Source organism: Galleria mellonella, unplaced genomic scaffold, assembly GCF_026898425.1.
Source record: "Galleria mellonella isolate WM207_F2 unplaced genomic scaffold, CSIRO_AGI_GalMel_v1 utg56, whole genome shotgun sequence".
Lineage (NCBI taxonomy): Eukaryota > Metazoa > Arthropoda > Insecta > Lepidoptera > Pyralidae > Galleria > Galleria mellonella.
This window is the reverse complement of record NW_026442117.1, coordinates 448,008-520,096: the sequence shown is the minus strand read 5'-3', so window position 1 is coordinate 520,096 and position 72,089 is coordinate 448,008. Positions and strand designations below refer to the sequence as shown.

The following is a 72,089-nucleotide window of genomic DNA, read 5'->3' as shown; positions in this document are numbered from 1 at the left end:
TACGGCGCGCGCGCGCAGCGTGATCGCATTCCGTGATCGGACAAATTGAGATGTCGGTAATTATTTACCCAAACGTTCATTAGACGGTTAAATCAGGCAATAAAGTATTAATCTCCCGAATATTACACTCATATTGAACGGCGATCCATTTATTTTATTATGAAACAAGATTATGATATCGAGAATTCATTATTATCAATTCGTTCCACTCATATGTACCGTTCACTGTCTATAATATAAGGTTTCTCTTATATTTGTACTGTATTATTTTTAAATTTCCATTTATATTAGACATCTATATAATATGGAAATTTATATACATTTTTCTCATCATATTTATTTATTTATTTATAGGATAAGATACAGCGAAACATTTTAGTACAATACACTGGTAGATTAGATCTAACTGTTCTTACATTTATAGGCAAACCACAGCATGCCTTGTGTTTGACAAACATTAAAATAGAATTAAATTATTAAATGTCATTAAATAAGTAAAAATATTAATATTTTATTTATTTTATTTTTATTTTTATACAACTTAGAATGGCAAACAAGTTTACGGTCCACTTGATGGAAAGTGGTAACCGTCGCCTATAGACATAAGCAGTACCATGGACATAATAGAGTATACTGTTTCGTATACTGTATAATAACATAATAATCATATAAGCCTTTCTGTCTGTTATTGAACATAACCTCCCCCTTAGGGGGTTATGACATTAGTTGTCTCGCTTGGCATGCAGATTGGCAACCGCAGTCAGGCTTTAGAGATGTTTTAAGACGGACGCTGCTGCCCATCCATCGCTTTCCCTTAGTCAACTCTTACGACACCCACGGGATAGGAAGTAGTGGCCTATTCTATGCCGGGACCACACGGCCATTTTTTATTACTAATAATGTGTAATTGAGAATCGAGTTTATATAAAGTAAATGTTTATTGAAATTAAAAACTATATCTAACTATATACCAGAGGGAGACTTTGTACAAAAGTCAATTGCTTGGGTACCTCTGTCTCATTCGTGTTTCAACCGTGAAGCAGTTGTGTTTGCATGGCTGTGTTTCGGTTTGAAGGGTGGGATATGGCGTGAATTTACTGGGTACGGAGGAATAACACCTGAGTCCTCAGGAATGGCAACGCATGGGGGGTATCATGGGCGAAACAGTATACTCTGTTATGTCCATGGTACTGCTCATGTCTATAGATGACGGTTACCACTTTCCATCAGGTGGGCCGTCAGCTTGTTTGCCATTCTAAGTTGTATAAAAAAAATACTATGTTTCCCTTAAAATAATTGCAAGATTACTATCTATTCATACACTATGTATGAATAGATAGTAATCTTGATGTTAAATGATATCAGTGTAACAATTGTTGATGAACAAATAAAGATATATATATATATATATATATATATATATATATATATATATATATATATATATATATATATATATATATATATATATATACATATATATATATATATATATATATATATATATATTATTATTATTATTATTGGGTGGAATCCCTAGACTAGAATCATTTCTAACGTCCATGTCATAATACGCTCGAAGTTGTCGACGAGTATACATACCTGGGACAAGTTGTCCGAATAGGTAAATCTATCTTCGACCAAGAGGTCAACTGACGAATCCAATTCGGCTCGGTAGCGTTCGGAAAACTACGGCACATCTTTCCATCCAAAATACCTCAAAGTTTAAAGACGAACGTCTTTAACCAGTGCGGGTTGCCAGTGATGATTTATGGAACCGAAACATGGTCCTACACGATTGCCCGTATGCAAAAGCTGAGTGAGGCTGAACGTGAATGATCACGTGAGGCCGTTCGGTTAGATTGGTTGGTGGAGATGGAGCATGCGTTATTAAATTTTTACATACCTCCATTTCAGTTGCTTTTTGTTCCATCTATTCATACCCTCTGGTGGCGCTGTTGTAATGGCACTCTGTACTGTTTCCATTCTACATATTTTTGCCTGTAGCTTATCCAGGGATTCACACATTTCGTCCATTTTCAACTTCAAAGGTCGTAAATATCGTTGCACAACTTCTTCCATATCGGATATTGACAATTTCGATATTTTCACAACAAAAAAGAAAATACGGAGCCTTTTTTGTTTTAATTCGGGAGGTGTGGGTGTGTATCTGCAAAAGAACCAAAGTAACCGACATAGCCCGGAAGATAAGATGTACATATGTATCAGGCTTAAATCAATTTTATTTCGATTTCATGCAGTCAATTCGATTCACTCCGCTAATTATAACAATATAGAATATCTTTCACACTTTTATACCTTAAAAAAAGAATTAAATATTAATGAACTAAGTTGTAGTCAATCATCCATTGATTTATATAACTGTTAATAAACAATAAACTTTAATAAAAATATTTACAAACAAGCGTGCTCGTCATTCAACTCTTGACGTGCTCAGGGTCGTAAATGAACTGTCACCGCTCTCTTATAAGTTTATTATATTTTATTATTGTTTACATTTCGTTTTAACACAAACAAAAGTGCTCCGAACGTTTTACTACTTTAGCCAGTACAGTTTTTCTAATAAATACCCAACCGAGACCGAAGCATACCACTTACAGCTACTAAAGCCGTGAACGAGGGCGATCCTTCGTTTTAAACCATCCGTACAGACGTAATTTTGTGTACAAAATTTACAACGTGCCATATATAAAGCTTGCTTTTTTGTCTCCGTACACGTTTCTATAGTTTTATGGTGCCCCTGAATGGCCACCATTAGACAAAAGAATGTCCACACAACGGTGCATTTAATTTGTTTTGGTTATACTGAATTGTTACATTGTTTTGTACTTTTGTACCAGTTTAGAAATTAAAGACGAAACAAGACAATATTTGCATGACAGCGGGGGTAAGTGAAAACTGTTTGGGATAAAAGAATTGTATGTTATAATAGACATATGTATGTAGTCGATTTAGTACTATTGTAATTTGTCAAATATTTGTTTTTTTTTTGATGGATGTTAATGGAATGGTAACCCCGGTTGCGCTATCAGTAGGTATACGCTGGCAGGATGAAAGCAGGTCCGTTGGACCATCGTGACAAATTCTACTAGAATTAACCACGATAGTGTCCAGGGGGAACCGCATGTCAAATGTCAAAGGCTATATGGTGTTTCATATTATATCAGTGACCTTTGTAGGATTATGTCCAAAGGCGGGGTGGGGGGGGGGGGGGGGGGGGGGGGTATAATAAACTGTGACACAGTTTATTAACGAAATGTCTGCTATATTTTGGTGTTGCAAGCAATTATATATTTTTTTTTCGAATCTCAATTCACGCACATACTGATAAATCTGTGAAACAAATTCATACAACAATTTCTTTTTTCTTTTATTGGATGAAAATGGTATGGTAACCCCGCCTGCGCTAACGGGATACGCTGGCGGAGCACCAGTGAAGGGTGATAGATGAGAATGAAAACAGGCCAGTTAGCCCATCATGATGAATTCATCAGGAATTAACCATGATAGTTTCCAGGGGAAACCGCGAGGAGGTCGACCTGGTTGGGTAAATTACTAGCAATGGGATTCACAGTCTCCATTACTAACAATCCCTTTCCCCCCCATACAACAAGTTTAGGTAGCTGTTTTTGGGGACGTATCCCCATTAGGTAATTCAATCATTCATTTGTGTATGATATAGAACCCATCTAGATGAGTAGGTAAACATAAGTTCTCAAATAGTTTATCTATGCAAAGACATAATGTCTTGGATGACAACAGAAAAAACAATAAAACACAGCAGCCATTTTTATTTTATATGTTTTTATCTAAAATTGAGCTTTAAATAAAATCGAATCTCGTACATGTATAATAAAGTTCTTTTGAGAGATTTAAACTAAGCTCTTTTAGTTTACAATCGTAAAATACGTGAATAAAATCATAAAAATACACTTTAAAATGAACTTTTATGGTCCATAAATTATCGTCGGGACAAAATGTTGATTTTGATCAATCAAGTATTAGATAAATTTTAGAAGCTCATTAAAAATTTCAAAGTAAATTATATAGTTTCTGTTTGTATAATGAATTTATATGTTTAAATAATTAGTTTAAATGAAATTTACAGCTATTTGAATAATGTATATGTATCTGTAATGATATTTTTTTTATCTGTGGCCTCATTGTAGGCACCCCTACAATGAGGTCACAGATAAAAAAAATAAGGAACTTATGCATGTGAATTCGGCAGTATGAAATCTTTTATTTTTTTTCTTTTTAATAGGTATTTTAATCTAATGTGTTATTTATTATCACAGTACATCTAACGTATTAATTAATTAATTTTTAATTAAAATTTATAGTATGTTTTTATTGCCATTTAAATATTTACTAATATTTTTTTATTACATCTCCAGTCTGTTTCAGAATAAATTAATAAGACTGTTTTCAATTTGGATTATCGTTCATTTTATGAAGTGGAACATTAACACTACTAGAGAGAGAGAGAGAGATGCTCGAAAATCCATTTACAATTTTACGACTCTATAAACTATTAATTTTTAATGGACTCCCACGAATTGCCGCGTAATCTATTGTCCTATTTTATGTGATGTTGGGCTGCTACTTATTCTATTTATCTGTGGAATTCGTGTGAAACGCAATCCAGTCCAAAACAATATTTTATTACTACGATTACCGATATAGTAGGTTATATTTCATTTATTTTATTTTATATTTGATTGTACACATTGTTATTACAAAAACATACGACAAAGGTAAGTAAATATACAAAGGTGAGCTTAACACTAAAAGAGTTCTCTTCCAGCGACATCCAAAGTGGAAATGAGCATTTTTTTATACAACTTAGAATGGCAAACAAGCTAACGGCCCACCTGATGGAAAGTGGTAACCGTCGCCTATACACATGAGCAGTATCATGGACATAACACAGTACACTATTTCGCCCATGATACCCCCCATGCGTTGCCATTTCTGAGGACTCAGGTGTTATACCTTCGTACCCAGTAAATTCACGCCATATCCAACCCTTCAAACACAGCCATGCAAACACAACTGCTTTACGGTTGAAACACGAATGGGACAGAGGTACCCAAGCAATCGACTTTTGTACAAAGTACGTCAATGTATGATATTATCTGCGTAAGTATAATCGTATAACATTGTCACCCTCTGGTGTCAAAAATTTCCAAGCCGCCTTCAGACCTTTTAAACAATTCTAAACGTAGTCTATCGGACACCTTACCTGTCATCCACAGCACAGCAGCACGTGACAATTTTTTTTGTTTACGCTGGAATTGAATCTTGGAATAATCATTTGATAATTAATGATGATGGTATCATCCTGGTATACTTGTAGAAGGGACTACCATATATGATGATCCCAAGCAGGAAGTTCAAGACCTTTCCAGCCAAAATCGCTTGATCCAGCCCCATTCGCTCAAGTGTTACCAGATCCTTTCAACACACAAATAATAATAGTAATAAATGTCAAAACAAGTAGGTTACCTAATAATTTAACGAGTTCTGTTCGCATAAACTTTTGTATATAAAAACAAATAAAAATAAATATCTAATAATAGTAAACTTTCAATAAATTTGAAGCTAATTTAGAAAGCACGAACAATAGCAGCAAATGTCGACCGTAGAGTATTGAAAGAATACAATGTTTGGCTCGAAGCCTACAACAGAGCGGAGGGGCTCATAAACCGCTCAGTAGCTCCCCCAGAGCGTGATCCATCACAAGTCTGATGGAACTACTGAAACAACCAAACTTCCACAAAGTGCATAAAAAATATCAGCAGGCAGCAAAGACAAATAATGTATACAGCTTTAACAAAACTCACAGCGCCGCGCATCGGACACAATACGAAAGCGCTGAACAAATTCAAGGAACCAACTCGTTGGCAAGGAGTCACACTGGCGTGTTGTTACATTTGTCATAATGCGTGCAGTAATTTATGCGACTCCTACGCAATATCGGACAGTTTGCGACAAAAAATTATACTGTTGTTAATATACGATGGAATTTCATTAATTTTCCGTTCCATTAATTGTTATTATGGCTGTACGTCATTCGGGACGACTCAATCGAGCTCGACCCGTAATAAATTGCTTATTAATGTTATTTAATATAAAATTTTAAGTATAAACACATTGATTTATTCTTGATTTTGTTTATTGGCGCCATTTGCATAATGTCATATTAAAATTTGAATTCTGATTGGAAATGAGATTGAATATTTTTTTTTTTATTATTATTGATGATCAAGCTTTTGCAGCAAAGTTTAAATATATCAATTTTGTGAAAAGATAGAAGCTTACTCTTACTAAACATTCATAGACAACATTTCCCGCGTAATTTATTTCTTATGCTTTTTTTTTTATTTCAAACTTAATATTCAAATGACAAGCCGCTACCATTTGGACTACTATCAATATTGGATGTAAATTGGAAATTTTTGTTTATAAGTCTGATACGTAATTTACATTTGTATGCCCAGTCAAATTTGCATAAAGTTGAAATAATTACATACCTACATATAGATAGACAACGATCTATATATAATATAATTATTCAACTTTTTATTTTAGCAGTTAATGCAGTTAGTGATTAAATCTAAGTAAAATGAATTACATAGAAGGAATGATAAAATAGAAAGTGTAAATCATATGTTTACCTCCATTCTTCTTATGCAAATATAATTAGTAAAAAGAAGACCAAAGATACACTATTAGTTGCTATTTTTCTCAATTCATAGCAGGCTAGTGTATAGAAAATGTTCGATATGTCAATTATTTGTCAATGACAAATTTTACATTACTAGATTATATATTCGACACGGTTTATGTAGAAAGTATGCAAGCAGGTTGTATTTGAATTTGGTAGGGTTATACAGCCGTATAACATTTTCTATACGCTAACCTGCTATGATGGATAGATAAATAGATAATTTAACATATTTGCATTACTTACAACACACAAATTACAATACAAACATATGCATAATAGAGATATACATAGTAAAAGTATGAAGTATTAAGTATGAATTGACAATTTTATCACTCCATCTATGTAATTCCTTGTACTTAGGATTAAATAAACACCACTAGCTGTCTATTTAATCACTAATCACAGATTATGTAACTCCGTTACAAGTGTACATAGATTAAGAATAGTGCTGCATTTTCTATGCAGGTGGATTTATACAACTTGTCATTACTGAAACTGACATATTATTGTATATATAACATCTTATATTACTAACTGCAAAATATGTTGTAAATGTGCTTGAAACAAGAATTACATCTTAACATTCATTATTAATTTGTTTTTTTTTATATACAACTTAGAATGGCAAACAAGCTGACGACCCACCTGATGGAAAGTGGTAACCGTCGCCTATAGACATGAGCAGTACTATGGACATAACAGAGTATACTGTTTCGCCCATGATACCCCCCATGCGTTGCTATTCCTGAGGACTCAGGTGTTATTCCTCTGTACCCAGTAAATTCACGCCATATCCCACCCTTCAAACCGAAACACAGCCATGCAAACACAAGTGCTTCACGGTAGAAACACGAATGGGACAGAGGTACCCAAGCAATCGATGTGATTACAAAAAAAAATGCGAATTGATTGCCTTCTCTTAAAAAAAAATATTTTGGTAACTATATGAAGATCAATGCCAAACCTATAGTAAGTATAACTATGGTCGTGTCTGTTATATGTAAATAAGTAAATAAGACCACGTAATAAATATAAAACGCTTCATTCGTACAACAAAACAGTGATCACGAGGACGTACAAATGTAATGCAACAAACAAACAGTGACAGGAAGAAAGATTACGACGCTCTATCAACAAATCTAACAACAGCCTTGGATTCTTTCTATTTGTCCCGTCATTGTCACTGCATAGCTCGAGGAGCGTGTAATGTCCCTAATAAAACAATAAACCACCCACGGGAGGTGTCTTGAATAAGCACAGCGTGAACGGAACGCGTCCATTGTCGATGAACGCATTCGAAATTCGAACTATGAATTGAAAAGCGCGCCAATGTTGACGTTTATAATCAAGAAAATAAAATACAAATTGTCTATGACTCATAAATATGTTGTTATAGATTGTAATTGTAAATATATTTTGTCATTGATATTAAAAAAAATTATAATATACAGTTAGAAGTACGCCGCGGAAAATAGTCAGAGATATTTGTAATCACATGAGCCACAATATTCTTTTAATAATTTTTGTTTTGCCAGGTATGTAACGTCTAGACTAATCTAGTTATTTACAATTCTAGTTATTTAAAATTTAAATTCGAGGCAGTTTAAAGTTTTAGTAGAAACGTATGACTACCTAGACTGTATGAGTCATGCTCTTTGCGTGTTCATTTTGAACGAATTTTAAAACAACAATTAAGCAATTCTTTTTCTAAATAGCAATCGGCCACTATTCTTACGACCATTATTACCAGAATCATTCGATTCAATTCATTTATTTATATAAATATGGCTACAAAATTGTCTTAAATTATAAATAAATGTCCTAAACATGTCCTGTCGGTTCCGGCATATAAATTTGTAGTTTATTCATCATTTTTATACATGAAACGTTATACATATATATATAAGATTATTACAGATCTCATATGTATAAGAGGCTCGTAATGGAATTGAAAAATATGTCCAATTATTCATATTTTAGCTATTTTTCATGTCTCGTTTCGCCATTTCAAAAGATTTCACACTTGAAAATTATTATTTTTCTATCTATACCACAGACATTCAATTTATAAGCGCGTCATTTCTTTTCTCTAAGAGAAAGCTGTGCAATTATTTACTTATAATGAACGTCACGCTTATTCATATATGCGCAATCATATTTCTATTACATAGGTCGTAAACTGTATAAAATTTATATAAACTTACATTTGGAGCATAGCATTGTATAGGTGTGAAACATGGACAATGACGCAAAAAGAGAGAAAGATGCTTGCGGCATACAAAATGTGGACATGGAAGATAATAGAAAGGATAAACTGGAAAGAAAAAGTAACGAATGAGGAAGTCTCGAAAAATGAGAGAAAAAATGAGAAAAAAAAAACAATAATAAAAACAATAGAGTATAGAATAGGCAAAATGCTGAGCCACCTTATACGACATGACGATTTTTTAAAAAGCATAGTAGAAGGAAAAATATAGGATAAAAAAGGAAGAGGAAGACCGAGGAATAACTACATTTTTTTTTTATTTTTTTTTTTTACAACACAGGGGGCAAACGAGCATGCGGCTCACCTGATGGTAAGTGACTACCGCCGCCCATAATCACCCACAACACCTACGGCATTGCAGGTGTGCTGCCGGCCTTTTAAAAAGGAATATGCTCTTTTCTTGAAGGTTATGTTGTCGTATCGGTTCGGAAATACTGCTGCTGGAAGTACATGGGATAGATGAAGGAAACACTAGATGTCATGTCGTATAGGGAGGTGAAGGATATGGCCTGGGATAGAGCTGGCTGGAAGAAGATGCATGAATTAGTTGCACCGACAAGAGGAAACTTTTAAATAAATAGTCGTGATTCATTAGCGAATAATATTAATCAATGATAATGATGCTTATAGATCATCAATGATAGTAAAATTTGCCAGTTTCTCGTCTGAACTGAGTGGCAGTTTTCCACCGTGCGTTTTTCAAGGCACTTTCTTCCACGCACAACCACTCTGTAGAATCAACTTCCAGCAACAGTATTTCCGAACCGATACGACAACATAACCTTTAAAAAAATAGAGTGTAGTCCTTTTTAAAAGGCCGGCAGCACACCTGCAATGCCGTTGGTGTTGTAGGTGACCATAGACAGCGGCAGTCACTTACCATCAGGTGGGCTGCATGCTCGTTTGCTCCTGTGTTGTAAAAAAAAAAAAACTTATGTTACTTTTTTATACTAAAAATGCATAATCTTAATAAATAAATTCCTCAATCATTTTGTACTTACATTACAAAATTAAATTCGACACGAGTAACTTCAATGGGAAAATTGTATTCTTTTTTTTTTATTTTGAAAACTTAAACGAACATATACAACCTATAGATTACTGCTTTAAAATTTGTTAATTCAAAAACTATCCACCTACAAAATATAAATTATGTCATTAGAAAGTACATAATACGTCTCAATGGTATCTCCTAATAATAATGATATGTCCCTAGTCGCATTATTACGTGCAAATAAATCAAATTATCGATACGGGCATTTATCTATATCTGTGGTACCACCGTGGCCGGCTAATGAACCGATAACCATCGACAAAGCCCGCTAAAGAGTCACACAACACTAACACATAATAATTTTGATGTATGGACGCAGATAAATCTATTAAGAGTTGACGTCTCCATCGCGAGCGGCGAGGCGGCGGCCCGATCACACCGTATTATTATTATTATTTTAATGTTATTATTCAAATTGTTATAATCTCGGCGGCCATATTTATAGCGTTCGAATAATCCCTTTTGATACGCCGCTTAAGGAAGGGCTGGGCGCGACGGACACTGGCACGTTGACAGTGAATTTACAAATGTACAGAGGAATAACACCTGAATCCCCCGATTCAGGTGTTATTCCTCTCGTCGTCACGTGGGCCATCACCTTGTTTGCCTCTCTAAGTTGCATAAAAATCTAACCACAGTGGTTTCAAGGGGCCCGACCTCTTCCTCTGAATGAAATGAATAGAATGCTAACCTCGCTTGCGCGGGGGGAAGGGATTGTTAGTAATGGTAGTTAGTAATAGCTGTTGTTAGTCCCCATCGCTATCAATATACCTTACCAGGTCGACCACCATCCAACCATCTTAACTAAATTATCGTCACGATGAGCTAACTGACCTGCCTTTTCATCCTCATCTATCATCTCTCACTGGTGCCCCGCCAGTGTATACCGATAACGCAGGCGGGGTTACCATTCCTTTATCATCTATCAAAAAACACCTGTGTCGTCTGGAATGGCAACAACTTAGAATGGCAAACAAGCTGACGGCCCACCTAATGGAAAGTGGTAACCGTCGCCTATAGACATGAGCAGTACCATGGACACAACAGAGTATACTATTTCGCCCATGATACCCCTCATACGTTGCCATTCCTGAGGACTCAGGTGTTATTCATCTGTACCTAGTAAATTCACGCCATATCCCACCCTTCAAACCGAAACACAGCCATGCAAACACAGCTGCTTCACGGTTGAAACACGAATCGGCCAGAGGTACCCAAGCAAATTTCTTAGCAAAAAAAAAAAAATATAAATAAAATAAATTGTGTATGTATAAATAAATGTATGTAGATGCAGCTGGTTTTTGGTCAAAACAGAATACCAGTGTTTTGCTCTTTTGAGGACAAAGCAATAAGCTGAATTGTGACCATTTTACGTTACTATGGCACACGCTTGAAAAGAAAAAATATTTTACTACTTATATATATATATTTTCCTTTCTTTTTAAATGTGTATTCTTTTATCCCTTTTTTTTTAATATAATAATGTCTATATCTTTTTTTTTTATACCACTGAGGTGGCAAACAAGCATACGGCCCACATGATGGTAAGCGGTTACCGTAGCCTATAAACACCTGCAATACCAGAGGTATTACGCGCGCGTTGCCGACCCTGAAGAAACCTCTTTACCCCCCTTTTGAAGAACCACATGCTGTAAGCTCTTGGAAAAACCTCGGCAGGGAGCTCATTCCATAACCTGATTCTATAATTTATCAGAGGGAGACTTTGTACAAAGGTCGATTGCTTGTGTACCTCTGTCCCATTCGTGTTTCTACCGTGAAGCAGTTGTGTTTGCATGGCTGTGTTTCGGTTTGAAGGGTGCGATATGGCGTGAATTTACAGGATACAGAGGAAGAGAAGAGGAGGAGGGCGAAACAGTATGTGTGTGTACTGTTATGTCTATGGTATTGCCCATGTCTATAGGCGACGGTTACCACTTTCCATCAGGTGGGCCGTCAGCTTGTTTGCCATTCTAAGTTGTATAAAGAAAAAAAATAAAGAAAAAGCCTGAGTGTGTATGTCTTTTATTATTTGTTAGTAAATAATGCAAATGAATTATATGTCTAATCTAACTAAATAAAATTAGTGACAAATCGAATACTTAAATCAATTAATTGTATTTCTGTTGGTCATCAGCAGACTTTCAATTACTCCATTTGTTTTATTAAAACAGATATAAGCATATTACCATCACACGTCAATATAACTAATTTACATGTATATTTGTGTATGTAACAGTAACAATAAACTAATAAAGTTAACTATTACCTAAACATAATAATATTTTTGTATCTATTTAACCCATTAGTTATTAATTAATTTTTAATTTAAATAAGGTAAAAACCTCTAAAATACCAGAGGGAGACAAAAGTTTGTACAAAAGTTGTGTTTGCAATTGCTTGGAGAGGAATAACACTCTGTGGCCCATTCGTGTTATGTCCATGGTACCGTGAACAGGCAGTTGTGTTTGCATAAAAAAAAATTAAAAAAATTATTTATAGGCATGTTAAAAAATAATTAGTAGAACAATCATTTTAGAATACACGATCCAGAAATGGTGTTTTTTTCTACATCTGAGATCCATGCGTACAAAGTAACAAGCAAAAGCTAATTATTAATACAAATTTTATTTATTTTTCTATTATTTTTAATTGATTTCTAAAAAAGAAGGTTGTGCTCTAATTTTTTTGAATTCTGGAACTGTATTTCATAATTTTTTTTTACAACGATTAGAGTTTTCTTCCATATTGTTTCCTTTTAAATATTCTATGATTCCATATTCTAAATTCAAATATTTATAATATAATATATATACGAGTATATATATACAATTCAATGTATAACGTTGTTTATCGTTATATATATATATATATATGATCATGTTTAAAATCAATAAAAAGCATTCTCTATTTAAGAATATATTTTAATTTAATTTTTATTCGTAACTGAAAAAATTGTCTATTACTTTTATGTCAATTTAAACAGTAATCATTAAGAAAGTACACAATTGTTTACAGCGCCATCTATTGTTAAGTTGTAGTGTAAAAAAATAAAGTAGCATATTGTAAATCTAAGAGGCAAAATATAAGACGGTGATGACCGAAGGACAAAATTGCAATTCCAAATATATTAAGCGTTCAATGTTCATTATATTACCTACCCTTCCCACTCGCTTATTACCATTAGTAAGTACGTACTACTCAAATATTTAAAATACACAATACATCTTACAAGAGACCCTCAGTCAAGTACCGCAGACGGTTCAGTAAGCGACGCGGCTAACAAGGTGTAAATGCCTTGTAAAATACGCGTCGGGATATATCGGGGACAATTTATTTTGAGGAAAGATGCCTCTTGCCCTCTTACCCACACTCTACATAATACAAAGAAAATCCAACCATAACCGGACGCAATAGGATCCATTTTAATTACAACCAAATCGAAGGCTGCTGATTCTAAACTTTTAAAGGACTTTTGATAGTGTTACTGTGGATATAAGGTAGATTTTAGAAGGGAACGATTAAAGGGCTTTTGCAAGAGAGTAGGGTTCGTGCTGAGCCGCGTGATTGCAACTCGAATAAATAAAACATTCACGTACGTGGCGGCCCGCTAATTTAGTTGTCACCGCGTGAAGTGTGTGTATTTTTAAACACACTGAAGTTTGCAGCGATTATCTGGACAGAGTTGAACATCGTGGGCTTGTACGGAATTAGTTACTTTTTTTTTTAATGGGTGATAATGGTATGGTAACCCCGCCTACGCTATCGGTATACAATAGCGAGGCACCAGTGAGGGATGATAGGTGACAATGAAAAAGCAGGTTAGTTAACCCATCGTGATGAATACATACAGAATCCAGCACGATGGTTTTCAGGGGGAACCACGTGGAGGTTGACCTGACAGGGTATATTGCTGGCAATGGGACTGGTAACCCGCATTACTAATATTCCCTTCCCCCATTATGGATCCTGTTGGGTAATTTTTTTTTTATTTTTTTTATACAACATAGAATGGCAAACAAGCTAACGACCCACCTGATGGAAAGTAGTAACCATCGCCTATAGACATAAGCGGTACCATGGACATAACAGAGTATACTGTTTCGCCCATGATACCCCCCATGCATTGCCATTCCTGAGGACTCAGGTGTTATTCCTCTGTACCCAGTAAATTCACTGTATACAGAGTATATATGAATGGGAGTAGGAGAGAGGAAGACATTTTTTTTACTTAAGAAATAGCTAATGAATTTGTTAAAATATTTTTATGTGGACATTACGTAATAACATATCGACGTCATCAGAGATTAACGTCAATAAAGTTGCCTCTGGAATGGAAACTCAATAATTGTCCTCAAGACGGAAGTGCGCGATTTGATCCCGGTTTTCCGGAGGCGTAGGTATAAGGGTTAACGTCTGGATCAAACGGGCCGCCAGCCCCGCCCCCTGCTCGCTGCTCCACAAAATTACTCCTTAAAGACTGCACCATACAATCTAAAATTATTTGCCACGTTCAACTCTCCTACCCTTTGAACGACCAAGCTGTTGTGAATCAAATTAATTTTTACGAATAAAGAAGTTGGGGTGATGAAGCTCTTTTTTTTAAATATAGATGGCACTTTCTATTTTTTTTGAATACACAAGTGTATTTTGAATAAAATGTTTTTAATATTCTACAGACAAAGTGATCTAAAATGTAATGTAATAAAAAAATACCTAATTATAATTTTAAAGGATCAGAAGTAAAGCCGCGTGGTCCTGGCATAGTACAGGCCATCCCTGCCTTTTCCTTTCTTTAATATATATATGTCCAAAGGACTTTAAGACAAATAGGAACGTAGGGGGCGAAGGGATTGTCAGTAATGGAGATTAAGGAATAGAATAGAATAGAATAGAAACATTTATTGCCAGTAAACTTACAATATAAAATATAAATGACATATACAAAAAGTGTCCCACACCCGGCAAAAGGAACCGGCTCAGCGGATGCTGTGAGTGTCCCAGCGTAATGTGAACAGCTGCACAGCGCTGGTTTTCAGCCAGTCCCTCTCTTACAAAACAACCAAAGTGCAGGGTACCACTGTACATTACTTTTCACAATTAAGGGACCTGTCGCTAGCAATATACCCAACCAGGTCGACCTCCCCGTGGTCCCCCCTGGAAACCATCATGCTAAATTCCAAGTGTATTCACCACAATGGATTAACTGAGGGAGACTTTGTATAAAAGTCGATTGCTTGGGTACCTCTGTCCCATTCGTGTTTCAACCGTGAAGCAGTTGTGTTTGCATGGCTGTGTTTCGGTTTGAAGGGTGGGATATGGCGTGAATTTACTGGGTACAGAGGAATAACACCTGAGTCCTCAGGAATGGCAACGCATGGGGGGTATCATGGGCGAAACAGTATACTCTGTTATGTCCATGGTACTGTTCATGTCTATAGGCGACGACCACTTTCCATCAGGTGGGCCGTCAACTTGTTTGCCATTCTAAGTTCTATAAAAAAAAAAAAACTGACCTGTCTTTTCCTCTTCTATCTTCTCTTGCCGGTGCCCAGCCAGCGTATACCGCTAGCGCAGGCGGGTTTACCATTCCATTATCGTCCATTAATAAAAAAAATAGGAATTTAAGTAAAATAATTATAATACAATATGGTGACGTCATATAAAGTTTCTATTTTTAAAGGCTTTAGTTAAATAAAATAATTTAATCCTTGATCTGTCTATCTTCACGCCAAGTCCCTTGCAGGGTATGCAGAGAGAAACAAATGCCCTAGGTATATCCTCACATATTCGTACATCTCTTGCCTAATCATTTCAGCTGTTAAATGTCCACTGCTAAATAAATAAATAAGCCTTCCCCATAAGGAGGGGTTTTGCTAATAGTTGCCACGCTTGGCAGGCGAGGTAACTACCGCAGTTAATCTTTTAGTTGCCACGCGTGTCAAGCGATTGATTGACAACCGCAGTTAGACTATGGAGATGTTTTAAAAAAATATTAATAATAAAAAAAAATTTAACTTGTTCCAAATCCAATATCTCAACAGATATGGTAAGTATGTCACTGATTAGTGAAACTTATCTTCTAAACAAATGGTGAGATTTCTTTAAAAACACCCCTAAAAATAATTTTTTGCTTTAAAAAGCCAACTAAAGTCAAAAGACGAGCTACAGTTGTACAAATAGTCGTATTGTATTACAATGAAACCACACAAACTAAGAACTTGAACAAATATATTCCAAATAGGCGAGAAAAGTTTACTATGAGAAGCAATATATGTTCGGGTCACGACTGTAACATTAGATGGACTAGTCAAATGCATGGAGTCAACATTTGTTAGTCAAGTCAGTCATTGTTGTGTTTTTTTTTTATACAACTTAGAATGGCAAACAAGCTGACGACCCACCTGATGGAAAGTGGTAACCGTCGCCTATAGACATGAGCAGTATTTTGGACATAACAGAGTATACTGTTTCCCCCATGATACCCCCCATGCGTTACCATACCTGAAGACTCAGGTGCTATTCCTTTGTACCCTGTAAATTCACTGCCATATCCCACATTTTTTTTTTGGTAAAGAGTAAGTGGTAACCATTACTGGTCTAAAATATGTATTTTACATGTAATTTTATCGTCATTTCAGCCATTATCCGTCCACTGATGGACATAATCCTCTCCCATAGACTGCCATAAGGAACGGTCCTGAACAACCTGCGTGCACTGACTCCCTGCAATGCATTTCAAGCTCCATCTACAGAGGGGTTAACCACACTGCATTTACCCGTACGCGATCGCCACTCGAGAACCTTTCTTCCATCGGTTGTCGGTTCTTCGAGCTATGTGACCAGATCATTGCCACTTCAGCTTCACTTTAATAATAATACGTTCCATTAATCACGTGGCAAACCCAATACTTTATTCCCGTATATTCTAAAATAATAAACAAATAATGGCGCATAAAAATTGTGACTATGTTCACAGTTTGTGTGTTCGTCAATGTAAAATTGGAAAAATAGTTCTTCTGATACGAATCCAGATGTATCGTGGGCGGGTCGTGTAACCAACACCGTGGGCTGTGTTGCGTGTTACCACTCAGACACCAGCCACCAGCCACCAGACACAAAAACAAAACTGGGGGCAAACAGAAGCGCTAGTTAACAGTATTGGGTTACGGCACCCGACGAGGTGAGTGTAAGCGCTTTTTGGTATACGCCTAGATAAATAAATAAAATAAAAAAACCTATTTGAAAATATTTTTAATGTGAACATGCTCGGCCGGGATAGCTATGAGACGCATGACGGACATCTTTCAATTTACTTACTAATACGACATCGTAACCTTCAAGGAAAGAGCATATTCCTTTTTAAAAGGCCGGCAGCACGCCTGTAATGCCGCTGGTGTTGTGGGTGATCATGGGCGGCGGTAGTCACTTACCATCAGATGAGCTGCATACTCGTTTCGTGTTGTAAAAAAAAAACATTTTTTTATACAACTTAGAATAGCAAACAAGCTGACAGGCCACCTGATGGAAAGTGGTACCCGTCGCCTATAGACATGAGCAGTACCATGGACATAACAGAGTATACTGTTTCGCCCATGATACCCCCATGCGTTGCCATTCCTGAGGACTCAGGTGTTATTCCTCTGTACTTATATATATATATATATATATATTATATATATATATATATATATATATATATATATATATATATATATATATATTATATAAGTTTATGATATATTTATATTAAAGTTTTTAAAATTAGAAATCACAGACCTATAGTCATCTAAAATTTATTCACTTTTCTTTTTTTTTATGTCTGTTGTTATTTGTGCGCTGTAAGTAATACAAATAAACTATCTATCTATCTAGAAACATTCGTAGTCAATTCTTAAATTTGTCACGATGGGCCTTGTAACCTTTAAGCTATCGTCTTTTGTCTCATTTTTCACTTGTGTTCCGTCAACGTACAAACGACAGCGCGCGCAACAGGGGTTACCGTTCCATTTTCAATCACCAAAAAAACATATATAAATTCAAGATTATATATTTGTGAAACTTCCGAATAAATACATGCAGATGTTAACAATATAATACAGGGGGGAAAGGGATTGTTAGTAATGGACACTGAGAATCCTATTTCTAGCAATATACTAAACCAGGTCGACCTCCTCGCGGTTCCCTCTGGAAACTATCATGGTTAATTCCTGATGAATTCATCGTGATGGGCTAACTGGCCTGTTTTCATTCTCATCGATCACCCTTCACTGGTGCTCCGCCAGCGTATCCCGTTAGCGCAGGCGGGGTTATCATATCATTTTCACCTATGAAAAAAAAAACAATATAATACAATACCTGAAATGTTTCTTGTCGACCAATAAACTTCAACTTGTCATCAGCACATTTCGGACGAACGTAACACCTTGCCTGTCCCCGGGACGCGTTCCCACGGATGAATTTTAGGAAGCGGCGCTCGTAGACACTGTCGAGCTCACACCGCGGAATAATTTGTTTAAAAATATCTGACACTTTAGCCAACGTTCAGAGAAACCCTTCTCAAGAAAGCAGCGCTCCGCTTTGTGTAGGTATGTTAATTCATTTTGCAAAATGTCAAGTGTGGAAGGTATATAAGGTATGCTGCTTATAATTTTTTTTTATATTTTTTTTTTGTATTTGACTCTATTCTTAATGTATAATATTACATCTATTTATATTTAAAACTAGCCGTTTCCCGCGGTGTTGGCCGCTTCTATGTAGTTCCCGTATATCGTTCTTCACGAATCCGGTCTTACATTGTATTATATACTTAAATGATAATTACGTACCTAATGCTTTGATAAAATTACAGTCAATTTAACTGATCGGTTATTTTTTAAATTCTAAAAATCATAGTTTTTGTTTCTATTGCGTTCATAAAGCCCCCTATAATTGTTTTTCTTATTATTATGGGGATTAATATTAAAAAGTTAAAGTACTTTTTTTTTCATAATAATTTTTATTATCTACAGTTAGTGTCAGCCTGCGGCTTCGTCCGCACGACCAGGATACCTACCTATGATTTTTTTGATGTATGAAAATGGTATGGTAACCCCGCCTGCGCTAACGGGATGCTGGCGGAGCACCAGTGAAGGGTGATAAATGAGAATGAAAACAGGCCAGTTAGCCCATCATGATGAATTCATCAGGAATTGACCATGATAGTTTCCAGGGGGAACCGCGAGGAGGTCGACTTGGTTGGGTATATTGCTAGCAATGGGATTCTCAGTCCCATTACTAACCATCCCTTTCCCTCCTACCTACCTATGTCTATTGACCGGGATGATAGTAATCCACTATTCCTAACAGTAACTAAGAAACTCACTTTCACATTTATAACATTAATCAAGGTATAATTATAATCTAAGGACTCCATTCTCTTAATACTTTTATTATTAATGTCAAAGTAAGTTTTTTTTTGTTACCTCTCAGCACCTTAACGACTTAATCATCACTATGAAATTAGGTATGTAGGTAGGTATATAGTCTTTATCTCGATCAGTAAACATATCCCAGTCGTACGGACGAAGTAGCCGATTAAAGCTTGTATACATATAATTAAGAATTTTCGTATGCACCGTAGTGTTTTAGAAACATTCTACGCTAGACATCTATTATGAAGTAGCATAAATAATCGTACTAATAAAAGCATACTTATGTTTTACTGTATATTTCCTATTCGACAACAGATGGCGCTATATAAGTTTATATGGAAATATAAGTTTCTAAAATTATCCGCTAGAGGCGCAATTAAATTCGCAATCTTAAATTATTTATTATATTATACTAGGTAAGCACATCTGTATTTCTAATACAGTAACTATAGTAACATATTATCTGTACAAGCATATACTTATCGAGTAAACGTGAAGGTGAAGCTTAACATGTTGTCAGAACCTCTTAATTATTCTTTTTTCTATTATATTATTTCCATCAAGATGTTTTTATGTGCACAATACTGATCGTAACGTAATTTTTTGTACTTTGTGCTTTAAGAAGCATGGTAATGCCTCCGCCAAGTCGAGCACAAGCGTACCATCCTTTTTTCGAAACGACTTACAGCACTTTTGATCCTTTGTAACTTTATTGAAAGTTAAAATTTTAAATTAAAACATACAAAATATAGTTGATAGGTTATTACAACTTACACTATGCATTATTTCATATTTATTTTTGTTACTTGCCTCTAATTACATGTTCTAATATCTCTACTATATTTGTAATACTCTTATTTTCGCTAAATAAAGTAACGGACTAATTAATTGGCCAAAACTTCTTCGACAGAAGACGCTTTTCTGAATTAGGTGATTCAAAATTAAGATGAAATAAAATTATTTTATTGTAATAAAAAAAAAATCTATTTTCGTAGTGGTTGCAACTTTACTAACTAAGAAGTAGTCTAAGTCATTATCAATGCTAAATACTGTACGAGTCATTCATGACGATTGATTGAGAAGAGGATATCCGCAAAAGTACCAAAGCAACCAACATAGCCTGAAGGATAAGCAAGTTGAAGTGGCAATGAACTGGTCACGTAGCTCGAAGAACCGACAACCGATAGAAGAAAGGTTCTAGAGTGGCGACACCGTATGGGCAAAGGTAATGTAAGACGAACCGCCCACTAGATGGAGTGACGATCTCAAATGCATTGCTCTCTGCAATACAGTGGATTCAGGTAGCTCATGGCCGTTATTTAAGGCGGTCGATGGGGAGGTCTACGAATTGACAGATTTTACAGAGTTTAAAGAGGTAAGAGGTTACAGAAGAATAAAGAAAAGAGTCACTTTTACCTTTAATAATATTTATTGCCTTTGTAATAATTTTACATTACGCAATTAGATATAGGTGAGTACATAATGTATTTATTGAACTTGTTTCTTGATCAGCCTGTGATCATTGGTGTACTGCAGCCCTCCGTCCACCTTCACGTGGGGATGGAACAATAAATGTCTGTTACTATACTGTCGATATCAAAAACATTTTAACTCTTTTAATTTTATGACTCCAATTAATATCTAACTCCAGATCATTGATTAATATTACACATATACAGTTGGGGGGAAAGGGATTGTTAGTAATGGAGACTGAGAATCCCATTGTTAGCAATATACCCAACCAGGTCGACCTCGCGTTTTCCCCTGGAAACTATCATAGTTAATTCCTGATAAATTCATCATGATGGGCTAACTGACCTGTTTTCATTCTCATCTATCACCCTTCACTGGTGCCCTGCCAGCGTATCCCGTTAGCGCAGGCGGGGTTACCATTACTTAATGAAAAAAACCTTTACCCCCCCCCCCCCTTATTAAGTATTGTTAATACTAATATCCTCCATACGGTACACCCTAGAAATAATTGTAACTGATTTTTTATTGGTGAATTCGTCACGATGGGCTAACTAGCCTGCTTGATTCTCACCTATCACCTCTAACTAGTGTCCCGCCAGCGTATACCGATAGCGCAAGCGGGGTTACCATTCCATTATCACCCATTAAAGAAAAATATAAACAAGTGACCTACTTACATAAAAGCTTTTAAAGTCAGTAAAAAGAATCGATATGTGCGTCTTAGTATGTCTTTACCTGCACGTTGACGCCGGTCACCAGGCGGCTGTTGTCGCTCGCTAGATGCACTATCATTTTGGCTATGTCCTCCCCGACACACACTTCGCCCAGCGGAATGGTGGTAGCCGCCTCCTTCAGGAACTCTTGGTACTGCTCGTCGGTGTAATTTGTTACGCGCTGTACCATTTTACTGACCTGAGTAAACAAAGCGTAACATTAGACTCGAGAACATGGCCATAGCTAGGGCGGCGAGGCAATAAAGGGATTTGCCCTACCTTAAAATGAAAGGCCCAAAAAAATTAGACGGATTCCCTTTTTCGAAGTCACATATCATCATAACCTCCAAGAAAAGAGCATATTCCTTTTTAAAAGGCCGGCAGCACACCTGCAATACTTGGTGTTGTGGGTGACCATGGGCGGCGGTAGTCACTTATCGTCAGATGAGCCGCATGCTTATTTCCTCCCTGCCTTACCAAAAAGTTCTTTTGCCCTACCTTAAACATGGGTTTAACTACGGCCTTGCTCGATAACCTTTCTGATCCTCACCGATTATTATGAGTACATTCCTTAGACTGCGGCTTTCCTCTACTACCATCACCACAACTTTTAATTTGCCGTCGTAAATGAGGGGCAACTAGTTTTTTATGCAACTTAGAATGGCAAACAAGCTGACGGCCCACCTGATGGAAAGTGGTAACCGTCGCCTATAGACATGAGCAGTACCATGGACATTACAGAGTATAGTGTTTCACTCATGATACCCCACATGCGTTGCCATTCTTGAGCACTCAGATGTTATTCCCTTGTACCTTAAAAATTCACTGCCATATCCCATCCTTCAAACCGAAACACAGCCATGCAAACAACTGCTTCACGGTTGGAACACGATTGGGACAGAGGTGCCCAAGCAAACGGCTTTTATACAAACTCTCCCTCTGGTTATATATAGTTATAATATTTATATTCGAAACTAGTAAGTAATACATTATATCTACTGATTCTTTAGCATCAAAATATCAGCCTTTAACTATCCACGGCTGAACATAAGTCTCCCACTTGCGGAATTTTGCCTCTCTCGACCATTAAGTACATATGTTAAAATATATATTGCTCTGTAAAAAAAGCTACTTCAATTGCGAACGTACCTAGTTTAATGTGATTTTGAGGCACTTATTAAGTATTATTGTAGATAAAAAAAAAAGAAAAAATATAAATTTGGCTTTACAACAAACAGTTTTTTATTAATCACGAAATTAAAATTCGACAAACACGGTATCAAACCCTATCAATAGAAAAAAGTATTGTGAAATTTAAATTGGCATCATATCGCTTAACACAAGCGTAAAAAAAATCAGACGAAATGACGATTTTATTCTTTTAAAAGTCTCTTAAAAAATTAGTATACCACTCAAGCTTGACTCGATGATAAAAGAAAAAATTCAAATATCATTTAAAAAGCATCTAAAAAACAGACAACTCACAGTAATGCCGGGACTGACAGTGTTCACTCTGACCCCGAATGGCGCCAACTCAACAGCAATTAGCCGACTGAAATAATCCAAAGCAGCCTGAAAATAACAAATGTATTCAAGACAAAATAATTCAAGCCTCAACTAAACAGGGTTGAAAGGAATATATATATTTTTATACCATACATATTTACCGTGTGGTCCCGGCATAGAATAGGCCAACCTTTCCTCTCCGGGGGAAAGGGATTGTTAGTAATGAGGAGGTTAGTCCCCATTGCTATCAATGGACCTTATCAGGTAGACCTCCACGCGTTTCCTCCTCGAAACCATCATAACAAACTTATCGTCGAATTTGTCACGATGGACTAACTTACCTGCCTTTTCACCTATACCAAGTATCCCTCACTGGTGCCCCGCCAGTGTATACCAACAACGCAGGCGGGGTTACTAATCCATTATTCTAAAAAAACTCTTCCTCTCCCGTGGGTATAGTAAAAGACGACTAACTCAGATGTTATTCCTCTGTACCCAGTAAATTCACACCATATCCCACCCTTCAAACCGAAATACAGCCATGCAAACACAACTGCTTCACGGTTGAAACACGAACGGGACAGAGGTACCCAAGCAATCGACTTTTGTACAAAGTCTCCCTCTGGTGGTACATGTTACATACATACATATTCTGATTAAAAATTATAAAAACTTTACTATGCCTTTAGCTGATAGTTTCGGTAATTTACATACTCATTTTTTTGATGGGTGAAAATGGTATGGTAACCCCGCCTGCGCTAACGGGATACGCTGGTGGAGCACCAGTGAAGGGTGATAGATGACAATGAAAACAGGCCAGTTAGCCCATCATGATGAATTCATCAGGAATTAATCATGAAGTGCTGGGGGAACCGCGAGGAGGTCGACCTGGTTGCTAGCAATGGGATTCTCAGTCTCCATTACTAACAATCCCTTTCCCCCCTACATATTTAGATTATATACGCAGATAGTGTGTCTCCATACAAATGCTTCGAGAAAAACGGGTCAACTTTTTCATACAATATTGTGAATGCGTGATAAATAGTTACGAGTGATTCCTTTACAACTTCTATATTTATTTTGCCTTATAAATTTTGCATCTTTTTAATTGCGTAAAAACTCATTTTATATATTAGATAATTAAATATAAATACAACTTTTTTTTTATTTTTTTTTTATTTATTTTTTTATTCATCTTAGAATGGCAAACAAGCTGACGGCCCACCTGATGGAAAGTGGTAACCGTCGCCTATAGACATGAGCAGTACCATGGACATAACCGAGTATACTGTTTCGTCCATGATACCCTCCATGCGTTTCCATTCCTGAGGACTCAGGTGTTATTCCTCCGTACCCAGTAAATTCACACCATATCCCACTCTTCAAACTGAAACACAGCCATGCAAACACAACTGCTTTACGATTGAAACACGAATGGGACAGAGGTACCCAAGCAATCGACTTTTGTACAAAGTCTCCCCCTGGTACGTCAAGATACATTTTGCGCGTAAGTATATAGAACACTGATAAGTAAACGAGTCAGCTAATTTGACAATTAGCTGTAAAAAGTTGACCCGTTATTGAGGCTCGATGTATATTTAATCCAAGTTTCCACATTTATCCAAATTTATTAAGTATCCAAGTCGCGACGTAAATCTTTGCATAACTCACACTATGCATTCTAATTCACAATAAGCATTTTTTTCCAAAAAGAACGAGATATTCAAGATTTTTTGGAAGACTTTTAGAAACTAATTGTAATGGAAAGTCAAAAAAACAAAGTTCACGGGCAGCTCTAGTTTTTTACAAAAGGAATCCTAAGCAAGTGACGTTGTACAAAGAATATTTGTTCGGATATTTATTCGTTTATTTGTCTTTCCGCTGTTTCAGCCGCTGAAAAACTATGTTTGCGTAGCTGTGTGTTTCATTTAAAGGTAAGATATGATTGTTAAATCATAGGCAACGAATATGCACCATATTATCACGCTGTATTGTCCAGCAGGCAAGTCGTCAACTTGTTTGCTATTTTATGTTGCATAAAATATAAATTAAAATAAAAAAATAAGTAAATAAAATACTATAAGACTTTGTACAAAAGTCGTTTGCTTGAGCACCTCTGTCCCATTCGAGTTTCAACCGTGAAACAGTTGTGTTTGCATGACTGTGTTTCGATTTGAAGGGTGGGATATGGCGTGAATTTACTGGGTACAGAGGAATAACACCTGAGTCCTCAGGAATAACAACGCATGGGGGGTATCATGGGCGAAACTGTTATGTCCATGGCACTGCTCATGTCTATAGACAACGGTTTATCACTTTCCATCAAGTGGGCCGTCAGCTTGTTTGCTATACTAAGTTGTATAAAAAAAAGCATAATTACCTTAGCCATTGCATACGGTAACTGGCCGATCGAAACTGTTGATCCAACGATACTTGACACATTAATGATGTTCCCTCGTGACTTGATCAGCTCCGGCACCAGTAGCCGGGTCAGGTTGTACACACCTCGTATGTTTACAGCGAACACGCGGTCGAAGGTCTCCATGTCCGTGGTTTGGATGGTGCACCGAGCGGTTATAGCAGCATTATTTACAAGCACGTCCAATCTAGGGGATTAGATTTATTTATTTGACCTAAATAATGTAACAAAAATTTTGTTATTCATTAAATTATATTATAGGTTGACTGGCAGAGAATGCTATATAGTATTAAGTCCGTCTTTTGTACCAGACATTTTTTTTAATAAGAATAAATAAATAAATAATGAATTACTTATTGAAAAAAGCCAAAATAACAAAATAAAATTGATTACCTAACATTTTTTTTAAATATCTAGACACTGAAAAATGTGTTCTAGTTATAATAAAACTTTATGGTAAATATTTTCAAATGCATGTAACAAGAAAATTATTTTGCGATATGTAATTAAGGATTAACACTTATGGACGTAGGTATAATATTGCGCAAACAAGTAGGCAAGTTTACAATTAGATTTTATGTCTAGTCTGCCTAATGGAATAATATTTACACATTATTTTGTGATATTTAATTAAATATTAGTGCTGCGGAATGGATCTAACCGGATACAATATACATACGTGTAGCTATGTTAGTATAATGCGTGGCTTTGCTTCTCTATGCTTGTTCTAGCGCCTGTATAACAAATTGTGTTCTGAAATACTCTTCGATATGATGCCTACAGCCACCTTATTTTTTAATGAATGGTAATGGAATAGTAACCTCGCCCCCGCCCGCGTTATCAGTACACACTGGCGGGGCACCAGTGAGGGATGACAAGTGAGGAAGATAAAACAAGTCAGTTGGCCCATCGTGTCGAATTCAACGATAAATTAGTCACGATAGTTAGATAGTGCATTGATAGCAATGGGGTCTAACCTCCCCATTACTAACAATCCCTTCCCCCACAGCCACTTTTACATCGCACCACTCGCAGTTAGCAGGAAATTCGTCGTCACACTTATGATATGTACTGAAACAATAATATTTTTTTTTGTCGAGACTAATAAGGATGCTAATAAAATTTAGAGCCTTTAAAATGTGGTGCTGGAGAAGGATGGAGAAAATTAGCTGGAGGGATCGAATTAGCAATGAGGAGGTCCTGCTTAGGGTTAAGGAAAAAAGACAAATTGTTAGAACTATTGAGGACAGAAAGGGAAAAATGTTGAGACACTTGATACGACACGACGAACTTATGAACATTATAATAGAAGGTAAGATAGAAGGAAGGAGGGGAAGACGGAGACCGAGACATAGTTACATCAGGCAGATCAAGGAAGGAGTTGGTGTTGTGATGTATCAAGAGATGAAGAGACTCGCTGAAAATCGTAGTGAGTAGCAAAAGCTCCACCGACAAAAGCGCAGGTCTTAAATAGGATAGATAGATAGAATAAGGATGCGTTTAAATGTACTAGCTCTATGTATCTAGCTCTGATCTGTGACTTCGTTTGCGTGACCAGAAGACGTTTACTGTCCAGAATAAAGAGTAGCCTATATCCTTCTGCATCTAGTACGTGTAATACCAAGTTCCATAGTAACTGGTTAAGCTGTTGAAGCGCTATAAGATAACAAACAAATCTACTTTCACGTTTATAATATGTTTTAGAAGGATTTGCACTGTATGTATTTGTGAGTGTCAGAATATGAATGTACTTATGTAGTAGTGTGTGCGTGCGCACTTACGTGTGTGCGTGATAGTGTTACGAATAATACATACCTTTAAATTACTTATTTTCAAAGATCTTCATCGAAAATTATTAATGTACGTCAAAGTAGACTTGGGCCTAGTACGCTACCCTGAGGAACACCATAAGAAACAGGTTGGTAAGAGTACCAAATTTGCCAATGTAATTAGATCGTCGGGGTCCAAGAGTGCGTGCCTTGAGCTTCGCCGTCGATGGGGACGTTCTCCTTAGGGGTGTAAGTAGCCGCTTTCACGATATCGGATGAGACTCGGCTGTTGCGAATTAGTATGTTCATATGTATGTTTATATGAGAGAGTCAATGAGTTGCGTCACTTCGAGCTCATCAGTTTCAAACAGTACAGATGAATACAATGAATTCATTGTTTTTGCATATAATCGTTAGGGGATATTTAAAATACGAATAAATATTTATAGGTCTATTGAATAAGTTTTGTAAAGCATCAGCCAAGACAATCCCAGATGGGGTAATCAGGGGTGGACTCAGAAATCCGCGCGTTTTCATATTCTTTAATCATTATGGAAATTCGTCTCTAAAAACATAGAAATAAAGGATGAGTCGTTGAATGTAGAGGCAGAGTGTGCGCTACCTGCCGAAGTGCTCGATGGTCTTGGCGGCGACGAGCCGGCAGCCGCGGTCGCAGGCGAGGTCGGCGGGCAGCAGCGCGGCGCGGCGGCGGCGCGCGCAGCTGTCGGCGGCGGCGCGCAGGCTCGTCGTCGCGGCCCGCGAGCGCCAGCCGCGCGCCGCACCGCGCCAGCAGCAGCGCCGCCGCCCGCCTGATGCCCGCGCTCGCGCCCGTCACCAGCACCACCTTGTCCGTTAAATCCGCCTCCATTACTATTCATCAACTATTATTGTATGACTTCATCAAATGCTATCTGTGGCTTTATATGCAAAACGTTATCGTGCGATTAACTAAATAAACTTAAAACCTAAATAAATAGCGTTGCTATTAGGACAACAATGTCTAAAAATTAAAGGTGGACAATATGTAGCAATATCTATATATCGTAGTTAAAATATCTATATATATGTTGGCCCATGTGTGAATGTATGAGAATGAGAATGTGAATAGGACTCTATTTTCTGCGCCTAGCCTCTAATTTGGGCCATTGTGCGTATGAATCGTGGTTAGTACAGCCAACCTAGCTCCGCCCAGAAGCACAGAAGCTTCCTGAGATCTTCACAGGCCTCACAGAGCGACCCCACCGTTCCGAGAATTTATAAATGTTGATGGCCCACAGCTTCACATTCCCGGATTACGTGAGCAGCCATTTCTTCGGTGTCGAAACAGGAATTACATGTCTAAGCAGTATGAAATTCGGCGTGTTTACGACATCGTTACAGGTGATGAATCCTGGATTTATCAATACGATCCAGAAACAAAGCGCCAGTCGACGGTTTGGGCGTTTCAAAACGAATAAACGCCTACCAAAGTCAAGCGACCTAGAATCGGGGCGAAGATTTTGATCGCGAGCTTTTTCAATTTAACTGAATACTTGGTATCAATTCCTTTACGAAACCAAAGAAGCATTAACGCCGAATGCTATACTATCAAATGCTTGGCAGAAGTTTTCTCTGTTGTGAGCAACAAGCGATGAAACACAGAGCTCCGCGGGCTACTGCTCCACCACGATAATGCGCCCGCCCACACCGCAATCAAAACGAGGGACTTCCTAGACAGCACACCGGTCAAACTCCTGGGTCACCCTCCTTACAGCCCTGGCCTAGCACCGTGTGATTTCTTCTTATTTCCAAAAATAAAAATCAGCTCAAAGGAATACAATTTTTGTCGCCGGATGATACTCTCTCAGCGTTCGAGCAGGCTGTAAACGAGGTGTCTGCGGCGTACTGGAAAAAGTGTTTCGAAAACTGGTTCAGACGCATGAAACTTTGTCTGGAGGCTGGTGGTGAGTACTTTAAAAAGTTGTAATAGAAATATATTTACCTGTAGAACATTTTTTTAGTGTCGCAGAACTTTCTGAGTGTCCCACGTATATACATATTTCAAGAATATTCGCTGGAATAAAAGTATTGGAAATTAAAGATGGGTTGAAAAGATATACCCAAAGCCGTAAACCTATCACAAAAAAAAAAGTTAGTTTAAGTTTACTTCAAAGTTATGACTTGTAATAAATTCAATTTGCAAATCATAATTTTTCATTTAGGTACGTACATATCCAAATATACTTAACTAGCTGTTGCTCACGGCTTCGCTCGCGCGTAAGTTTATAAATAAAGGATTAAGTGGTTGTATGAAAGTCTACAATTTTCAAAGTAGTGAGCATGAAATTTCCTTTTGATTACAAAAAAGTAAATTGCGACGTTTTTATTTTTCTTTGCACATTTTTAAGCTTGATGATGATGATATCTTTTTTTTAATGTGTGATGATGGAGTAGTAACCCCGCTATCGGTATACGCTGGCGGACCACCAGTTAGTGATGATAGGTAAGGATGAAAAGACAGATCAGTTAACCCATTCTGATGAATACACTTGGAATTCAGCACGATGGTTTCCAGGGCGGACCACGTGGAGGTCGACCTGGTTTGGTATATTGTTAGCAATGGAGCCCTTGTCTCCATTGTTAAACCCCCCCCCCCCGGGCCCCTGATGATGATATCAGCCGTTAGCCTGGCCACTGCTGAACACACGCCTCGCCTTTGAGGATGATTTGCCACTAGTTGCCACGCCTGGCAGGCGGGTCGGCAACGGCACTTGAACTTTGGTGATGTTTTAAGAGGGACGCTGCTGCACATTCCTCCACTATTAAGTACCTTTAGTATCTCTTATCACTCCCACGGGAAAGCAAGAGGTGGCCCGTTTTATTTAAAACTGACAGACTACCCATATAAATTTATAAACCCGTATTTTACCCTCTTAATTTAAAGATTTTTAAAAAGGCTAACAATTCTATTAGGAGCAAACAATAACATCATTATAATTTCTTATCTATGCTAGAAACCTATTGTGAAATAGCAAAAATATATATAGTCCAACTTTTAAATTAGCTATTAAACAACAGATGGCGTACTAGACGTGCTATTTAATATATAAGTTTATAATAGTAGCCATTAGATGACACTAAAACAAAATTTTCAGTTTAATCACCATTTTGTCGATAATAATAATTGTACACTTTTTAATATGACAGTAGACTTCATCCAACGAAGACTTAGAATTATTTTGCAATACTTTTATACTAATTGTCACTGCTGGCTATTGTTTATTGGCTGAGATAAAAGCAGGACGGTTGGACCTCATCATTACGAATTCGACACGATGGTTTTCTGGGACCATGTGGCGGTTGATTTCATAGGATAGTAATGAGGCCGCCAGTCTCCATTACTAACAATCATTTCTTCCACACTGCTGGTCTGGTAGCCGTAAACGAAGATGAACAATTTTTTAACTTCACCAGGGATCACCATATAGCTTGCAGGGAAAAATCACGGAAGTTTGCTTAAATATATGTATATAGTTGACAATGGGACCGCTAATTTTCATTACTAAAGTCCATTCCATTAAATTGGAGATAGTATAATTGAAGTTGCAAACAATCAAATGCCTATTTGACTCCAGAACAAATAAAAAATCTATTAAATAAAACCTACTTATATTTTTACAGACAATTCTCATGTTTACCTATGAAGATAAAGGTTACACGCTTCTTATCTCTTACGAGTACCAGCTATTTACCCGCTACTTTGCACGCATCGATTTCAAAGGTAATAAAACTAATGAAACAGACTATTTCTAGATGGCATATCAAAATACATCAAATTTTAACTCTCAGGAATATAACTGTGAAAACTGCATCTAATTTGGTGCAATAGTTTTTACGTGATTCCAGAACAAATATGCAGATAGACAGACAGATAAAATTTTTAAAAATATTGTTTTGCCAGAAGCCAATATAAATTGCTCTTATTAAGACCCCATCATATATTTTTTTACATTACAGTTTCATTATATTAAAAATTATAATTACGTGATATAACTAACAGTGTATTTTCTATACCTAAAAGTGTGCTACTGATAAAATCGAGATAATAAGGAATTAGTAGAGTAAATAGGTTGTTAATACTTTAAATGTTTTCTAAGATGAAAATATTAGCTTTCACCAAAAAATATTTAAATAACAACTATCATTCAAGGATTATTTTAATTGTTCTTTTTTTCAGTTTACATAATGATGAGACTTAATAGGTAGGCATACATTTGTTTCAGATAAGTGTATGTAAAACGAACTGTATGTGTTTCACTATAGGCTATCTACATGGATTTTTAACGCACTAACGAAGTCTCTAATGAGATTAATATTAATTTAAGATTTTATAAGGTTAAATTAAACACACACCAATTATTAACATTTATATTATCATTCTTACACTTTGTAATTTATCTTTATAATTATAATAAATTAGAAATAGATAAACTTAATCATGTAATTCTACTAATTATCAAATGTATTAAGATATATAATTGTATAGGTTTAGAACACGTCCGAACTGTTTCGTCTCCCTGACGATACTGCCCTTTTTCGTTTTTAAAGTGTACATTTGAGCGGCCATCTTACGCCCCACCACCACGTTTCCGGTTGAAATCACCGGAAGCCACAATTTTTTGTGTAACTCAGCTCTGTTAAATCTGTTTAGTGATCTTGATTTTTATGCAATTGAAAATTGTAAACATGTAACATTCTACTTTTGAAAAGAGTAACAGTCGATTTTATTATCTGTTCCTCTCAGTTGAATGCGCATTCTTATTTGGACGGTAAAGTAAAACGAACACTACTAAAATGCTTAAAACTTGCTTTATTTGAAATAAGATTCTTTCTATTCTAATATATTTTGTATAATATGGTTTCATACTAGCTGTATCTGCGACTTCGTTCACACTATATACTTGATAACTCCTACAAACAATAATAAACAGGCCTTTACTACTTATGCTAAAAGATTGAAACGTATTATAGATTTGACTCAAAAATCTCAGAATAATTATTATATACAATCCTCTGTCAATAAGTCTAAAGCCATGTGGAAAATCATAAATAAAACTAAAACAAACTATCCAAAAGAGTATATAACAAATTTGAATATTAATGGTAAGATGTTGTCTAATCCTATAGATGTGGCAAATGTATTGAATAACTTTTTTATCGGCGACACAAAATCTACAAATATAAAATGTGATACCCCCTTTAACATAAAATACAATAATCCTAATTCGTTATTTATGACTCCAATAATTCCACAGGATATAGATTATATTATAAAAGCATTAAAAAATACTAACAGTGCTGGATATGATGACATAGTTACTAGTGTAATTAAAGATGTGTCTCACATCATATCTCCGGTACTGTGCCATATTTTTAATTTGTGTTTGGAGTTTGGCATATTTCCTGACAAGTTGAAAATTACTATAATTAGGCCATTATTTAAGAAGGATGATAGAACGATTATGCATAACTATAGACCAATAGCTCTCGTACCTATATTTTCAAAAATATTAGAAAAAATAATTTATAATATATTATATAAATTCTTTGAACAAAATAAATTATTTGCTCCTGAACAACATGCTTTCAGAAAGAATAAATCCATTAATATAGCTCTTTATGAATTTCTTAATAAAGTAATATCGGGTATGGATCGTAGATTATCAAGTGTTGCAATATATTTAGATATGACTAAGGCTTTTGATAATGTTGACCATAATATATTACTTTCAAAACTATATAATTATGGAATAAGAGGAATTGCTTTAAGCCTAATAAAGTCATATTTATCAGGTAGATCACAAATGACTTACATAAATAAAATACATATTAGTACAAAAACAGAAGAAACATATATATCAAATTCTAGAACGGTAATTAAAGGAGTACCACAAGGAAGCGTTTTAGGACCACTTTTATTCATTATATATATAAATGACATGCCCTTAACTACTAGACACCATATGACTTTATTTGCAGATGATAGCACTATTTTAATATCAGACAATGACATTGCTAATTTAAAGATTAAGATTATTAATTCTTTGACATTAATAAATAAATGGCTTGATTCTAATAAATTGAAAATAAATATCGAAAAAACCAAATTAATGTATTTTAAACAGCGACTACATGATAAAGAAATTAAATTTGACATTAGTTACAATGGAAAAACTATTGACGAAACGACTACAACAAAGTTTTTGGGACTATACATTGACAATAAAATTAATTGGAAAACTCATATTGAGCATACATGTAAAAAATTAAGTCAATATGCATATGCTTTGTATAAACTACGTAAAATTGTTAATATGGAAACAGTTTTATCGTCATATCATGCACATGTAGGTTCCTTATTGAGGTATGGCATACTGTTTTGGGGAAACTCTACTAATAAAGATATCGTTTTGAAATATCAAAAACGTTGCATACGGGCCATTTGTAATTTGCGAAGGCGGGACACATGCGTGCCACATTTTAAACAATTAAAATTATTGACAGTGCCTTGTTTGTATATTTATGAGTGTGCTAATTTTGTAAAAACAAATATTGATAAATTTAAATTTCGCACTAGAGCTCGGCATATTGACCAATTATGTGTAGTACCATCTAAAACAAAATTGATGAAGGACAGCATATTTTGTAAAGCTGTAATAATTTATAATAACTTACCAAAACATATACGAGGATTGACCGAGGTAAATGTTTTTAAAAAGAACCTTCATGATATATTAATAAATAAATGTTATTATAGTCTGGACGAATATATCAATGATAAAGATAAATAGTCATCATTTGTAAAAAATGATGTCTCATATAAATGTATTTTGTTTCACTGTATAATTTTAAATGTTATGTTTTGTATACTGTTAACTGTTCCATATATTGTACGCTTATATAGCAGGACATGGAGATACTATTTAACTCATGTAATACCTTAATTTAACCTATGATCCACAGTAAAGTCTTTGTATTTGTATTTGTATTTGATAAACTGCATAGGATAAGATGTAAGAGGTAAACAAAAAAACAAAATATTGTTCACTTAGGAATTTGTTACACATTGTATACTCGTAATATAATAGGTATATAATTATCTATTCCATTTTCGCCACTTTATTGGCCTTCGTGTATAACAAAAGCTTGAAAACTGGACACCAGGGGGCGACACCCTCGCAAGTGTACTAGTAGTAGTGGGTATCTATTTAACTTGTTCCCTGAGCCGCTTATCATTATTGCATTGCGTGAGCCCTCCATCCACCTACCACAAAAACAAAATAATAAATTAGGTACTAATTAACACCATCACTACACTTGATACCGATCTTGAATGCGTAGGCGGCACCCAGGAGACACTAGGTACCACACATCAATATAATAACATGCGACATTTATTTGTTTGTTGTTGTTGACTGTTGGTAGTTTTAGATGAACAATAGAACTGCTGCAGCGTTCTATGCATATGCTGCACAGTGAACAATAGGGTGATCTGACAGCACAGTTTCTATCAGCTCACACGTGACCCCCGCGAAACTTTCTCTTTTTTTAAAGGCGTCATAAAAAATTGGTATACCTAATTTCAATAGAATAGCAAAAATATACATATATAAGTACATGAAAAATTGATCATAATTTAAAAATGGACGGTCGGAAATCTATACGAGAATCTTTGATAGCTTGTAAAAAGTTTAAACTTGTATTTGCGTCATAGCATAGTGTCGGTACCTGCACGGTGACGCCGGTCACCAGGCGGCTGTTGTCGCTCGCTAGATGAACTATCATTTTAGCTATGTCCTCCCCGACACACACTTCGCCCAGCGGAATGGTTGTAGCCGCCTCCTTCAGGAACTGTTGATACTGCTCGTCGGTGTAATTCGTTACGCGCTGAACTAATTTACTGACCTAAGTAAAAAAAGCGGCAAAACGAAGTATTATACTGTAATTCCATATTTGAAGTTACTCAAAAAATATTCTGATTATTAATTATCGGTTAATTTTTTTGGAATCGACTTCCACTTATCATCAACACCTCAATATGGGAATATCGAGTGTTATGTTTACTACAATAACAATCAAAGATCTCCGACAACCCAATCGAGCATTACAGTTGTGAGTATGTAATTTTATTTTATTTATTCAAAAGGTATTTAAAAAGAACGGACAACTCACAGTAATGCCAGGACTGACAGTGTTAACTCGGACTCCTAATGGCGCCAATTCAACGGCAATAATGCAACTAAAATGGTCCAACGCAGCCTGAAAATAACAATAAAGTAGGTATTTATTAACGTTAACAGAAATCTTTTATGATACGTCTTAAATTCATTCAAGTCACAATAATTAAAAGTTATACTTTTTTCATGATAAATAAATGAGTACCCTCATAATTTTCTGTTATATATATATGGACCAAAGAGGAAGAAATACATACCCGTTGTTGTTTTCCTTCTCGATCAATGCAATAAAAAAGCGATTAAGATCAAACGACATGGCATAATAATTAGGTAGGATAGCAGTCGAGTTGTGACCAATCGAGACGGATAAAAGTAAAATAATTTTACTTTTTTATTTATAAAATTGCTGCCAAGTCTTCATTATTTAGTATTACGCACGCGCGCGCGCAGCTGTCGGCGGCGGCGCGCAGGCTGCGCTCGTCGCGGCCCGCGAGCGCCAGCAGCAGCGCCGCCGCCCGCCCGATGCCCGCACCTTGTCCGTTAAATCCGCCTCCATTGCCATTCGTTAACTATTATCGTAACTAGCTCTGCGACTTAATATATACCCAAAATGTGGTCCTGCAATTATTTAATATGAACATTTAAACGATATTACTCTTTTTAATTTACCATTTAGGTACAAAATAGGTTGATTCATCTGCAGGTTAATTAATATATTAAAATATTATAAAGATACCTATTTGAAAACAAATGTCTACTCAATAACAAATAAAACTTGTCATCAATACGCAAAAAGAGCGAATTACGTCCTTCAAACTGCAGTGCACTAATCAATAAGCAAATAGTGTTGTCAAAAACATATAAATACAAGTGCGTACATATTAGTATTTTAGTACATTATTATAAACTTGTGTAGGTACACAGATAAAATCGTACACGTAGTATAACATATAATCTAAGCGCTCTAAAGAATAAAATATATACACAACGACCACTATGTTTAAGTATATTTGTTTCCTATTCTCCAACAGATGGTACCACACGTTTAATTTTCAGTAAGTGTACAGTAGTAACGTTTAGATGGCGCTAAAACATTTTTTTTTATGTCCATTGTCAGGTAGTAAAAATTTTTTTTAGCGTTTTACTAAATTCATACCTACTTAAATATAAACATCGTTATCTTTATTACTATTTATATATGTTGCAGTCAAAACTCTTAACCAGTCAAAAGTACTTTTGACTAAATAATTCCGTCAAAAGTGCTATTGACTGGTTGTATCAGTCAAAAGTCTCAAAAAGTCCTAACCTAACCTAATTTAAGTGTATGTTTTCTTTGTATTGATTGTAATGCCAAATTTTTCGTAATAAACGATTTCACATTTAATAAATATCTTTTTTATTTCCATCTAACGAGTTATATATATATATATATATATATATATATATATATATATATATATATATATATATATATATATATATTGCGCACAATAGAGATGTACACAAGGAGTATTTATACAGAATGTGCATATACAAAAGGCGGCCTCGCTAGAAACGATCTCTTACAGACGACCTGGATCTTAATTATTTTTCACTCCGTCCCGTGCCGCCCAGTTCCAAGTTCCAGTTCTTTCTGCCACATTCTCATGGTTGTCACTTGATCTCGTGAGAGTCGCTCCACACTGCACATACTTGGATTGGAAAGGGATTGTTATCAATGGAGACTAAAAATCCAATTTCTAGCAATACACCCAACCAGGTCGACCTCCTCGCGGTTCCCCCTGGAAACTATCATGGTTAATTCCTAATGATGGGCTAACTGGTCTCTTTTCATTCTCATCTATCACCCTTCACTGGTGCTCCGCCAGCGTATCCCGTTAGCGCAGGCGGGGTTACCATACCATTTTCACTCATCAAAACTGCACATACTTGTACGAAGTCGCCACTGGAGATCATTATTTCATCATTTGTTATCCGTTTTATAAGTTTATAATCAATCCTACACCTGTGGCCGTCTCTCCTGGCTCTACCAATTTTCAGCTAAATCGATTCAGCCGTTCTTGAGTTATAAGTGGAGTAACTAATATGACTTTCTTTTATATATATAGATGTGGCCGACTCATTACCAGTTTAATAGAAGGGGAGAAGGGATTGTTAATAATGGGGATTAGTAGCCCCATTGCTAGCAATATACCCTGTCAGATCGACCTCTTCGTGGTTCCCCCTGGAAACCATCGTGATTGATTTATTGTTAGATTCGTCACGATAGGCTAACTGACCTGCTTCATCCTCACCTATCATGCTTCACTGGTGCCCCGCCGGTGTATACCGATAGCGCAGGCGGAGTTACTATTCCATTGTCATCCATTAAAAAAAAAAACTATTGCGTATACATAACAGCATGAATTTCAGGAATAGGAAAATTAATTAAATATCCCACGTCTAAAACGTGCGTATTATTGTTGAAGTATAGTTTATTGTGAACTTTATATAGCAACCCTAACTTTGTTTATGGTATTATAAAATAAAAAAAAAAAACTTCTTGTGTGTCAATGACAGAACTGAAAAAGGTTGTTTTTTTTATTTCTCTTCTCCATCGTTAATAATCCATTTAGTTGACTTGTAATAACATATTTATTTGACGTGTAATAACAATAATAATCATAACAATTATGATAAAGATATACCTTCAGGAATATAACTGCGAAAAGCGAATCCAATTTGATACAATAGCTTTTGTGTGATACCACAATAAAAATACAGTCTAAATTTCTAAAAAAATATTGTCTTAGCTTGTGTTGATCTGTTGTTACAGTAATTAAGACTCCTTATATTGGGTGTACAAATTAGTTCGGTCCGTTTTAAAAAGATGGCTCTGTTTGTTATGAATGTGTCATTGTGACAGTTGATCTCGGTGGTTTTAGAGTAGTTAGACATCTGTCAATAACATTCCCTTAACCTTACCATAACCAACCAACCATAACCTTAACCAGAGAGAGCTCTGGTTAAGGTTATAGTTATCGCAGTTGTGTTCCTAAACGTATTATTTATATTAAAAAAAACTATAAGAGTGATCAGAAGTATCATCTTTAATATTCTCTATACTCGTATATATCGTCTATGCTAAATTACAAACCATAGATTAATACAAGTCTTTAAAGTGTATAATACACAATCATTTGTAATCTGTTACATTGAAGGTGAACTTTTTTTTTTTTTAATAATACACAATGATTTATAATCTGTTACACTGAACAAGAATTGTTCACGATGGTTTCCAACTTAACTAACGAAACTTAATTAATTAATAAAACTTAATTAATTAATAAAACCTGTCGTATGTTTTATTTAAATACGTCATCTAGAATTGACGTACTTCTTTGTTTTTCCCACTTCTAATGTCCACGCGTGCGAAGGAGCGGACAAAAGGCGTTCTTTGAAAGTATCTTAGGATAAACAATTAACAGCTACAAATATATATTCCAGTAAAATAAAACCAGTGCACAATTTATTTTTATCTTTATTGGCTTAACTTTCATTATTCTATATATATATATATATATATATATATATATATATATATATATATATATATATATATATATATATATATATATATATAAATATTAATTGCTTATGTATATACATAGATAAGTATATAATATCTACTTGACTTGTTTCTTCAGCAAGCTGCCAGTACTTACGTGCTGCAACCCCCCGTCCACCTAGATGAAACAGAAAATAATTACAGTCCACAAAAAAAAAATTAATTGTAGCAAAACTAGTTATTTTTATTTATAATCTATTAAATCGATTTCGATAACATTTCTCTACGAGCAATCTGCAAGCATTTTCTTTCATATAAAACATAATTTTAAAATCTTTTTTTTTATACAACTTAGAATGGCAAACAAGCTGACGGCTCACCTGATGGAAAGCGGTAATCGTCGCCTATAAACATTAGCAGTACCATGGACATAACAGAGTATACTGTTTCGCGCATGATAACTCCCATGCGTTGCCATTCCTGAGGACACAGGTGTTATTCCTCTGCACCCAGTAAATTCACGCCATATCCCACCCTTCAAACCGAAAAACAGCCATGCAAACACGACTGCTTCACGGTCGGAACACGAATAGGACAGAGGTGTCCAAGCAAACGACTTTTGTACAAAGTCTCCCTCTGGTTGATCTATGGCATAGTTATTGTATGGCGTTGTATCCCATTGTATGGCAGACTCAAATTTTTTTTATTGTTTTTCGAAGCATATTTTGTCGACGAAAATGTTCAGTTGTCACTGCTAGAACAATGAATATGTTACGCCATCTAGCCTTCTTTAAAATTGTTTTATCTGTGGCAGTACATAGCATAGGTGTATTTAAAGAAGAGAGCCGGGTGGACCTAGAAATGTCCAGTGCTCGCCCGAAGATGGAAGCGAAGCTTTGCAAAGATATGAGAGAATACATTATACGCCTTTTAAAAGAGCCGGACTCGTTCTGGAAAATAATCTTTAATACATTAACGGTACATAACGTTGGGTACCTGCACGGTGACGCCGGTCACCAGGCGGCTGTTGTCGCTCGCTAGATGCACTATCATTTTGGCTATGTCCTCCCCGACACACACCTCGCCCAGCGGAATGGTGGCAGCGGCGTCAGTCAGGAACTCTTGGTACTCCTCGTCGGTGCAGTTCGTTGCACGCTGGACGATCTTGCTGACCTGAAATTAACTGAGAAGCTGCGCACTAGAATCTTTTTAATTCCCATTGATAGGAGTGGGAGGGGGCTGTCTGTAACAGAGAAGCGTGACTCCATTACTAGTAACTCTGTCAGGCGGACATCCACGCGGTGCTCTTGAAAACCAAGCCCTGAACTCTTGATGGATTCAGCACAAGGGGCTAACTGTCATGCTTTCACCTATCATCTCTCACTAATGTCCTGCCAACATAAACCGATTGCGCGAGCGAGGTTTTTTTTTTGATGGATGATAATGGAATGGTAACCCCGCCTGCGCTCGGTATCGGTATACACTAGCGGGGCACCAGTGAGGGATGATTGGTGAGGATGGAAAGGCAGGTCAATTAGCCCATCGTGATGAATTCAACGATAAATTAGTCACGATGGTTTCCAGAGAAAACCGCGTGGAGATCGACCTGATAAGGAATATTGATAGCGATGGGAACTAAGATGGAGAGGCCATTACTAACAATCCCTTCCCCCGCGCAAGCGAGGTAAGCATTCTATCCATTTCAATCAGAGGAAGAAGTGAGGCCCCTGGAAACCACTGTGGTTAGATTTTTATGCAACTTAGAGAGACAAACAAGGTAATGACCCACGTGACGACGGCAACTGCCGCCAATAAACATAACAAGTACATGGCCATTAAAGATTACACTGTAATACCTCTGGTAAACCATATGTATACCATTCCTGGTATTAATCCTCCGTACCCTGTAACTTCAGTACCATATCCCACCCACAAAACCTAAAAACAGTCATCACAGTTGCTTCACGGCAGCAACTATTGAGACAGAAGACGGTTTTTGTATAAAGATCCTGTCTGGTAATAATTCTTAGTAAATACGTCATGATGAGCCAACTAATCTGACATCATTTTCCATTCACACCTCGCTATAGATGATATATCATAGCATAGACGATTGTACCTTTCCATTTTTATCCATAAAAAATATTTTTTTTTTTTATACAACTTAGAATGACAAACAAGCTGACGGCCCACCTAATGGAAAGTAGTACCCGTCGTCTATAGACATGAGCAGTACCATGGACATAACATAGTATACTGTTTTGCCCATGATACCCCCCATGCGTTGCCATTCCTGAAGACTCAGGTGTTATTCCTGTTTACCCAGTAAATTCACTGCCATATCCCACCCTTCAAACCGAAACACAGCCATGCAAACACAACTGCTTCACGGTAGAAACACAAATGGGACAGAGGTACCCAAGATTGATATTGAGACTTATAATCGGATAAAATTATTTGAGCTGCGACTAACCGAGCTATTGCTACTACACTATTATTTTAAGATCACTATTAAAAAGTTCTGATATTGTATTAATTCGTTAATACCTATATTGGTAGGGGGTAAGGGATTGTTAGTAATGGAGACTGAGAATCCCATTGCTAGTAATATACCCAACCAGGTCGACCTACTCGCGGTTCCCCCTGGAAACTATCATGATTAATTCCAGATGAATTCATCATGATGGGCTAACTGGTCTGTTTTCATCCTCAACGATCACCATTCACTGGTGGAGCCCAGCGCCAACGTATCCCGTTATTACCAGTGATGTGAATTATCTCAGATAAAAGTATCTGAAATACAGATACAAGATACAAAATACGTATTTACATCTTGTATTTGAAATACTTTTTAATATTTTTATTTTGTATCTTATATTTAGATACATTTTCTTACCATTTTTACTAATCCAATAAAAAAAATACCTATATTAATTACTAAGTATGTGATTATCTATGATTTTCTAAAAAAATAAAGGTTACAATGCATTTAAGAATGTCTATGATTTTCTAGAAAAACAAGTGAACCCCAGGGCTGACAGTGTTCACTCTGACCCCCAATGGCGCCAACTCAACGGCAATTAGCCGACTGAAATGATCCAAAGCAGCCTGAAAATAATACAAAACTATATGAGTGGAGTGTTACTCAAAAAAGAAACAATACACTGCACTTGCATTAAATTCGTTCAAGTCAAATCGTTAACTGTCCACTGCTGGGCATAAGCTTTTCCCATAAAAGGAGATTTGCTAGTTGCCACACTCGGCACACGGGTTAGGAACCGCAGTTTAGGCTTTTAGAGATGTTTTAAGAGAGACGCTGCTACCTTAGTCGCCTCTTGCGGCACCCACGAGAAAGGAAAGGGTGGCCCATTCTATGCCGGGGCACACACGGCTACCTTGCCTACTTTACCTTAGCCATGCTATACGGCAAGCTGCCGACTCCAACCGAAGTTCCAGATATGCTGGACACATTAATGATGTTCCCCCGAGTCTTGATCAGCTCCGGCACCAGCAGCCGGGTCAGGTTGTACACTCCGCGGACGTTCAAAGCGAACACGCGGTCGAAGATCTCCATGTCTGTGGTTTGGATGGTACATCGGGCGGTGATGCCGGCATTGTTCACGAGTACATCTAATCTGGAGAATCAAATTATTGCCTGGCTAGAAATAAAAAAGCAATATTATATACATAACGCATGTACCTAAATACTTTGTTTGTCAGATAAGATTGAAAAAAATATATTATACTATAGATAGCAAACTATAAATATGAATGAAAAAAGATAATAGTGTTCAAGTCAAACCATAATCCTTCCCAATATCCAAAAACATCTGGTTGTGATCAGAATGGTCAGAACATTATCCATAGTTTTCCTGAAGAAAGATTTTGTGATGTATCTCTCTCTCTCATATCTACCTACATGTATATTAGTAATTGTAAAATGCATGTGCAGTCAGTAATAAACCAGTATTTTTTCATAATAATTGTTTTCTATTTGCGAACCATCCTTAAACATACTATTTTAACTTTTTCCAAAATCCATAATGGAGCAATGCGAGATGTCTTTGGCACAAATTACGTATAGTTCTCTCTCCCTACTAGTGTCGGGCGTGAAGATAGAATAGATATAGTGTAGGTACACTTTTGTATATATGTCTGATATATCCTTCACGCCAGACACTAATAAAAATGGTATATTAAACAGCTATATCACAATTACAAAAATTGTTTATTTATGCTTATCACAAGAGTTATTATCTTGTAAGTGTCAAATTTATTATTATGACTGTGCTCGAGTGTAAACTATAATTGTGCGGTATTTAATTAAAGATTAAGTAGGTTTGTGCCGTGGAGTACGAACAAAGATATATCAATATGCATACGTGCATATATTACATTGTTATTCGATGTAATCGTTAGGAAATACGAATAAATATTTATAAATCTAGAGAATAAGTTTCGTAAAGCATCGGCCAAGACAATCCCAGACGGCGTAATCAGGGGTGGACACAGAAATCCGCGCGTTTTCATATTCTTTAATCATTATGGAAATTCGTCTCTAAAAAGATAGAAATAAAGGATGAGTCGTTGAATGTAGAGGCAGAGTGTGCGCTACCTGCCGAAGTGCTCGATGGTCTTGGCGGCGACGAGCCGGCAGCCGCGGTCGCAGGCGAGGTCGGCGGGCAGCGCGAGCGCGGCGCGGCCGGCGGCGCGCGCGCAGCTGTCGGCGGCGGCGCGCAGGCTGCGCTCGTCGCGGCCCGCGAGCGCCAGCCGCGCGCCGCACCGCGCCAGCAGCAGCGCCGCCGCCCGCCCGATGCCCGCGCTCGCGCCCGTCACCAGCACCACCTTGTCCGATAAGTCCGCCTCCATTGCTATCTACGACTCGAACTACTATCCAAACTGCACCGCTCGCCTTATATATAAAATGTTATCTACCTACGTTACATAAACGATCCGAATGGTGTTGCCCTCTCAGTTTGACGGACCTACCCACCTTAAGTTTTTGCAAAACTTGTTTTTTGTTTTATTTACATTTATAGTCAATTTTTGAAATAAATATTTAATCCCAAATTTTTTCTAAGAATACCGCACTACTTTTTAAAATTCCTTTCGATTAAAAATTTGTCTTTAGACATTTTCTAAAATCATTTTTGCATTGGATATTTTCATGGTGTTGTCTTGCGATGCCCTTTGTAAATGTTTTAATAAGACTGTATATTCATATTAATAATCTACTCCCTTAGTGGCTTGAGTAATAAGTTTATCAATAATTAATCATCAGCCATCAGTTCTCAGTAGACGTTCCATCTCATGAAGTCACTAGTAATAATGTTTCTATCGACAGATTCTTAAGGTCTTAGAGAGTCATTAGAATACTGAACTTCATTAAACTGGTGATCGTTGAGGAGAACGTTCTGGCACGCACTCTGGGGGAGGAAGAATACGAGCTTATCCAGTGAGTACTCTGGGACAAGCTGGAAGAAACGTCAAATACACTACCAGTAGTAAATATGGTGGGCATGACCTATGAGGCCATCAACGTAATGTCCTCCATATGGTCCCCCTAGAAAACATCGTGTTAAATTCCAGGTATGTTCATCACGATAGGCTAACTGGTCTGCCTTTTCATTCTCATTTTTTGCCAATGGGGGGTTGCCAATATCCCTACCAAGCGTAACAACTACTGACAAAACCCCCAAGGGGGAGACTTATGTTCAGCAGTGGACAGTTAAAGGCTGGTATGATGATGACTATGTTGTCTAGCGTTTGGCTATAAACCCAAGATATGGAGAAAGGTGAAAGTAAATTTCATTCTAAACCAGGAAAGGCGAATTATGAGGACCCAAAAGCCTTTACGACGATAAGTTTTCAGTCTTTCTTGATAAAAACTGTATAAAAAATTATAGCTATGATATATAGCAGGGGCGGCCAAATTAATGAAATTAATGTCCTAAAATTACATAATTGTACACCAACAGCAGCGATGGAAATGTTCTTGAATCTCCTTCCACTGCATATAGTGATTGAAAAGTAGGCAAGGAAGACGCTTCATAGACTAGAAGACAGAATTATGGAATAGATTTATGCCACTTACAAATTATACGAAAATGAAGGTAGAATAAGGTTTGGACAAGTATATGAACATAAGTTTTAATAAAATAACATCAAAGTATATTTTCAAAAGGAACTTTAAAGTTCATATACCACAGAGAGAAAAGTGGGAACATGGCCCGCCATATCTGAAGGAGAATGATCTATATTGGTGTACAGATAGCTTTAAAATGGTAACAGGTACTGGAGTTGGAATCTTTTCAAACGCAAGCGAAATAAATCAAAGCACAGGAAAATACTCTACTGCTTTTGAAGCAGAAATGTATGCTGTTGCCACTTGTGCAACATAAATGTGGATAATAATGTTAAAAACAAGAAAATCTATATTTTAAGTGACAGTCAAGCGACTATCAAAACACTTGTATCAACAAGGGTGAATTCAGGATTGACCTTAAATACTATTCAAAAACTCAGTAATTTGGATAGGCATATAGGTTTGGTATGGGTTTTTTTTTTGATGGGTGAAAATGTTATGGTAACCCCGCCTGCGCTAACGGGATACGCTGCCGGAGCACCAGTGAAGGGTGATAGATAAGAATGAAAACAGGCCAGTTAGCCCATCATGATGAATTCATCAGGAATTAACCATGATAGTTTCCAGGGAGAACCGCGAAGAGGTCGACCTGGTTGGGTATATTGCTAGCAATGGGATTCTCAGTCTCCTTTACTAACAATCCCTTTCCCCCGGTTTGGTATTGGTCAAAATAAAAAAAAATAATAGATCCTGAACCATATGTAGCAGATGCATCAATGGTTGTTAACTATATCTTTGGGAAGTATGCGAAAATAAAACAGCAAAAGGATTGGAGAACATTGAAAGGTTTCAGGCATTCCAGTTCTTAAACGACAAGGTTGAGGTATGGGATAAGATCATCTGTTTTTTCCTAATGAATAATAATGCACTAACGGTGTACCTTGGCGGGGCACCAGTGAGGGATGATAGATGAGAATGAGAAGGCAGATCACTTAGCCCATCATGATGAATATATCTGGAATTCAGCACGATGGTTTCCAGGAGAATCACGTGGAGAGAATATTGCTAGCAGTGGGACTGGTAGCCCGCATTACTAACAATCCCTCCCCCCCACTCATCTAGTGTTTTTTTTAATGGATAATAATGGAATGGTTACCCCACCTGCGCTAACGATATACACTAGCGGGGCACCAATAAGGGATAATAGGTTGTGTTTGCATGGCTGTGTTTCGGTTTGAAGGGTGGGATATGGCGTGAATTTACTGGGTACAGAGGAATAACACCTGAGTCCTCAGGAATAGCAACGCATGGGGGGTATCATGGGCGAAACAGTATACTCTGTTATGTCCATGGTACTGCTTATGTCTATAGGCGACGGTTACCACTTTCCATCAGATGGGCCGTCAGCTTGTTTGCCATTCTAAGTTGTATAAAAAAAAAAGGTGAGAATGAAACAGATCAGTTGGCCTATTGTGACTAATTTAAGAATAAAATTATTTACAATAGTTTCCATAGGGAACCGCGTGGAAGTCGACCTGATAAGGTATATTGCTAGCAAATGGAATTGTTAATTCCCATTTCTACTCCACTCATCTACTCGTAATGGGTGCCTTAACTGGACACATACTAGTAAGGTATTTAATAAAAAAAAAATGGGTAATAGTACGGTATACTAAGTCAACAATATAAGTAGTCTATCCTCTATGTGCAAATTCTTTTTTTTTAATGTAAAATAATGGTATAGTAACCCCGCCTAGTGAGGGATGTTGAGTGAAAATGAAAAAGCAGATTAATTAGCCCATCGTGATAAATACACCTGGAATTCAGCACCATGGTTTCAAGGGGGGACTTATCCAGAGCCAGAGGACTATAGATATTTGAAACCACGGGATATTGCAAAAATAACACATATAATATATAAAATGATGGTATAAGGCCAGGGAAAGCACAGGATTCTAATTGATCGACGTGCAACGGCTTAGCCGACTCCATATACAAATATAAGATCCATAGATTCGTTTGCCACTCGTCTACCAGGGCTGTTCACAAACACCCAAAGGAGTAATCAAAGGCGACACAATTTAAAATAACTACAAGTATTAAATACTACAAATCTTGTTGGATATTATATTAGAAAAAAAAAAAAAACAATATAACATATATCACTGTATAATTTCAAATACTAAAAATTCATGTATGATACTTATATTTATATATATCACAAACAGATCAAACAAACCTGAATAAAAACAATAATGTATGTAAGTACTCAACAAATTCAACTGTTGTCATGGATGGGCATGTAAAAATCATATAAAAATGGCACATTTAAAACAAAAAATTTATTCACAAATTGAATTTGTGTCACTGTTAAATTTATACTTAACATCTATATACTATTACAGTAGATGGTTATATTTGATAATCTATAAACAACTAGGCTAGTACAAGCATTATACAATTTTTTTTTTCATTAGTTACAGGCACTGTTCAAATGTTAGAGCCATCTGAAGGAAGCATACACTAAATATTGCAAGTGGGCACTTGTTGTGTATGATAGCATTGAAAACTAAATAAATACTCAGTTATCTATTAAACTACCATATATACTAGCAGAAAAACTTCTTCTCTCTTAAAGGTTCACTGCCGTCATCACTGTCCGAGAAACAAGCAGCAAAACCACTCCTGTCCCTCAGAGACTCTCTCCGCAATGATCTACTGTTGTTCACATGTGTTTTTACACGGTCTGCGTTCCTTGTTGACATTCCATGTTTAGTCTTGGAACCATTCTGCTGCCGATTTGAGTGACCTGTAATAGCTACATTCATGCTCACCACAGAACTAGAGCGGTCCACTGAGTTGCTCACCACTAATACAGATTGTTTAGATTGCCTCAATGCCAGGCCTATGCTCCTCCCACTTCTTGTCTTAGACACAATCGTCTCCTCTGGATTTTCCTTCCGATCTGACTTATTTTTATGCTGCAAAGTATTTTTACTTGTTCTTCTTCTTTTATCTAGAGAGTTTTTAGTAGAATTACTAATATTTATTGTTTTAGGCACTGTAATGTGAGCAGAATTATTTCTGACCCTCCTGGGATACCTCGATGTACCACTGTCCATTGATTGGAATGAGGTATCAAGATTAGTAATATGATCATTACTTGTTTCCAATTTCTCAGGAGATAAATTAGCTTTGCTATTTTTTGAATCCATGAATTTGAGTAAGGATGTACTTTTGTCAACTTTTGTAGTTTTCTTATTGTTCTTAACTGTCACCAAGTTAACAACGTTTTGTGATGAATCTGTACTACAGTTCAGGGCTGGTGTATCAGGCATTCCAGTATTGGCAGATTTGTTAATGCACACTATTGTTTTTGTGTTGTCTTTCAAGATGTCACAAGGTGACTCCTTTATAAGTTTCCATTTAGATTTGCTCCTAAGATTTCTTGGTGTCTTAGTTGAATGTACTTTAGTGGATCTTATATAATTGGCTGTAAAGCCAGATACATCACTGATATCTTCAAACTCGTCATTAGGGACAGGTTGTTTTGTAAATTTCTCATCATGATTTTTATTGGCAACAATTCGATCATCTTCTACTCCCAATGACTTCTTGGGAGCATGATTTTTTCCTTCTAGAAATACATGTGGACTTTTAATGTCATCAGTAAGATCGCAATGAAGTACTTCAAAGGAGCTATCTAGATGCCTAATGTTATTATTGTTCAGGTGCCCCTGTGCCGTACGCCGTACACTTCTTCTAAGGGCTATATTTGATTTTGGAGTAGATGTAATAACTTTATTTTTTTTATACAGAGTTGTCCGATTGGGTTTTTGCAGTTTTGCCTTTTTCTTTTTAGTCTGTATAGGAGAACTTTTAATATTGAAATCTATATTGGAGGCAAGCGTGTCCGATTTATGACTCTTTATAGCCAGTTGATTCCCAATGCGGGAAACATCAAAATAAATATTCTTTTTCTCAGTTGATACAGATCCATCATCCAATAAAGATAACTTTCTTTTCTTCTTTTTCGGTGAAGGAATATCACCTTCAATGCTGTGAATGCTCACAGGCTTCTTATAATTATTCATGCAACTATTTTTGTTTAAGGTATCATATTTTAAAAGGCATGGCGCCCTTTTCGTGTAAATCCAATAGGATATTTCGTCCATGTTGTTTATAAAGGGTAAGTCAGAATACAAAACATCGACGACGGGGTTCGTGGAGATGTCGCGTAATGAGTTAGCTGGGTCCAAGCGGATCGGCATCGGATCCTGAACAACCGCGCCACACACTGCAGTGGCGACATCCAGCCGCACGCCGCCCCGGCCGCCAGCTCTGAACTACCACCTGAATTCACACCGTTCCGTACTCCTACACCTGTCAGACTGTCCATCTTCTATAGTCAAGCATTCCACACAACTGAAATAATACAACTTGCACATTAATATCAAGTGGAATCTCCGCCGTATGTCAACTAATATCACTAGCTTTTAAACTATTTACCTATTTGCATTTTCTTGTAATTGAAACAATATACTGGCATGAGGTGAACAATTGTGTTTAACAGTGGAGTTTTTTACTCGATATACGTATTATTTTATACACTAGCATTAACGGGATCACCAAAAAAATACCGAATGTAAGACGACATCAAACCGCCAGTTGAAATTAGGAATGATATTATGAATGTTTTCTACTATTTACAACCATAATCAATGCACTATTTAACCATAGATTGATTTGAAATCAGAATTAATGCAAAATAAATACTATAGTAACAGTGAAATTGTCTAAATTTCTAACAAGAGGAGATAAAAACATGCAGAAAAAGTTAACATTGACAAACAAACGCCGCCGCATAAAGCTCTATGGGCAATTGATGAATTGCCTATGGTAGGCAAATATATAGGTATGGTAAAATTAGTATAAGGCCGTAGTACACGTAACTGATCAAATTAAATTTTTTTCCTTCCTAATGTAATTTTATATTTTACTATATACAAAGGCAGATATGTAAAATATGTACCTAGTAGCTGCTTACATAATAAAAAAACACCAATCTAAGAATTTTGTGTTCATATCGAAGTATTATGCAATAACTACTGCGTAAAATTGAATAAGTTTGCAGTTGTTTCTAAAATGAATTACTAAATAGGTATAACATATTATTATTATAAGGGACAGAGATTGTTAGTAGAAGGAGACTTTGTACAAAAGTCGTTTGCTTGGGTATCTCTGTCCCATTCGTGTTTCAACCGTGAAGCAGTTGTGTTAGCATGGCTGTGATTCGGTTTGAAGGGTGGGATATGACGTGAATTTACAGGGTACAGAGGAATAACACCTAAGTTGCAGGAATAGCAACGCATGGGGGGTATTATGGGTGAAACAGTATACTCTGTTATGTCCATGGTACTGCTCATGTCTATAGACGACGGTTATCACTTTCCATCAGGTGGGCCATCAACTTGTTTGCCATTCTAAGTTGTATAAAAAAAATAGTAAGATCCAACAAATTCATTATTATAATATATCCTAATAGGTCGACCTCCATGCGGTTTCTCATAGAAACCATCGTGAATAATTTTTGATGAATTCATGACGATGGGCCAACTGACCTGCTTCATCATCATCCCTCACTGGTACTGCTCCAACTTATCCCGTTAGTGCAGGCGGGTAAACCATTCTATTTTCATCCATTAAAAAAAGGCATATGTCTTATAAGATGCATAGATTTACATAATAGATGTTCTCTTGTATTCCCTTTCTACGATAAGGAGTCGTAAATAATGACACTGACAGTAGCATGAATTTCGCGCCTTTTTGAGCTAGCTGTCAAATCACGTCAATGGTGTCAAAACAAATTACATATTGTTGTTATATTTCATATATATAGAAAAATCTAGACTTATTATTTAATATTTTTTTTATTATTCCTGTGAAGTATAATTATGGTACTAATATGAATTTCGTTCAAAGTGTTATCGACCGTCAGATGGGAATTTGTATGTGTTTTACAAAGAATTTATGTTGTTGCATGTGACAATTGGTTTATTTAGTCTTACTGATAAAATACCAACAATATCTAAAAAAAATTTGATTTCTAAATTTCAGATTGCCGTCTGAATTATGACAGTGTTCTAAAACGACTGGTAGTGGGTAGCGAGGAGTCATTTTATGGTCTAAACAATGCACATGTTGCAATCGGCTTCGATCAGGATCCACCGATATTCGCGTGCCGGTTTTCTGAAGCTTCTGGCTACGAACACATTCTAGCCCTTGCCAACGAAGATGGGAGAGTTGCTATTCAGGTATTATCATTTATAAAATATTATAATTATCCAACAAATATTTTAATTTCATTATTAAGTTGGTTAGTGGAGTAATGTTAGAAGCCATTATGAAATTATTAAACAACTAAAAAAATTATTGAAAACACTTTTATACTTGTGGGTGTATATTATTACAAGCAGACTTTCAGTTGCATTTGTTCTATATTATAAGTAAATTAAAAGATACTCTTCTTTAAATTAATTTTTAATTTTCCGCTCTTTTTACCTCCTTTAAGGTACTATTTTATTTTTTCCAAAAACCTCATATCCTCTGCTTTGTTGGTATGTTCTTAGGTTTTAATCTTTTTAATAAATAAAGATAAAAAATAAACCAAGAACTCTTGAAAAAATGAAATTATTTCCAATATATTGTCTTTGAAGCAGCTATTTGCAAAACCCCTTTATAGACGAGGCCTTTATTCAGCAGTGGATTTTTAACAGTATATATAATGATAGTCTTTGATTAAGTAAATCTTATCCCATCAATACCCTGCTAATATTATAGACACAAAAAATTGTAAGGCTGGATGGATATTTGTTACTCTTTTATGCAAAAACTACTAAACAGATTTGAATTAAATTTACAACACTGGTTGGTCGCATCATAACTTAGCACACAGGATACCTACTTTATGTACTCATTCACACAGGCAAAGCCATAGGTACAACTAATTATAAATATTATTATTTGTAAAAATGTACGAACGTTTGCTACCCAGTTAACCTTAAAATGCTCAATTATATTTATTATCACAGATGGGCAACACAGGAAATTATATGGGGACAAACTAGTAAACTAAAAAACTTGGTCTCTTCTTATAAGAATTGGTTGTAACTTACCATTACCAAAGGTGGCTTGACTGGACAACTTGAATGTTTTTATTGTGACTTTTCTTGCTTTACACATGTGTAACATGCCTTATATCTTATGACGTTCTATGGAAGACAAGGAGGTCTCCAATGTGCACCTGCATATTGTGCTGTATTACTAGTAATGACTTGCCAACAGGTTGACTACTAATTGGCAGATTTTAGGGGTGCCGAATATGGACAAAATATTTTTTCATCATCATCATCATATCAGCCTTTAACTGTCCATTTCTGAACATAAGCCACCACAGTCAGGCTTTAGAAATGTTTTAAGAGGGACGCTGCTGCCCATCACTCGCCTTCCCTTAGTCTCCTCGTACAACACTCACGGGAAAGGAAGAGGTGGCCTATTCTATGCCAGGACCACACAGCTAGTACTTTATAATATATTGTATATAATACAAAAATATATTTTAATATGAATGTAACTTTTAGCCTACTGGTAGCAAATGTGTAAATAAAGCAGTTGTTTGCATGGCTGTGTTTCGGTTTGAAGGGTGGGTTATGGCAGTTAATTTACAGGGTACAGAGGAATAACACCTGCGTTCTCAGGAATGGCAATGCATGGGGGTATCATGGGCTAAACAGTATACTCTGTTATGTCCATGATACTGCTCATGTCTATAGGCGACTGTTACTACTTTCCATTAGGTGGACCATCAGCTTGTCTGCCATTCTAAGTTGTATAAAAAAAATCCAGCACCGACAAATAATGCTAGTGCTACACAAGTTTATATGTTAGTAATTAAAATGATAATTGGTAATATTTAAGGATACATCAAATCCATGTGCGGCTAGTGGTATGGAGAGCTTCCAGTGCCACAACAACGCTGTGTTCGACCTGGCGTGGAAGCCAGGCTACATGAACTTTGTTACAGTTTCAGGTATCCTCATTTTATTTAACTCATACAACATTTTCAAAAGGAGGAGAAGGAATTGTTAGTAACAGGAACTAGGAACCATAATATTTTATTGTTAATGGATGATAATGGAATGGTACCCCGCCTGCGCAAATGCTGCAGGGCTTCAGTGAGGGATGATAGGCGAGAATGAAAAGTCAGGTCAGTTAGCCCATCGCAATGAATACACCTGGAATTGAGGGGGGGAGGGATTGTTAGTAATGGAGACTGAGAATCCCATTGCTAGCAATATACCCAACCAGGTCGACCTCCTTGCGGTTCTCCCTGGAAACTATCATGGTTAATTCCTGGTGAATTCATCATGATGGGCTAACTCGCCTGTTTTCATTCTCATCTATCACCCTTCACTGGTGCTCCGCCAGCGTATCCCGTTAGCGCAGGCGGGGTTACCATACCATTTTCCCCCATCATCATCTTCCTACCCTTATCCCAATTATTATTTGTGGTCAGCGTAATATGTTTTCCTCTTCCATTCTTTTCTATTCCCAGTCATTTCCCCATTCACTCCCATTCTGGACATATCAAAAAGAAAAAAATACACCTGGAATTAAGCACCATGTTTTCCAGGTGTAGGGGACCATGGGGGCACATGGAAGTCAACCTGACAGGGTATATTGCTATCAATGAGATTGGTAGTTCGCATCTACTAACAATCCCTTCCCTCCACACAATCCTATTATTAGCCCTAATCATCAAGTTGATTTACATGCAGTTCCCCTTGGAAATGGTTATTTTTTTTTTTAATTTCGTCACAAACCAACTTAAACAACAAGTTTATACTTATAGCGCAAGTGGGGTTAGCATTTCATTGTTTATGTGTACTAAAGTGAGTATATATTAATAATAATAAAAATAAAAATCTTTATTTCAAACAGTGGATTACAAAATTGATGCGTGCGTGCGTGCGTGCGTGTGTGTATTAATTGTCATCTATTAAAACACTTCAGAATGTTGTGTGTGAACTGTGATTATGTATCCTAGTTGCGTTATAGTATTATTGTTGTAGTTAGTTATTTTTGATTTTAGATTGATATGTCAAGAGGTATATTTATACAGATCTCTTCACTACATCTTATAAATAGTAGAAGAAGAAGACAACAATTATAATTATATAAAAAAACAAAATCGGATGGACTTTTACCATTGTATTGAATCGGACAAATGACTGGGCCATTTTTCTCTGAGTATATTCAAAACTTTGATAATTCTAGTTCAACTAGCATGGTTTTTTTTTTATAAATTACACAATACATGAAAATATTTCAAGCATATAATTTTGTCAGTATTAATACAAAATTTTATGTTTCAATTTACAACGAATTTATAAAATATTTGCCGGCAGGTGATCATACAGCAAGCCTTTGGGATATCTCAGACGGCACCCCAAAGAGTATACAGACTTTTTCGAGCCATACAAGATCAGTTAAAACTGCAGTGTTCCGTCCTATGGAACCTTCAGTGTTTGCCACTGGTGCTAGGGACGGGCATATACTCATTTGGGATATTAGGACCACCAGTCAACCCTCCGTCGTGCTCAAGCCTGACAACTGTTTATTGAATTGCCATTCTAGCTTCACTCCTAAAACTCCAGGCTCTCATAGCAAGAGGCCACGCTTCGACCAGCACAGAGCTATCAGCATCACAGGCCTCGTCTTCCAGAACGATTTAACATTAATTTCTTGCGGGGAGTGCGACGGGAACATTAAAGTGTGGGATCTGCGCAAAAACTACAACATTTACAAGAGAGAACCGCTGCCTAAACACTCGATACCCTATTGCGGCAGCTCCACCAAAAATGGCTACACGAACCTCATAATAGACGACGCCCAGACGAGGCTCTACGCCAGCTGCATGGACAACGTCATATACTGTTTCAACATATCCACATACAATGCCATGCCGGAGCAAAGGTACATCGGGCACGAGAACAGCACTTTCTACATCAAAACAAGCCTCAGTCCCGACTGCATGTACTTGGTGAGCGGCAGCAGCGACAAGAACGCGTATATATGGAACGTCAAGTACTCGGAGCCGGTGGTGAAGCTGGTCGGCCACTGGGCCGAGGTGACGTGCGCGGCGTGGTGCCGGCGCGGCGACGTGAAGCTGGTCACCTGCAGCGACGACGCGCACCACAAGATATGGAGGATCGGCCGCGAGGCGCCCGACGGCGACCGCGAGCTGAGCGGCCGCGCGGAGGTCGCCCCGCGCGCCGACCGCACGAGCCTGCCGCAGTGGGGCGCCCGCGACCACACGCCCAGTTCCATGAAACGTAAATTGAACACTACGCCCAGTTCGTACAGCGCGAAGCGTTCGCGGTCATACACCTTGTCTGCCAGGAAAACTAAGCGATGTCTCACAGACCTGATGAACTCTACTAGGGATCTCGAGGAGCTCGAGGTGGTCGTAAAAAAGTTTAAACTGGACGCGCCGACTAATCCCGAGGAGGAAGTGAAGTTGTTGCCGGCAGGAATCAAGCGTCACCACGACAGTACTCAGTGTACGAGCCCGGTTAAGAAACGTGCCGTAGACCGGGAGCCACATTGCTCTGTGTCGAGTGACTGGAGCTACACCACGCCCTTGCCGGGCACCTCGTTCATGACGCCCACGAAGAATTACGAGAAGAAATCCTGTAAAATTCTATCACCTAAGAGTCCAAAGATAATGTCGCCCAACAATATTCACAGGTCGCCCGTCAAGGTGTCACCGAGCAAGGTTAGAATTATTACATTCACCACGCCCACAAAGAATCTACCTAATTTCGTGTTGGACGGAGAAGCGCCACATTTGAGGCTGATGTCGCCGGTAAAGAAGAAACAAGAGACGACAGATTGGCTGACACTCATGGGCCGGGAGAAGAGGGGGAAAAATTCAGAGCCGGAAAAAGTGAACGCCGACTCGCCGCTCAGCCCGAAGGAAAACAGTCTAGCGCGGCGCAATACCTCCTTGGAGAAAACTCCGAAATTTAAAAGTAAAACATTATTGAAATATTTTAGTGTAGCGACTAAGGATAAGGGACATAATAAGTTTTAAATTAATTTTATCCCCTAAGTACAAAGTGGACTGATTCTCAAATCCTAATTTCATTTATGCATTTATTTTTAGTGTGAACGATAATTGGATTATGTGCAAGTGCAGTCTCGTGTTTCATGTCTTTTGAACGGCAGATATGTACAATGGTTAAATATTTTTTTAGAAAATGCCCTTTCTAAGTGTTAAGATGGCATCGAAAAGGATAAGAGCGACTGATCAGTTTGATCCCTCGGCATTCTCTAATTAAATATACCGTTTACTATTGTAATGATATTTAACTTTGTGATAAGATCATTTTTTCAGATTTGAATTTTGTTTATACAACTATTAATACAGGACAGAATATGACCAAATATTAAAAAAAAAATTGGTAGTTCCATGGAAAATAAAAAGAGTACATTTGTGCTAGTCTTTCAATCATATTTGCTTACTTGATGGCAGACACCATGTAGCCTAATGATACACCATATTAAAATCCATCGAGCTGTTTTAGAGTTTACATTGTATCAAACATTAGTATTCTTTACCAGTTGGGTAAAAATTGTTTTCAATTAATACAATTTGTGGTGGCCGTCAAGTTGATAAGCTTACAGCTCAAGTAGTAAGTACTGTGGTCACAGAAAATAGAGCCTTCTAATACTCTGTTACGTCCATGGCACTGGTCATGTCTATATGCGACGGTGGCCATTTTCCATCAGGTGGCCCGTCAGCTTGTTTGCCATTCTAAGTTGCGTAAAAAAAGCACGGGGCGATTCTGAAGTCCCATTTCTCTAAACCTACCTAATATTAAAATTTCTATTTTTCAATCAGTGAAACCATTATTATTAGGACCGATATGAACTAATTTTCTGAACGAAAATTATATGGAATTATTTAAGTATGTATTTGAAACTTAAAATATACATTTATATATTCACATTATTGTACATATGCATATCTGTATATGTATTAAAAAAACAGTTTCGTGGCTCCAGTCAAACTGTTTATAATTACTCCTCTCCATCCAAAGGTTGCCTGCAAGAGATCGCTCTTAGCGATAAGGCTGTCCATTGTTTTGTCAGTGTAATATTTTCTTGTAATTGTTTGTATTTATAATAAGTTTACTATTGTAATCTTATAGGGGAAACAAGAGTATCTATCTAATTTTCTAATAGATTTAAGTAAAATTTATTATATATATATATATATATATATATATATATATATATTTATTATATATATATATATATATATATATATATATATATATTTTATGACTGTCCACAGAACAGTAATTTTGCGAGATTATTAAATTATATTACATTAAGAAATAAGAATCAGAGAAACGGCATCTCATAATCGACCCCAATGTCCTATGTTTACTTTAAAATCACCAAATATATTTTTACATTTAAAATTCAAATCTGCTAATATGTACTTATTGTTTTTACAAGAAATCACTTCGTTTTACATAACACATGTAGCTCTTAGATGTATTGTTTTTTGAACTAGAAGCTCTCAAGAGGCATTTGTCGCCTGTTGCCATATTTTATAAGTGACGAATCATTTTTTGTCTGATTTTTAGAATAGCTACTGTTTTTATTTTGGTCTGACTGCCTTCGACTGTTTTATTGTCAAATTGTTTTTGAGTCTTAACCCTTCTTTGCATAATGGTGGAAATTTCCATCACAATATTGAATGCCCAAAAATTATATAATAGAACAAGTTCACTTTAAGTTGATCGTGTTTGGATACCTTTTTAATGTCTATTGCAGAAAAAAAAAACATAGCTGTCAAATTTATTTTTTTAACCATTTTTCCTTTAATTTTAAACATGAATTATATCACCAATAAAAAAAAATCATGCAAAGAAGGGTTAGTAAATAGAAATAATTTGCACTGGAGAGACTATTGTAAGGTTTCTGAATTAAGTATGTACTTTAAAAATCTTAGGTCTTAGTTCGTAATGAATATTGAGATTAATAATTGCTTATGTCTATTAATTATTACATAATTAAGTTTTTACTTGCATTATTATTTTTATTAAATGATATAAATAAATTAATTCAAAATATAATAGTACAGGTGTTTTTATTTTTCTCTTTTTTTTTATACCACTGAGTTGGCAAGCAAGCATACGGTCCACCTGATGGTAAGCGGTTACCGTAGCCTATGAACGCCTGCAATATCAGGGGCATTACGCGCGCGTTGCCCACCCTGAAGAAACCTTTTTACCCCCCTTTTGCAGAACTCCATGCTGTAGACTGTTGGGAGAACCTCTGTAGGGAGCTTATATCATTACCTAAGTGTTCGTGGGAGAAAGTGTCTTGTATACATGTCAGGTGATTATTTAAATTATGTATTAAAATAAATTATAATTACGATTATATTTTAAACTACTTGTTGCCCGCGACTTCGTCCGCGTTTCCGTTGTTTTTCGTAAAATAAGTAGCCTATATCCTTCCTCACGGTTCAGTGGTTTTGATGTAACAGACACTTCCCTTCACTGCTCTGTTCCTATTGATCGTAGCGTGATGAAAAGTATACTATAACCTGCCCAGGAGTATGAAGTATAATTGTACCAAGTTTCGTTAAAATCCGTCGAGTAGTACTTGTTTCTATAACAAACATACAGACAGACAAAAATTTTACTGATTGCATTGTTGGCATCAGTATCGATCACTAATCACCCCCTGATAGTTATTTTGGAAATATATTTCATGAACAGAATTGACCTCCCTACAGATTTATTATAAGTGTAGATAAATTTATGAATATTTTAAAATCTTGATCCTCATTCGCTATATTACTATATCTACGAGGTATAGTTGCCTGTAACACAAAACTTGCTAAAAAAATTCTGGCTGATTTTAATGATGCTTTTATGTGCATTCCAATTAGATATAAGATTAGAATAGAATATTTACCTTGAATAGGTGATACATAGTTCTTATTTAATAATTTGACAGTTCCATATTAAACATGCAAATTATAGTTTTTTTTTAATCATAACATTTTTCGCGGTTTAGACCATTTAGCCAGTAAATTAGTTTATAAAGTATCCTATTTAAGATGGGAAATGACCTGTAAGGGTAACAAATTTCATACAAATCCGTTCAGCTGTTTAGATTGATTCAGTCTTTATACCACCATGTCGCTGTTATAAACATGTCACGTAATGAGGTCGTGGATTCGATTCTCGATTGGGTCTATTCTCACAGCTGGACATGAATATCTTCCAAGAAATCTTAACGTTCTTAGAGGAGATTGCTATGATCAATTTCTGAAGAATACTAGTTTGGGAACTATATCTTTTCTGCAACTTAGAATGGCAAACAATTGCCGCCTATAGACATGAGCAGTACCATGGACATAACACAGTATACTGTTTCGCCCATGATACCCCCATGCGTTGCCATTCCTGAGGACTCAGGAACATCCTCTATACCCACTAAATTCACTGCCATCTCCCACCCTTCAAACCGAAACACAGCCATGCAAACACAACTGCTTCACGGTAGAAACACGAATAGGACAGAGATACCCAGATAACTTATGGTGAAGGGGATTTCAGTCTTTATTGCTAGCAATATATCCTTCACCAAGCCAAACTCCACACGGCCCCTTCTAGAAACAATCGTAATCGATTCCTGGCTAATTTGCCATAATAACGTGATTTCATCTTCCACTAACATAGGTGGATGCACCATTCCATCTTCATCCATAAAAAAAAACTCAGGTGATAGATACTGATTGCCGAAAGACCAGGGCAGTAGTTAGACCCATGTTTAAGGTAGGGCAAAAGAACTTTTTGGTAGAGCAGAAGCCATAATTAGGTGAGTTTGAAAAAACAAATCTGTCTCTTCATTTTAAAGTAGAACATTGGGTCTTTTAAGGTAGGGTATTGGACCTTTTAAGATAGGGCATTGGATCTTTTAAGGAAGGGCATTGGACCTTTTAAGGTAGGGCATTGAGTCTTTTAAGGTAGGGCATTGAGTCTTTTAAGGTAGGGCATTGAGTCTTTTTAGGTAGGGCATTGAATCTTTTAAGATAAGGCATTAAGTCTTTTAAGGTAGGGCATTGAATCTTTTAAGGTAAGGCATTAAGTCTTTTAAGGTAGGGCATTTAGTCTTTTAAGGTAGGGCATTGAGTCTTTTAAGGTAGGGCATTGAGTCTTTTAAGGTAGGGCATTGAATCTTTTAAGGTAAGGCATTAAGTCTTTTAAGGTAGGGCATTGAGTCTTTTAAGGTAGGGCATTGAGTCTTTTAAGGTAGGGCATTGAATCTTTTAAGGTAAGGCATTAAGTCTTTTAAGGTAGAGCATTGAGTCTTTTAAGGTAAGGCATTAAGTCTTTTAAGGTAGGGCATTGAGTCTTTTAAGGTAAGGCATTGAGTCTTTTAAGGTAGGGCATTGCCCCTCAAACCCCCCCCCCCTCCCCAGGTACGACCGCGCGGACGACACAAACACATGTGAATAATGAAACAGCGATATGTAAGATGTGCCTTTGCTCACTCTTTATTACGCTTGTTAATTCAATATATAAAAACATAATATAAATTATTTTGTATAATATCACCATTTGATTGTTGCAAACTTACACGTTACTGCGAGCCCTCAACTTTATTTTATACAAGGTACGATTTTGAACGCAACTGTGTTTAAAAGAAATACAAATGAAACGAGAAAAACAACACTGGCAACACTGTGCCATGCAGTGGTAATAAACAACTATAAAAAAATAAAAAAAAAAAAAAACAATTATAAAAATCACACAGTCATTTTCAAAATCAAAGGTATGAAATAGACGAGCCACTCGAGCCATTCGCAACTATCTGAAACTAAAGCCATTATTCAAACCGAGCGACGCCGCGCCGACCGGCGCCGGCGGATTTGCAAGAGATCATTGGAAACAACTACAGATCTATCGTCAGTCCAAAGCTTGTCTATTTCCAACCTAATGTGAGTTAAAATGTGGTAAGTAGAATAAAATACGTCTCCCCAACTCAATATGTAACAGTTAGTGGGCGTTGGACGACCGCTCGCATACTACGGTGGACTTAGATGTGCTTTTACAATTTTTAATTCGCTACGTAAAAATTGTTATATATTTAACGTGACTATTTGTATATCTTGTGGCATCGTAACTCCCAAACGGATGGACCAATTTTAACGAGTTTTTTTTTTTGTTTGAAAGCTGATGTAGTCGAGATTGTTCTTAATTAACAAAGGGATTAAAAAAAATGCAAAATTCCGATCCGGGATTGGGTGTACTTCTTCGATGTTATTTCCCATGACATGGGATTAAAAAAATGCACAATTCCGATCCAAAATTGGGTGTACCTCTTCGATGGTAATTTCCATGACATGTTGACCTGATGCTGGAGTATAAAGTAGTCTGCAGGTAACCCAACTCCTTGCGCTACTTACAGTAGATATAGTGTGTTTTAGCTCATTCGAATGGTCTCAAAAAGTAGGCTTTAGACAGATAAAGATCGGGACCTTCACTTTTTACAATTTTTTATCTTTTTTTAAATTTTTAATAAATTTATTTTGTTGCAATCTGTGATTCAAATATGATTGTAAACCGCGGTATACACAGGTTTTATACAACTTAGAATGGCAAACAAGCTGACGGCCCACCTGATGGAAAGTGGTAACCGTCGTCTATAGACATGAGCAGTACCGTGGACATAACAGAGTATACTGTTTCGCCCATGATACCCCCAATGCGTTGCCATTCCTGAGGACTCAGGTGTTATTCCTCTGTACTCAGTAAATTCACGCCATATCCCACCCTTCAAACCGAAACACAGCCATGCAAACACAGCTGCTTCACGGTTGAAACATGAATGGGACAGAGGTACCCAAGCAATCGACTTTTGTACAAAGTCTCCCTCTGGTATATGGTAGCATCGTGTAACCAATTGAAATTATAAGTTGAAAATTTGAATTTGAGATTTTTATGGTTTGCGGTACAGTATTTAAAGCGTCCCGTCCTCGCTATTGGATACGGGTGACAGAATGCCTATACAAGAGGGTACTTGGTGGGCGCAGTTTAGACGCAATATTTGAGGAGTTTAGGAAACAAATGTTCAGTACACTAATGTAGAAAAATGTTTTTTTTTTTCTGTCTAAGATTCTTTGCGAATTGTAGTATTTGTTATAAATAATTAAGCAAGCATAAATGGTTTGTTTTGAACTCGAGCGATCAAATTGAAGATATTCATTGTAAAAGTAAAAAATACGAGAAATTACTTTTTCATCTTAGAGGGCTGCAACGATAACGCCATTTATATGAATTGTCCGGGTTTAAACTGGGATAGTTAACTATATTTGTGAATATTTTATACATTGTTCTTTTTATCTAAACTTAGGTTCTTTTTTTATATATACACATAGTTTTCTTTATGTTGTTATGCCCTTCCTATTTTGAGTCTAAATCCACCTGATGGTATCACACTGGTATGCGTCCAGCTCTCGTTTGCCACTGCGAATGGTGATCACCGTTACATATTGTGCAGTGGTCGACAGACATATAACAATAACAGCTAATCGACACGGGTACCGAGCTTGCCGCCTGCTGTCCGGGACACACCTGCCATAGTCACGCCACTACCGCTCACCGAGCCTCGTACGAAATTTCCAAATAGGGTGGTACTCAAAAACACAGTTCGTATGTTTGAAATTCGCATGTTTCCTTGGATAATCAAATTAAGATGTATAGTTAGTTCTTTATTGATATTTGTTTAACCATTTAAGCATCTCGAACGAGACCCTCTCGCGCATCAAATGTGTTCCGATTTGCGCTATCCCGAATACCTCTCGCCATTTATAAATATTATGTTTACATTTTTATCTGGAGCGATACCTTCTCGCCCGTTTGTATTTCATAGAGCTTAGTGTATATTTATTGTATGCTCGTTTGAATTTAGTGCGTTCAATGCGCCAGTTGACCTCATTTCACAGAAAAACCCTCGCAATTAAGTGGTTAAAGAATTGTTTGCTAGGAGTGTGTGTATGTATTGAAGTATGTATGGTAGGCGGCGGACGGCAGGCGGCCGTGAGGCTCCGACTCGCAGTACGCTCACAGCTGCTCGATAACAATGTAACATCAGTAACGTAATCGCAGCACAAATAAAAACCGAAAGTAACACGATTAAAGAGAAAAATGTTAACAATAGATGAGGCGCCGCGCCGCGCGCCCGCCTTGCAATTTGTTATACCTACTACATCTAAGTCTGCTCTTAAACTCTACGTAACTTAACACTATGTACATACATAATATTTATCGAAGCGATTTTAAAAAAAGTCTTAGTACTTTTATCATATTAATTTGAAAATTTGTTAAACGTCTTTAAATTCACTGAATCACTCGCACCACAATTTTTTTTTTTTTTTTTTATATATATTATGTCGGTATCGTTTCTCGTTTTCGACACAACACGATCAAGGAAACGTTTAGCCCCGCTAAAACTAACACAAGAATACAACTAGGGAGGTACAACCGATACGAACTGTACGAACGACGAGCGAGCGCCCGGACGCCCGGACGCCCGGGCCTCGGCCGCGGTCTCGCCGCTTGCATCCTACCCGGCAGCCGGGCGCTGACTCGTCCTCGTAACGATCGACATTCAAATGGTAAAATAACGATAAACTACGATGGAATCACGTGTCGTGGCGGGGGCATCCCCGTGGCACGGCAGCGGACAGAGCGAGCCGCCGCTGGCCGCTGGACGGGGATGCCCCGCGGTCAGTCGTAATTCGAGATCAAGACTCGAGGCGACGCAATGCCGCCCCCCCCCCTCCGCAACACAGGTCATCACAATAGATCATTCAATTAATGTTTGGGTACCATGCGCCGGTCTCGTGCCAATACAACCCGGCTGCGATACGAATTGGCCGGCGCAGTACCCCGTACGAGCGCTACGCTCTATAAGTATTTATTTGTAAGTTTTGTACTTTGATCATTTGAGTGCCGATCACACCGATAGGTGGAACATTTCTAGGTTTTTTTTTCCCCTTAATATTTGAAAATACCGTAAATGTTGGATATTCCAGTGCCAAGAATTTAGTAATCACCGACGTCGCGGTGACGGCGACTTGTAACAGTGATGAGTAAATATTTCCAAAAACTAGACGCCGCGGCCGGGCGGTCGCCGTTCTCGCCGTGCTGTGCTGGGCTGTACCCTATATGTAAATATAACCGTGAACTACACAAATGAAGTTACACTTCACACAGAGATGACACGTCGAATATGAACAATATTCTATGTACAAGCGCGCGCGCCGGCCTCGCTCGCGCGCCCTACCGTAAGTATTTATTTGTAAGTTTTGTACTTTGATCATTTGAGTGCAATCTCATAAAGGAACTTGAACGCTGCTGCGTTCGTGTGACTGGCTCGACACTACTCCGGACTGGCGGCCGGCACACGTGGACACGTGACAACCGTCATACTCGGGACACGTTATGGTCCAGCTCCGGAACATTTCTAGGTTTTTTTTTTCCCCTTAATATTTGTTCGTAAAATACCGTAAATGTTGGATATTCAGGGCTACGAATATGACAATCTAAGAGATTCAAAACATTTACAACATTTCCCCATCTTGTAGCACAAGGCAATTTTAGTGTTTGTGTAGAATCTTCACCCTGCCTTGATTTTACAACAAGGAACTTTTTTATTATATTTATGGCTTGCATAATAAACACAGTTACTTCTTGTATCACTGACCACAGTTACTTGTAATTTACAATATCTTGGCACAACAAGTTAAGGATATGTGCGATATTTCTGGTGATGCGATGGCAGTTCCTTCATTTCTTAAATTAGACCAGCCATCGCACTATTGAAGACAGGTGACGCACGTGCCACGACATTGCTGCATACTCTAAAATTGTAGGTCGGTTACACATTATGTAAGTAAATATTTTAGGTTACTTATTGTACTAACGGGAATATTAGATTACAAGTAAAATTACATCTCCTCGGAGGATTAAACGCAGACGCTAGTTTATTATCATTGTTCTGTTACAGTTTAATTCGATTAGGTACTTATGAAACAAAATCGCTATATCCAATGGAACGGGGGACAATGCATCAACATACGAACATACCTACATACTTTTATTTACATAACGCAAGCTGCTTGCACGGAACGGTTTGTTTCGTCGTAACCAGTGGTCGCAGGTCGGATAATTTGGATACGTCAAACGGATTCGTCCAGAAGGATGTACCAGGTCGGGTGGCGGTGAATCATCTCTTCCGAAGGTCCGTTCACAACTCGCAATGTCTATTTTTTAATGTACGATCGTAAAGATTATGATCGTATTTTTGGTTACTGAAACGAACATGCTCACATCATCAGTCACATGCACAGTCCCTGACGATCGATATTTAAAGGCCGGGACAAAAAACGTCACTACAACACATAGATAGTTAAGCGAGGACGTAAGTACGACAGCTGTCGCCCGCCGTGCCGCCTCGCCTACACAGTCTGGAACAAACCAAACAAACGGACAGTTAGCCACATGCGATTCTACGTTGGGAGAAAGGGTTAGTAAGGGAAATCGTAAACAATGGGACTCCTATTGCTAACAATTTATCCCATTTTATTATATATAGATTTTTAAAATTTCCTGAAATATTATTAGTTAACGTTTTATTTAATATTGATTCTTTTATAAAAATAATTTATTGTTAAATTCTGGAGAAATTCGTCATAATGGGTCAACTCATTCGAGTTTCAACCGTGAAGCAGTTGTGTTTGCATGGCTGTGTTTCGGTTTAAAAGGTGGGATGTGGCGTCAATTTACTGGGTACAGAGGAATAACACCTGAGTCCTCAGGAATGGTAACGCATGGGGGTATCATGGGCGAAACAGTATACTCTGTTATTTCCATGGTACTACTCATGTCTATAGGCGACGGTTACCACTTTCCATCAGGTGGACCGTCAGCTTGTTTGCCATTCTATGTTGTATAAAAAAAACTTCATTCAACTGCCAGCGTATACCAATAATTATCAACCATTAAAAAATATGATTATAAGCATAGAAGAAGTCGAAGAAGATATATGATTATAAGCATAAAGAAAGTCGCTCAGGGCGGCCGCCATCACCAGCAGAACACGGACAGCTCGCTGGCCGAGCCATTGACAGTGATTACCTGCAGTGTGGGTGGTGGTGGTGGTGGTGGTGGTGGGCGCGGTGTCGCTCAGGGCGGCCGCCATCACCAGCAGAACACGGACAGCTCGCTGGCCGAGCCATTGACAGTGATTACCTGCAGTGTGGGTGGTGGTGGTGGTGGTGGTGGTGGGCGCGGTGTCGCTCAGGGCGGCCGCCATCACCAGCAGAACACGGACAGCTCGCTGGCCGAGCCATTGACAGTGATTACCTGCAGTGTGGGTGGTAGTGGTGGTGGTGGTGGTGGGCGCGGTGTCGCTCAGGGCGGCCGCCATCACCAGCAGAACACGGACAGCTCGCTGGCCGAGCCATTGACAGTGATTACCTGCAGTGTGGGTGGTGGTGGTGGTGGTGGTGGTGGGCGCGGTGTCGCTCAGGGCGGCCGCCATCACCAGCAGAACACGGACAGCTCGCTGGCCGAGCCATTGACAGTGATTACCTGCAGTGTGGGTGGTGGTGGTGGTGGGTGGTGGGCGCGGTGTCGCTCAGGGCGGCCGCCATCACCAGCAGAACACGGACAGCTCGCTGGCCGAGCCATTGACAGTGATTACCTGCAGTGTGGGTGGTGGTGGTGGTGGTGGTGGTGGGCGCGGTGTCGCTCAGGGCGGCCGCCATCACCAGCAGAACACGGACAGCTCGCTGGCCGAGCCATTGACAGTGATTACCTGCAGTGTGGGTGGTGGTGGTGGTGGTGGTGGTGGGCGCGGTGTCGCTCAGGGCGGCCGCCATCACCAGCAGAACACGGACAGCTCGCTGGCCGAGCCATTGACAGTGATTACCTGCAGTGTGGGTGGTGGTGGTGGTGGTGGTGGTGGGCGCGGTGTCGCTCAGGGCCGCCATCACCAGCAGAACACGGACAGCTCGCTGGCCGAGCCATTGACAGTGATTACCTGCAGTGTGGGTGGTGGTGGTGGTGGTGGTGGTGGGCGCGGTGTCGCTCAGGGCGGCCGCCATCACCAGCAGAACACGGACAGCTCGCTGGCCGAGCCATTGACAGTGATTACCTGCAGTGTGGGTGGTGGTGGTGGTGGTGGTGGTGGGCGCGGTGTCGCTCAGGGCGGCCGCCATCACCAGCAGAACACGGACAGCTCGCTGGCCGAGCCATTGACAGTGATTACCTGCAGTGTGGGTGGTGGTGGTGGTGGTGGTGGTGGTGGGCGCGGTGTCGCTCAGGGCGGCCGCCATCACCAGCAGAACACGGACAGCTCGCTGCCGAGCCGCGACCCTGCAGTGTGGGTGGTGGTGGTTGTGGTGGTGGTGGGCGCGGTGTCGCTCAGGGCGGCCGCCATCACCAGCAGAACACGGACAGCTCGCTGGCCGAGCCATTGACAGTGATTACCTGCAGTGTGGGTGGTGGTGGTGGTGGTGGTGGTGGGCGCGGTGTCGCTCAGGGCGCCGCCATCACCAGCAGAACACGGACTGCTCGCTGGCCGAGCCATTTGACAGTGATTACCTGCAGTGTGGGTGGTGGGGGTGGTGGTGGTGGTGGTGGGCGCGGTGTCGCTCAGGGCGGCCGCCATCACCAGCATATGGTGGTGGGCGCGGTGTCGCTCAGGGCGGCCGCCATCACCAGCAGAACATACAGTATTACCTGCATTGGGTGGTGGTGGTGGTGGTGGTGGTGGGCGCGGTGTCGCTCAGGGCGGCATCACCAGAAACACGGACAGCTTTAAATGAGATATATACAAATGTTTAAATGGTCAAATAATGAGACTGATACGGAAGGTTGTGGTACTTCTGGGAGTTACACACACACTAATGGTAAAGGAATTAAACAAAATAATTCCAACAAATAATCAGTAATAATTATAAAATTGCTACGCATCCTCCCGAATCCAGACGATAGGAACTAAAGAGAGATTATACGAAATCGTCTGCAAAATCCTCTGTCTCAGCTATTAATTCTGCCAATTCTATCACAAAATAAAATTGTATTAAGCATTCTGTATTCTGATTTCAATGGTGAAATGTAGTAATGAAATGATTACTAAGTACTGTGACTCTGTGATTGAAATTACTAGATATTGTGACTGATCTTCATGTCACAAAGGTCGATGAATAAATGCACAAATCAAGCATCCACTTTTCCAGTCCAAATAAGCCAGTTCTTTATGTAATAAAAATTAAAAAAAAATTAACAAAATAGGGAAACCCATTTCAGAAGAAGATTACGGAATGAGTTCGCTTTTCCTCTAAGAATAATCTAAAAATTACTAAAGCTTTTATGTGGAATATCGAAGCAATCGCAGTCGAGAAGCCCGTTCTCGTACGCTGACCTAAGCCCTACGGCTTCCTCGTGACGCGACTTAACAAGTTCTCGCCGCACCGTTCAGTAAAAGGAAAGCATTCAATATCAGCATGAATTGCAAACGTTTTCGAGTCGATTACACATCATTCTACAATTCGTACGCAGCTCATAGTGGGGCAAAAACTTAATGTGGCGAGGTTTCATTCCACGCGCCATATACGGCGGCGGCGACAGGGCGGCCAGGCTGCGCGCGCAAACAATGCTCCTCATTGAGAAACATGATCGATGCTCAATGAGCTAATCGTCCATTGAGCGCTGGAGAGAATTGTCGCACCATCATTGCAAGTTGATTATGGTATCTTCTCTGATTTTTTGGACTTTCCCGTTTATACAAGACTAACCATAAAATTTATCTTGAGAACTAACGTCTCCGAGTTTTGAGTTGTATTAATTCATTCTGATTATACGACTCAATTCTCGGAGACGTTGGCCAGGGTAGGGCGATATGGTGGATTATACAAATAATTTCGTGTTTCAACCGTGAAGCAGTTGTGTTTGCATGGCTGTGTTTCGGTTTGAAGGGTGGGATTTGGCGTGAATTTACTGGGTACAGAGGAATAACACCCGAGTCCTCAGGAATGGCAACGCATGGAGGGTATCATGGGCGAAACAGTATACTCTGTTATGTCCATGGTACTGCTCATGTCTATAGGCGACGGTTACCACTTTCCATCAGGTGGGCCGTCAGCTTTTTTGCCATTATAAGTTGTATAAAAAAAAAATAAGTTTGAACACGGTTTACTTCTATGTCACGTGGTGCTGTACTGGTGTGTTGTCGTAATGCCCGCATGTCTGCGAGGTCGGCGACCCAGTCTATATCCGATAAGGCCGCCGGCCGTTTGATAAGCTATCACGAGGAAGGTGAAAACCTTCGACTATGAAAACATGATTAAATTGAGTTCCATTTACATATTTTTATCCGTTTTATTCAATTTTCAGATTGTAATCGAGTAATAAAAACATGTTATCGTAGTAGGAAATTGAAAAGCCTCGAACGTCCATCATCGCGTACAGCCCCGAGTCGGACGTGTACGTATGACTACCATAACAAGCTTCCTATCGCAGATCACCAAGTTACGGTATCAGATATTTGCTGACCTCGTCACATCAGCCTTTAACTGTCCACTGCTGAACATAAACCTCCTTCTTGGAGGGTTTGCCAATAGTTGCCACGCTTGGCAGGCGAATTGGCAACCGTAGCCAGGCTTTAGAGATGTTTTAAGAGGGACGCTGCTGCCCATCTCTCGCTCTACCTTAGTCGGCTCTAACACCACCCACGGGAATGGAAGGGGTGGCCTATTCTATGGGACCAAACGGCCAAAAAAAAGTACTTATCCGTTGTAAATGTGATAAATTTAAGACTTGTTTAAATTTGACAACTAACACTGTTATTTTTTAACGCGTGATAAGATAATGGAATGGTAACCCCGCCTGCGTTATCGGTACACGCTGGCGGGGCACCAGTGAGGGATGATAGGTGAGGATGAAAGCAGGTCAGTTAGCCCATCATGACGAATTCTACTAGAATTAACCACGATGATTTCCAGTTGAAACCACGTGGAGGTTGACTGATAGAGTGTATTGCTGGCAATGGATCAGTTAGACCCCATTACAACAATCCCCCCCAACATACACTGTTAATCCTTTATGTCGGGGGGAAGGGATTGTTAGCAATTGAGTTTGATAGCCTATTGCTAGCAGTATGCTCTATCAGGTCGACTTCCACGTGGTTCCCCCTAGAAACCATCGTAAACAATTCTTGTTGAATTCGTCACGATGAGCTAACTGGCTTGCTTCATCCTCACCTATCATCCTTCACTGGTGCCCCGTCGGTGTATACCGATAGCGCGGGTGGGGTTACCATTCCATTATCACCCATTAAAAAAAGTCCTCTATGTCTGAAATACAGCAGTATTGATTTACATAGAAGATCTTATAAGATAAAAATTACCCGATGTACCCTGTGTTAGGGCAAAACATCACGATGCCGCGGGTTGCGAGTCGAAAACCGTTACCTTATCAGAATTAACTGTGCCTAATCGACGCGTTGCAAATCAAACACGCTGCATTATTAAACATATTTCAAGTTAGATAAATTTTACAATATTTTTTGGCTTCTGTACAATTATTTTATTATTTTTGCGTACTGCCGAAACAAACATACAGACAGAGAGACAAGCACGAATTCTATTGCCATTGTATTCGTAAAAAAATGGTCTCAAAAATATTAAACACGTGGATTAAACTAAACAGTGATATAGCAATGATGGTGTCATGTTTTCTCAAGTTAATTTACAATTTTTGTATACAGAAATATTGAATTCAAAAGTAAAGTAAAAATATATACCTAATAGTTTATTTATTTTATTTATACTTTATTGTAATCATTGATAGTAAATAAAAATATGGCAGAAGTAAGTAAACGTACAAAAGCGAGCTTAACTCTAAAAGAGTTCTCTTCCAGCAACACCCAAAGTGGAAAGGAGCATCAATGTCAGCGGCTAGAGCGGTGTACAATATTGTGACAATTTTCAATAGTATTATTGTTGATATTATAATTTGCAATTTATTTTAAACCATAATAATGATTTAGAAACTGGACCGCATAACTAAATCGGTTTTGGGAGTATTTGGGTAATTTCTCAAAAAACGGTGCTAGTCACAAACGTCGTTTAATTTTTCCTATATATATATATATATGTATATAAAACATCATGTTACCACTAGCCTTGGTATATTTTTAAGTGAAATAACATACATCACTGCAAATTCTTCGCTACTAAATTATAAATCACTCTAAACGAAATCACAGATACCTAGTCACTGCGTTCCGATTTATTCGTCTGCGGTTATGTTCAATTAATAGTGAAGTGAAATCGCAACAGACGGCCGACTGGGCAGTACAGAGCAAGCGAATAGACACTATTTCACATGGCCTTAAAATGTCTATTCTCTCTCATTTCTTAAAAGTTATAATTCATATTTCACTATCAATAGCAAATAGTAGCAGGTGTGATATTAGTGATTACGTGTAAAAATCACAACAAATAATTTGTCACAGGTGAATAATTTTAAGTGCGTAAATCCATAGATTCGTGGCTAGACATATTAAAGGCCTATATAAAAGCCAAAGGTGGCCATTTGGAGCAGAATATTTTTAATTTTTGCTGAGACATTAATAATCATGTAAATATAAATTTTAATTAAATTACATTACTTCAGAAAAAAATGCATATTTATTTGTAACAGAACTTAT

General features: G+C 37.7%; 5 protein-coding genes across 5 annotated transcripts; 1 reads left to right on the top strand and 4 right to left on the bottom strand.

Annotated features, from left to right (window-relative positions):
• Positions 1–20,894: 20,894 nt before the first annotated feature.
• On the bottom strand, positions 20,895–44,024 carry LOC113512574 (3-oxoacyl-[acyl-carrier-protein] reductase FabG-like). The gene is made up of 5 exons (XM_052899127.1): positions 43,743–44,024; positions 25,557–25,782; positions 23,156–23,242; positions 21,693–21,869; positions 20,895–21,032 (listed from the first exon to the last, which is right to left on the bottom strand). The coding sequence occupies exons 1-5, from the start codon at positions 43,994–43,996 to the stop codon at positions 20,973–20,975; spliced, it is 804 nt and encodes a 267-aa protein (XP_052755087.1). The 5' UTR covers positions 43,997–44,024; the 3' UTR covers positions 20,895–20,972.
• Positions 44,025–47,365: 3,341 nt separating this feature from the next.
• On the bottom strand, positions 47,366–50,082 carry LOC113512348 (uncharacterized). Its single transcript, XM_026896170.3, has 2 exons — positions 49,722–50,082; positions 47,366–49,637 (listed from the first exon to the last, which is right to left on the bottom strand). Exon 2 carries the CDS (start codon positions 49,481–49,483, stop codon positions 47,822–47,824), a length of 1,662 nt encoding a protein of 553 aa, XP_026751971.2. The 5' UTR covers positions 49,484–49,637; positions 49,722–50,082; the 3' UTR covers positions 47,366–47,821.
• A 964-nt stretch (positions 50,083–51,046) lies between these two features.
• Positions 51,047–57,551, top strand: LOC113512337 (protein lethal(2)denticleless). Its single transcript, XM_026896150.3, has 4 exons — positions 51,047–51,220; positions 51,330–51,526; positions 53,190–53,301; positions 54,680–57,551. The coding sequence occupies exons 1-4, from the start codon at positions 51,178–51,180 to the stop codon at positions 56,365–56,367; spliced, it is 2,040 nt and encodes a 679-aa protein (XP_026751951.2). The 5' UTR covers positions 51,047–51,177; the 3' UTR covers positions 56,368–57,551.
• An 8,204-nt stretch (positions 57,552–65,755) lies between these two features.
• LOC128201634 (uncharacterized) lies at positions 65,756–67,710 on the bottom strand. The gene is made up of 2 exons (XM_052899207.1): positions 66,965–67,710; positions 65,756–65,838 (listed from the first exon to the last, which is right to left on the bottom strand). Exons 1-2 carry the CDS (start codon positions 67,708–67,710, stop codon positions 65,781–65,783), a joined length of 804 nt encoding a protein of 267 aa, XP_052755167.1. The 3' UTR covers positions 65,756–65,780.
• Positions 67,710–69,053, bottom strand: LOC128201633 (integumentary mucin C.1-like). The gene is made up of 2 exons (XM_052899206.1): positions 68,987–69,053; positions 67,710–68,161 (listed from the first exon to the last, which is right to left on the bottom strand). Exons 1-2 carry the CDS (start codon positions 69,051–69,053, stop codon positions 67,710–67,712), a joined length of 519 nt encoding a protein of 172 aa, XP_052755166.1.
• Between the last annotated feature and the right edge of the window lie 3,036 nt (positions 69,054–72,089).

What these genes read in the sequence shown, in the direction of transcription:
- LOC113512574 (XM_052899127.1), bottom strand. Translation starts at nt 43,996, where the DNA reads ATGGAGGCGGACTTATCGGACAAGGTGGTGCTGGTGACGGGCGCGAGC. An exon ending in ACCATCGAGCACTTCGGCAG is followed by an intron (nt 25,783 to 43,742) that starts GTAGCGCACACT and finishes CTAATCCCCTAG; the next exon opens with ATTGGACGTGCTTGTAAATA. An exon ending in CTGTCAGTCCCGGCATTACT is followed by an intron (nt 21,870 to 23,155) that starts GTGAGTTGTCTG and finishes TTGTTTACTCAG; the next exon opens with GTCAGTAAAATGGTACAGCG.
- LOC113512348 (XM_026896170.3), bottom strand. Translation starts at nt 49,483, where the DNA reads ATGCCGATCCGCTTGGACCCAGCTAACTCATTACGCGACATCTCCACG.
- LOC113512337 (XM_026896150.3), top strand. Translation starts at nt 51,178, where the DNA reads ATGAATTTCGTTCAAAGTGTTATCGACCGTCAGATGGGAATTT. An exon ending in CGACCGTCAGATGGGAATTT is followed by an intron (nt 51,221 to 51,329) that starts GTATGTGTTTTA and finishes TCTAAATTTCAG; the next exon opens with ATTGCCGTCTGAATTATGAC. An exon ending in GAACTTTGTTACAGTTTCAG is followed by an intron (nt 53,302 to 54,679) that starts GTATCCTCATTT and finishes ATTTGCCGGCAG; the next exon opens with GTGATCATACAGCAAGCCTT.
- LOC128201634 (XM_052899207.1), bottom strand. Translation starts at nt 67,710, where the DNA reads ATGGCGGCCGCCCTGAGCGACACCGCGCCCACCACCACCACCACCACC. An exon ending in CACCACCACCCACACTGCAG is followed by an intron (nt 65,839 to 66,964) that starts GTAATCACTGTC and finishes GGTTTGTTCCAG; the next exon opens with ACTGTGTAGGCGAGGCGGCA.
- LOC128201633 (XM_052899206.1), bottom strand. Translation starts at nt 69,053, where the DNA reads ATGTTTCTCAATGAGGAGCATTGTTTGCGCGCGCAGCCTGGCCGCCCT. An exon ending in TGTCGCCGCCGCCGTATATG is followed by an intron (nt 68,162 to 68,986) that starts GCGCGTGGAATG and finishes TGCCGCCCTGAG; the next exon opens with CGACACCGCGCCCACCACCA.